General features: G+C 45.8%; 3 protein-coding genes across 5 annotated transcripts in view; 2 read left to right on the forward strand and 1 right to left on the reverse strand.

Moving 5' to 3' along the window:
• The first annotated feature begins 6,649 nt into the window (after positions 1 to 6,649).
• On the forward strand, positions 6,650 to 30,300 carry GSG1 (germ cell associated 1). Its single transcript, XM_067311224.1, has 8 exons — positions 6,650 to 6,732; positions 9,744 to 10,062; positions 12,619 to 12,666; positions 15,612 to 15,764; positions 16,147 to 16,258; positions 17,356 to 17,587; positions 28,807 to 28,931; positions 30,171 to 30,300. Exons 2-8 carry the CDS (start codon positions 9,744 to 9,746, stop codon positions 30,172 to 30,174), a joined length of 993 nt encoding a protein of 330 aa, XP_067167325.1. The 5' UTR covers positions 6,650 to 6,732; the 3' UTR covers positions 30,175 to 30,300.
• FAM234B (family with sequence similarity 234 member B) lies at positions 18,514 to 41,982 on the reverse strand. 3 transcript variants are annotated; one of them, XM_013947773.2, is made up of 13 exons: positions 41,946 to 41,982; positions 35,907 to 36,299; positions 34,848 to 34,946; positions 32,205 to 32,393; positions 30,535 to 30,665; positions 29,697 to 29,844; positions 29,188 to 29,329; positions 28,390 to 28,533; positions 23,562 to 23,643; positions 23,180 to 23,335; positions 22,444 to 22,561; positions 21,126 to 21,352; positions 18,514 to 20,723 (listed from the first exon to the last, which is right to left on the reverse strand). In XM_013947773.2, the coding sequence occupies exons 1-13, from the start codon at positions 41,980 to 41,982 to the stop codon at positions 20,718 to 20,720; spliced, it is 1,872 nt and encodes a 623-aa protein (XP_013803227.2). In that variant the 3' UTR covers positions 18,514 to 20,717. The 3 variants fall into 3 exon arrangements, with proteins under 3 accessions (XP_013803227.2, XP_067167310.1, XP_067167315.1); XM_067311209.1 differs by lacking the exon at positions 21,126 to 21,352; XM_067311214.1 differs by lacking the exons at positions 29,697 to 29,844; positions 30,535 to 30,665.
• A 27,297-nt stretch (positions 41,983 to 69,279) lies between these two features.
• Positions 69,280 to 70,613, forward strand: part of HEBP1 (heme binding protein 1) — a 5,938-nt gene continuing 4,604 nt past the window's right edge. Inside the window, exons 1-2 of the mRNA XM_013948089.2 lie at positions 69,280 to 69,389; positions 69,598 to 69,736. Of these exons, the coding sequence (XP_013803543.2) occupies positions 69,312 to 69,389; positions 69,598 to 69,736 (217 nt within the window). The 5' untranslated portion in view covers positions 69,280 to 69,311. The remainder of the gene's footprint in view (positions 69,390 to 69,597; positions 69,737 to 70,613) is intronic.

Here is a 70,613-nt window from a genome sequence, read left to right on the forward strand (position 1 = left end):
GGATGGGGAGGCAGGACCAGCCCTGGCAACGCTGGCGCTGTCAGCTCAGCGTGACGTGGGGGGGTTTAAAGGCAGTGGGGTTTCAGTGAGGCACCATTCGGACAAATCCCTGACAAGTGCATGGTGGGAAGCATGTACGTCTGGGGCAGGGTGGGGGGATCAATTTCCAGGCCCCGTGCATCCCGGCGGGGAGCAACAGCCGGAGCAACCCGGCTGTCACAGCGGTGACGGTGCGGGGAGCCGGCGCGGGCACAGGCCGGACAGGGCCAAACACCAGATTCGGCTAGTCAGGGCTCCCCCCGCACCAACCCTCCCCTGCGCTCGTGTCCCTTCCTAGCAGCGGCCTCCTCCTCCGGGAGGTTTCTGCCGCATCCCCTGTTCCTCCGTCCCTCCGTGCTCTGCCGGCGCCGGAGGGAGGCTGTTCCCACCCGACACAGGAAGCGGAGGGCCGGGAGGGAGGAAGCGGCTCAGCAAATGCGTTGGCACACTGCTTCGCCCTCCCTCTTCCAGACCCATCCTGCCTGCAGCCTGGTCACACGCTCGCCCCGGCTGCCGTGGGGAAACACGTGCAGTGTGTGTTGTACCGGGGTTGCCCAGGCAACCGGAAATCTGGGAACAGGGCGGTAAACAGAGAGAGAGAGAGAGAGAAATGCTCTGAGAGGAGAGAAAAAAGAGGGAGACGCCCAGCTTTTTCGCTGGCCATGTCCAAAATAGTTCTCGTTTCCGTTTCCACCAGCCGGAGCTGCTCCCTTCCCCCCCGGGGCATCTGGAAAAGCCTTGGTGTGCCGCTGCACTGCCCCCCGGCGCGTGCTGCCTTGGCGCTGCGCTCGCCCACGCACGTAGCCGGTGCAGGCACGGGCTCAGGTTCACTCCAGCTGATTGGGAAACAGAAAATGAGTCCTGGACAACTGGGCAGCAAGCCATCCCCCCGGAGCGGGGCGCTTCAAAAAACGGGGGAAACCTCGTGGCCTGCCAAGACAGGGGCCCCTGCTTGTGTCGGTGCTGCCTGGAGGAGTACCTTCCCAGCACGTGCACGAGGCAGGTGTCCAGAATCCTCGCTGCCCCCTCCGGGGCATGAGCACAGCCCCAATGTGCTCCCCGTGGAGATGTTTAAGGTCACAGGCGGCCGGAGGTGGGCTGGGATGTGGCAAGGGCAGGGGACGGGGTGCGCCAGCTCTTGAGCCGGACCAGCTGTGACGAGGCGACTTCAAAGCTCCACAAAGGGAGGGAACGAGAATCTGAAATCCTCATCAAATCGGGAAAAAAGAGATGCCCTCAGGCCCTAATCCTGGTTAGTTACCTGGATATACAGAAAGATAAAATGTGCAGTTATAATACTTAGCACTGTTGTTTTCAGAGCACCCTCTGTAATATAAGCTCTGCTCAGTGCTGTAAGGAAGGCTGGTTTTATTTTTCCCTTTGGACCAGCATATTAGACCTTGGCTCCTCAGGTCTGTGCTCACTACCATCTCTATTTTGTCAGTGAAGCCAGCCTGAGAAACTCTCTTGTGTCTTTTGGCCACCCTGGTGGCTGTACCTCTTATCATGTTGCCTCCTTATGCATGAATCCTTCCCCTCCCAGTTCTCTCTTTTTTTCTTCTAGAATGCCAAAGCAAGGAGTTTTTAATAGCTAAAGAACGAAAACACCTCCCACGCCTCACCTCAAAAAAGCTAACTCTCTGTCTTACTCACTCTTTTTCATTTCCAAACCTGTCCTGCTAACTTAGAGTTTCCTTTGAAGCATTGGTTCCTACAATACTAGCGTGTGAGTATAACTTCAGTAAACTGTGTAGTTCCAGTGACCTCAAGGGGATGACCAAGTGAATAAATTATTCATATGTGGGATGGAGACCTGAGGTATTTAGCAGAGGGAGAACAGTTTTCTGTTGGATAATGTGACCTGGTTGAAATCAAGATATTACAAGGGAATATACGAACTTCAGTTCAGGATCTAGTAGTATTTGCCTCAGAGAATTTTAACAGGAGGCTAGAAGGTACCTAAGTTATGTTGATGCACACAGACAGACTAGAAAATCTTTGGAGGTCTCTTCCATCTCTGTTTACTTTGATCCACTACACTGGAATGGAGGAAAAGACAAATCAAAAATTTCTTCGACTTACTCATTTTCATATGTGAAATCAGAATGCAGAATTGTGTTTCAACTGTGTTGTTTCTTTTTTTTTTTTTTTTGCTTTAAAATTGATATTAAATGCTACTTTGATTCTAAGATCATCTGCATGTGTAATGTATTCTGTGCACATATTAATTTTGTAGCCTCAAGATTTGTTGCTAGCAAAACACAATGTCTCTTTCCCACTGGTTTTATGGTGATTCCAACATCAACAAGGATCAGCTGTGCTGTAGATTTGTGTCTGTGGGAATGATTATGGAGACACAACTTCATAGTATAGGGAAACAAGAGCTGTTTTTGATCTATCAGTCTAGCCATGGCAATGTGGAGTTCAGCACAGACTAATTTACCCTGTTTCTGGCATGAGGTTTGCATCCTGTGTTGTGCTCCATATTGCTGAAGCAAAATTGCTAGCAACACCCGATTAAAACAAGCATTGAATGTTTACTCCCCATTACTGCCACTGCTTTGACTGCAGTGTAAACGCACCACTAATGACTTGGCCAATAGGAGGGGAAAATTATGTGTCAGAGCTAAGAACGGAACCAGGAATTTGGGCTGTCAGCCAGCTTATTAGATCACACTGTAGGCCTCTAATGAAATACATTGATTTGTGACTTTTACAATAACATTTTTAGGAAATCACTTCACTGGCTATTTACTGGTGTGTTGGAACAGCCTGATGAGGTGGGAAAGCTAAAGCTGACACATTGTGATTACAAATCAAGAGCAAAGTTTTAAGAATGAGGTTAATTAACTATTGGAACAACTTTTCTAATGGTGTGATGGGTTTTTCATCATATCTGGTTGCATAGTCAATACTAGTTAGTTGTATAAAATATATATTATAGTTCCATCAAAAGCTCTATATTTCATTAGAAATGATTGTCTGAAGTTCTTTGGTTTCTGTTACACAGGAGATCAAACTACATTGTCATAATGGTCCCTCTTGACATTAAAAAAAATATGAGCCTGTGACAGCTATTGACTCTGGGTGTTTGTGATTCTGTGAAGTATTAGAGTGAGATTGTATAGCTATAGAGAATCTATAGTAGATTTAAAACTGGCAAGAATTTTCATAAAGAGGACTACCAAACTGTAAAGACATATTCTGTAGAAGTGGAAGCCCTGCTGGTTCTGCAGCTGACATAATGTACGGTAATAAATTAGAATGCTCAGAAAGTATGAACCCATCAGTAAAACGACAAATCTGGTACATTTCAAAGCATCTGATCAGATCTCATGGAGTTTCTTAATAGATACATATACAGTCAGAGAAAAAGAAATAATGGGGTGAGTCCATTCCCATCTTGTATTATTTCATTGGCTGCCTCAGAAGAGCTGATGCAGACAGAGAGCAGCGGATAAGATAAGCATTGGGAATTTGCATGCCCCCTTTTCTGGATTGGATCTTATTAATATCCTTATAGATCTGCATTAAAAAATTGTCTTTTTTTTCTGCTTACAGTTTATTGTTGGCTAAATTTCATAAATAACATTTTTTCTGTATGCTCAATTGAACACATCTTAGAAGTACCAGAGTTTACATACTCTGTGAAAAGCAACCCCCTTTAAATAGTCTTATGTTGCATATATAGAAATTGAGGCATCTAGAATCTCTGATGAATTCTGAAAGTCTGTTACTGCATTTGATTTCCTTTTCTTTTTTTACTTTCTATATCTTTCTAAGTCAATGTGTTTTTTAAATGGTGCATAACAATTAATATTAAGTTGAAAAAGAAAATCCATCCAGCTAAGACTTGTTTTGGAAGAAAATAAAAAGAAATGTAAACTTATGTCCAAACTGATGGAAAGCTTGTTTGTTTATCCTTAAGATGCATTTTCTTGTTCCACTTAAATTTGCATGTCTGCTCTGCCACAGACTATGTCTAGCAATGTAAGCTGTTTGTGTTTAAAACCAGAATTCACCTTTAAATGTGCTTTGACTAAAAAAAATATGCCTGGTGAGGTCATTTGCAGAGTAAGAGTTAATGCGTCATGCAAACAGCCAAATAAAGGTTACAATCTGAGTGGAATTATTCAGAGCTCAGGGAGAAATCTGGCATTTGCAGTCTCTCACTGGTTTTGAGAAGCCTGGCTCTCTTAGTGTCACTGCCACCCAGAGATATGCTGCTTTCTGTGTGGCAATAAAGAGGGATCTGCAGGTCTGGACTGTCTTCCTGCAAAAACAGCAAAAGCAGGAGTTGTGGAAGGGAACACAGAAGTGTCATGTGTGAAAAATCTGCAGTATGATGGGTGTGTATGAGTGTATCTTTTGTCCAAGTTTCACAGAGTGACTTTATAGTTGTAAATTACCATTCTTCCTCCTCTCTCTTCCTCTTCAGGACAGCTGATGAGCCAATGTCAGAACAGTGTGTGATACATGATTTCCCTGGAGAGGAGAGCTGCATGCAGAGTTATGAAAAGCTGTGTGCCTCTTGAGATCTGCCAGTTAAGTATTACTGTTCTTTGGCCCTGTTCTGGTAAGGGCTTCTCACCCTTCTTTCCCACTGATGTTCTTGAGAGCTGGTGGGTCACTTTCGGGCAGGATATGCCCTAAGTATTGATGTGATACAGCCAGGATAAAAATGCATCACTGCTAAATGCCCTGGCTTTTGTAGAGACGGCAATCTTCTTAGAGGTGTTGTACTAAGATTGTTTTGCATTTCATTTCCGTGTTTTGTTTATATAAGCCAAGCACTTGGCTGATTGCACAGGAAATCAACATGCTGTGGGCATTTACTTCAATGGGTGATCTTTAAACGAGTCACCAGGGACCAGCTGCTGTAGAGTTCAAAGAGAGAGAGGCATCTAAAACCTCTACTGAAGCTGAGCTACAGTGGGAAAGAAGCCAGATGCAGAGAGAAGAAAACTGAAAGGAGCAGTGGGGTGAAAGATAGATAGAGCTTTGTTTTCCTGTCCAAATTGGTCAGCTTAAGGCAAGGGTAGAATGAAGATTTTAAAAGAAATATAGGATAGAATTTTGCTAAGGGAAGTTTATGTTGAATGTCAGGAAATGTGCTCTGGTGTTGATATTCTATGAACTGTGCATAATAATCTGTGGATGTAACACTGTTGCTTGAGAAAGTTAATATAGTTCTTGACAAAATACTGGAAAATATATTAGAAAGATCAGTTCTGTGCAGGGCAGAAGGTGGAACAAACGACCTACTAAGTTTTTCCATTCATTCCTCTTTTTTTTTTCCTCAATCATTTCAAAAGTCTCTGGGCCTCAGATAACTCAAAGAGAAGGACTCTCTCTGGTGAGGGAAAGAGAGTGTTCATAGTAATAGAAAAAAGAGGAAGACAGAGCAAAAAAATGGGAAGGAATAGAAATCTAAACTTGGGTGTTGCTTCCTCCCAACACACACGTGAGCAGCAGAGACTCCTAAAGGCAAGATTAGAGAAAGATTGCCATCTTCTGGAAGGATAAATACCTGCCATTATTCAGAATACTGAATCTGATATATATTTATTTTGAAACCTTAACATATTTCTGATAAATTTATTTTTAAATATATATTCCTATCTGTAGATATCTAAATTAGGTCTCATTTCATCAATATACATGCCTATGATCCCACATAGCATTCTGGATCTTAGTGAAACTCTCAACAAGCTTAAAATTAGAAAATGTTAAAGTACAGTCTTGCATCAAGGATTATCAAAACTGAGATGGACTTTATCTATTCTTGAGCCTGAAAAACAGGCTATTTTTATTGAGAATTTAGAAACCAAACTTAAGGTGCTCACGTGTGGAAATACTGACCAATGAAAAAAATTGCAACTCTCCTTTTTAAACAATGTCAGCTGTAAAGTACATCTCTGTCAAACAGAACCTTTTATTGATCAAAAAAGCTGCAGACAGTCAGTCTATACAGCATGGACACATTCAGCACTGTTTCCAGTTAACTGTCTTTCTTAGAAATGATTATCTATCTACATTAGAGGAGCTTATGTAGTGACTAAGATTAAAACAACTGCACAGCTATCAACCATTCTGCGTCAGGGCGAAAGGGGTCAGGAGTCTATGATAGCACTGCCCATGTACAGGCCTGCAAATCTGTCAGCTCTGTGAGCCTGTCGCAGGTTATGCTGTCACCAGAGCTATTTGTATACTTGACTCTCAATCTCTACGCTCTTGTATTAGAACTAGGATATGAGGGTATGCAGACCACTGTTTCCTTCTGTCCTGGCAGAATAGCAGGGTATAAATGCTGTGCTTCCTCCAAGCAGTGGTAGGAGCCTCACCCACTTGGCACTGAACAAAGCTAAGGGGTCCTCGGTGGGCGAGATGGTGTGCGTATCCTTGGGCTGCTTCTCTCCCTTGCAATTTGATTTAATGGGCTGAGAAGAGCTGCTCCATGCCCTCTAGTGGCTGTTGGCTAAGTTCTTCCTCGTGAGAGGTGATACTGTCTTTACCCTGTTCTGATGCCAAACAAGGTGTAAGTAAGTATTGTGGGGCCTTTAAACCTTTAGAACAAGAGATCAGAGGGGACTTGGGGTGAGTGTGAATCTTTCTGTCTCTCCTTACTAGCTTCCCAAATTCATCTGATGTGATCCTGCTGGAGCTGGGATTCCTGTTGAACTTCATGCCTTGGTAAAAGCTGCCACTACGAGGGATGCTAAAAGTCTTCCCTTTGCTCCCATCCTTTGATTATTGGATTTCTCTGACTCATTACTGTTTCACATACCTCTACTATTGCGGTAATGCCATGGTGACAGTCTGTCACTCAGCAGTGATTCTGCTAAGGGCTTCCTTTTTTTCATTAACATCTCTAGTGCTGATGGGAAGAGTTGGACTGACATCTCTTCAGAGTCTCAAATCCTCAGTCCTCAGAGCAGATTCAGTTGCATAAACTTCCCCTCCCCATTTTTCCTCTCCTCTTTCTGTGATTGGCAGGTCTGGCCAAGAAGATATCACAGGGCTGGGGGTTAATTAATGCCAAGGGCATTGGTAGCTTCTGAGCTGAGATCACTTGTCCCCTCAAGCACTGGTCAGAGAGCCACTAACTCATTCCATGCAAGCTCCCAAACAGCCATTGCATGGAGATGGCTGGGATCTTTCTGTGCTTTATTGAAACTTTTTACTCTGTGAATACAGCTCACCCTTTTGCACTTAATCCCAGCCTGCAGCACCAATCGCTTCCTATATAATCTCCCAGAACAGCTGTGCTGTGATTGCATTGTGGATTATAAAATGACCATTTTCCACAAAACAGCTGCTGGCAGAAGGATAGGATTTAATAATCACTGGGTGGCGGGTGGGCAAGGGAGGAGGGGAGGAGAAAGAGGAGAAAGGGGTTTTGAAGCATTTTGGTTTCTTGGAAGATCAAGAGATGAATGAAATAGAGAAGGCAAAGTCTGAGTCCAATTTCTGTATTACTCCCCTAAATTAACAGGACTTCAAGGACCTGCTGGCAAGGTAAATTCTTTTTTTTTTCTTTGGGATCTATTTAGACACTAGGAGACTTCTGGTCAGCTATTGTCAATAAGTACCTCGCTTTTATGCAGGGAAAATGTTCTCATGAGGGCGTAGTTCAGATTTACTTTTCATTCTCTATTTTCTCTGCATTCTTGATCCAGTTCTTTTTTCTGACTGACTCTTTCATTTCCTTTTTTTTTTTTGCCTTTTTCCATATTGTTTATTCTGAAATGATATGCCTTTTGAACTAGTATCACAAATCAACTAGAGAGAATATTTTTTCCCATTACTGAAAATTTAAATCAGAAGAAATGAATTCTGTCAATATTATGAGTGAAAGCATTTTTTTTTAATAAAAATATGAACAATCCAAAACCTGATGGCAGAAAATCTTATAATCCAGAATTGATGAAAAACTGAAAAACTTTGTGTGCTGGGGGTTTCTATTTTGAGATGAAAAATCAACTTTTTGGAGGAAAGTAATTTTATCTGTAATTTCCTTTTTAGTTGTAAGCCTGATTTTCCCCTGGAAAAAGTTTTAAAGAAGAATTTGCCACTAAGCTTTGCCAGAAACCTTTATATAATAGTGTGTTCCTAACAAATATCTACTCTGTGAAGATGGTAGTATCAAACATGCCTGCAAATCATGGAACTCATTAGTTATGGTAACATTAAGACAATACCATCTCCAGTGTCCTCCTATGGGGACATTGCTGAGAAAAATAAATGCTCTGAAGAATAGCCAAAAGAAGCCAGAGCATTAGACAATTTAGGGCATTTTCAGGAGCTGGGTATTCTCTTGCCTCTGCTCAGTGTTCTGGATCAGGCACTGTTTTCTCGGCGAGATGGGATGCTAGCCAAATCCTGTCCCCCAAGAGGAGCTTCTGCACCATCTTTGTTGACCACATTTCTGAGCTTGCTGCTTAACAGAACAAATGCTTCTTAACCACATCACTTTTCACTGCATCCTGTTAGCTTGTTGCAAACAATGCCATGCTCAGTCTAGTATCATTTATTTATAGCAGTGTCCACAATACGCTGGGCCTTTCTCACACTTTCAACATTAGGTGAGTCAACAGGAGTTATGTGAAGAGGACCAGCAGCAGGCAATGTATGTGCAAACTGAATCTGTTCACGGGCAAATAGATTTTGAGAGTCATAAATAGGAAAAGGTGGGCGTATCTGGATGAAGTTGTGCCAAACATAGGGAGTGCCATGTGGGAAGAGGCTTGCGTTGATTAAATGAAAGTTGATGTGTGGGTAGATGACATCTAATCAATCTATGGAGTGATAAGAGGGTTCTCAGAAGTCAGTGTAGGATTTTTCAGGAACCTTAAAATCTTAAGTTTCCCTCTGAGTGAGAAAGACCACAGGAGCTTGGTACACAAATTGCTTTTAGAATTACTTTTATAGGTGAGATGAAACTGGAAGAGTCTCTGTGAAAATGTTTGCACTTAAAAAATCCCCTTGAGGCTTTGTGTGAGAGTAGAGAGGCTGTCATCCCACCACCCTGCCAGATTTCTAATGTGCAGAGCAGCGCTTGCTCAGGTGGGAGGTGCTGCTTTGTGGTTTGAACTCAAGCTGCCAGGTCTGGATAGGTGAGTGCCCCTCTTGACCAGGTCCCTAGTTTGATGTGTGACTTTCAGCAGTCCTGGAATATTTCCTGCCTTGCTTTTCCCGCTATGAAATCAATACACTAGCAGTCTCCCTAGCTGTGCTGGAAAAGTGTTTTGGGACACCTGATGGTAAGAAATCTCATTTAGTTGGGCAAGTATTCATGTCGCATCTAATGACAACGCATGGTATTTTGGGGAGGTTGATTAACAGATTTTCCATGACATCTCTGAGACAGAGTGAATATGGTTGTCCCTTTGATTCTGCTCATGTGCTCACACACGCCAGTGCACGTAGCCCCATAGGTCCATGGGATTACTACTCAGCCCTTTCCCCAGTACAGATGTTCAGTGTATTTTGAAATGGTTGAAGCTGAGCTACTGTTCCACAGTCCTGGCTTTCAGGAAATGTTTTTTCCTTACCGGGTAAGATGCTGGGATGTTGTGAAGGGGAAGAATGCTTCTCCTTCACATATCCCCTCCCCACAGGTGCCCACCAGGGAGCACTGGGATTCATAACATAAGATGGGACAAATGGCTGGTGTGAAAGTCCCTCCTGTTTGTTTGTTGTAGATGGAGCTGCTGAAGGGGTTGCCATGGCGCCGTGCTTTCCTGGCAGTCATCCTGAACCTGCTGGCTCTCAGCCTTTCCACCACTGCCTTACTTGGCAGCTACTGGTGTACCGGGATCCAGAAGGTGCCCAAGCCTTTGTGTGGGAAGAGTAAAGCCACCAAGTGCATCGGTGTCCCCATGCCACCTGACGCAGGTGCTAGCAATTCTTCATCCCGGGATGTGGTGCACTACAGCTGGGAGACGGGGGATGACCGCTTTGCCTTCAGATACTTCCACACGGGCATGTGGCTTTCCTGTGAAGAGAACGTGGAAGGGCCAGGTAGTGTCTTGCCCAACCAGCCACAGATTCCCTTGATTTAACTTCACAAGAATTTGGAAATGAAAAGCAGGAGGCTGACAACACTTAGGAAAAAAGCCTTCTTCGTATTCCTAGATGGCATCTGCCCTGTACAGTGCCGTGGCCATTATATTCTGTCCTTCATTGGGAAGGATCTTTATAGAGGTGGCAAGGGAGGATGGTTGTCCCCAGTGTCCCCTTCTTCCTGGAATAGGGGCTGTGGAGTGCAGGTGATGGTGGTGGCAGTAACTTTGTGATAGCTCTATTCATCCTGATATGACCTGGAGTGAGCCGCCTTTCCCTTTCTCCATACCTCCATCCGTACACAGAGCTCACTTCGTGATCTACAGGGCAAATCTGTGTATGCTCCCTGAGAAATCAAATGGGGTGCTTATATTCAGCGCTGCCAACTCATAGTTATCACTGTGAGAACTGCAATAGTTGATGTTGTCCCTAAATCACCAAACTAAGGAGCTGCGTGAATTGAACAGGATCTGGGCTTTTCTTGAAAAAAAAAAAAAAAAGGTAGATAAAGAAAGTAGTATTTCCTTATAGATGCAGAGAAAACCTCTGATCCTGGAGGAACCAAAGCTAGTAGGGAAATGGGCTGGAGGATTAGAGCTGGAGTGCTGTAATTTCTAAGGTGTTTCTGTGATATTTTAAAATGCTGACTTGTGATTTTTGACCATGTGGGATTGGCACTGTAAGTCCACAGGGCATATTGGAGTGTCAGGGCCTGGTCACGGAGGCTGTACTAGACCCTTTTGGTGTGTCTGCTTTTACTCTTGATTTGCTCCTGGTCAGCGCTGCTCAAGTCCTTCTGGAACTTGTGCCATATCTGCTCTGATGGATACTCTGCAGCTCTTTATGGCCTGGCAGACACATCACGGATCAGAACTGACCCAGAAGGTGGCCAACAGTGAGATCTGTACCTAAAGATACAGTGACAAAAGGCTCTTTCATCAAGCCCATTTCTCTGAGCCCTCCGTCCTCCCTGCGGCTCTCCCCAAGCACAAGCATATTACCTGCTTTAACTAACTGACCATTTTAATATAACATTTCTCATTTTCTTATCTGCTGGAATCAAGTTTGAAAATAAAGAGCTGGTGAATACAACCAGACAGTAGGGTGGCAGGTGCAGGAGGGAATGTGCTTGAAACACTCAAGTCCTAATGAGAGGGTGGGTTCGTTGTGAGTGTTTCCAGATATGCTGCGGAAGGGGATGTATTTATTTGAGACTGGTTTGGGCTAGGGTGTGTTTCCATGGAGCTTGTGGAAATGGGACTACATCATTTGACAACTTTCTCTGAAAGAGTTGTCTGGCCACTGGACGGTCCTGGAACAACCCTGATGCCTGAAGGGAGTGCAGGGAGCTTGTTACATCTGGACTACAGTACAGCACAGGGTAGAATGCATACTCATGTTCAGTCTTACCCCTACTTCATATAAAGTGAGTAGAATCCAGCCACTGCTGTGGGTCTCTGAAGCAAGTGCAGAGGCAAAAAAAAAACAAAACAGAAAAACAAAAAGACTGTGATCAGCAAAAGAAGCCTGAGCTGGAGAGATGGAGAAAGGAGTTAATTCAGGCTGATCTCAGGATCAGCTTCAGATGAGCCATTACTGAATAACCTCATTAAAGTTCTAGGTGAAGTAGCAAGCAGCAAGTTAATGAAGACTGCAGATGGTACTAAACTGGGTAGAATCCTAAGTGCCTTTCATGACAGAAGTAATGCAGGGGATTGGGAGAGATTAAAACCAGGGACAGAAATTAACAAAATGAGATTCTTACAAGAAAACCTACAGGCTGATTCTTCTGGGAGAAAATAATCTGCCAAGTAGAGATGCAGTAAAGAGAACCCTCAAATGCAGTAATGCTCAGAAAGACTTGCACATAATAATGGATGCTCAGCTGAGATAATAGTTTGCATCATAATCTGGCCACCATAAAAAGCCAAAACAAATATGAGCTACATTTGTCTAAATAGCATGCTTAAAATGTGAGGACAGAAGACCTTCTTTCTGTGTGATTCTCTGTCACAGAGAGGGACTTGCATCTCTCTCATGCAGTATTTCATTTGGGAAGAGGTCCTTTGCTTTCTTTGGAAAGCAGTGCTGAGAACTGTTCTGACTGGGATGAGGGTGAATGAATGAAAATTCATGTCCTCAGCAGAAGTGGCGAGTTGTTAGTCTGTTGTGAGCTACATCTGTAATAGGCCTGAGCAGCACTCATCAGACACTTGTAATGTGTGAATAGCAGTGGATTTAAGTCTTCACCAGGGGCTCCTAGCATTTACAAATTGCTGAAGTTTTTCTGGAAAGGCTACCTCTAGTTTTCTAGGCAGGCATTGCCTTTGCTTACTTTGCCCCGCTAAAGGTCTGGAAAGGTGAAAGAGAGCAGAGGTGAGAGGATCTGATGGGTATGTTCCTTTGACTAGAGAAACACAATGAAGAGAGAGAGGGAGGGAGAGAGAGATTTTCTTTTCCCTTCTATTCCCTGCCTTGTTTTACAAACTAATACCCATCTGTTTTGTGTTTCAGAGGAGAAATGCCGTAGCTTTATTGAGCTTTCCCCACCAGCAGAGAGAGGTAAGAGCAAGTCTCTTTATCTCAGCACAGCTGCCTGGTGCACCTCCTTGGAATGAGGGACCTGCAACATTTTGCCTGTGTGGGGACAGCAGAGTGGATCCCCAAAGAGTCAGAAGTGAAATTCTGGTCTTGCAGATGCTAAAAGAACAAAGAATTCCTCCCAGATGTTTGCCTAAACCCCTGCCATCCATGAGGTCCCTGCTAGAAACCTCAGGCCCCCTCCCATGAAGTGGCATTTGTCCCATCTAATAGGTGCCCAGTGTAAGCTTGTCACCCCGCTGTAGTCAGTGGGAAAGGGACAGAAAACACCCAAAGGCAGTGTTCTTCCCACATGTGCTGGGTGTTGATTCAGTGCTTCAGTTTTGGGGTTTAATGTATTGCCTCTGGGTACTGAATCATCTCTTACTTTGCAGTAAGTGATCAGGACATCTGAAAGTTAAACCTTACATGCAAAGCTTCCTTTAGGCTGGAGGGCTCACCCTCACTGTCTCTGAATAGTCATCCAGAAAACATGGTGCTAGAAAACAACCATCTATTTTGAACACAGCTGCCCTACCATTTGTGTGAGCTGAGGCTTGGATTCTTTGCCCATGGTTAGTCCCCTCCTCTGCTTAGAGGGATTTCCCCTCCCCAGTGAATGCTCTGATCACATCCTGAAAATTATCCTGAGAATAACTTTAATATACCTGTATGTGTGTGTGCACATGTGATGGAGACTGCTCTTAATCTTTCCTTTTGAAATCATTACAATTGGTGTCAGTTTGCTAACTGTTTCCTGAGCTGGAGACTGGCAGCATGTCAGTTAAGAAGACATCTATACATGAAGGGAAAGGTTGGGGGTGCAGAGCCTGTATCAGTGTTTAAGTCACTAGAGCAAGGGCTTCGACACAAACCTGGGAGTCACAACAGCTAGCAGGGAGATGAATCCTTCTGAGGAGCTAGTCTTCTTTCTCTGCAAATCTTTCTCAGTCTTGTTTCCTCCATTTCAAAAACAATGGCTAAGTCTACTGATCTGCTTTTATAAAGCCATTTGCATTCACAGGTGAGGTGTCCAATGTGAGTAACGTTGTAGAATCACCATGCAGATTAGCTGTGTCACTCTGGACAGACCATCAGAGTAGAATAACCTCTCCTGCTTATTCTTTTTTGTGAACAATATTTATACAAATCAAATGATGTTACCAGATCATTTTGAAGACATGCAGATCTCCACATTGTCAGAAATGAATGACTTAGTAGCAAAGTGAGCCACTATTGCAAGTACCACAAAGTGTTCAGTTCACAAAGTGTAGTAAATCATTTTATTTCTTGCCCTCTTGTGCTCCACTCCCTGCCCAGGCCTCTGTCCTTATTGCTTCCATTATCTTCCTTAAAGCCTGCTTTCCTAAGAGATTTATGCGACCAGACTATATGTCTTTGTAAATCTTTCTGTTTGCTCCTCCCTGCCACACACACACACACATTCCTCCTGCTGCCCTATGCCTGTTTTCGACACAAATTTGACAGAAAGGCCACATTCTGTAGGACATTGAGTTCCTATAAATTAATCAGAAGATCACTGTGAGTTTAACAGTGACACTGTGAGCTTAGCAGCTCTGTCACTTACTTTCTCCCCTTTCACCTGCACACAGCATCATCTTAACATGACCTGGGCCTCCACAACCAGCTGCCAGGGTATAGCTGGCCAACACTGGAGAAGGTAGTGTGACAGCAATTGCGAGGTTGGCTGGCTGAGCTGGGGGTGTGTAGAGCAGCTCTACATCACAAAGACAGCAAGACCAGCCTATGTGGTGAGCCTGGACTCACAGAGTAAGCAATGGAGAGGCCTCTGCACATGCCTGGTATCTGTAGCCTCCGGGACTCTTATGGCAGTCTGGCCTCTAATGAAATTGTCTCCCTGATGTTGCTGCAGCAAGCAAACCAGCTTCTGTAAGCGGGGACTGCATCTCATCAATTCCTGCTAAAGAGCTGGGTGACTGTACGGCAATAATGGCATCTAGGAATCAAGTCAGTGCCATGTTAATGAGGGTTTTCTTCACACTCCTTTCCCCAGTTGATTGTCTCCTCTAGGGCCATGCTGTTGCTAACTGTAGTGTTCACAGTGCTGCTTCATTTATCAGATTAATATTCTTCCTTGGTGAATTCTGTGCTCTTCCACAGCACAGAATTACAGAGTGCCTTTTCTCATTTTCCTACAAGTCCTACTGCACAGTGAGCTCAGCTGAGAACTGTGGTATCACTTAAGTACCACTTATAATCTCAGCATGAAGGTGCCTGCACTCTGTTCAAGCAGCAGGGAGAGTGATGAGTGTTATTGCCCTGGTTGGATATTCACATTGAGGAATATAGTTGCAATTTAATTGAGGTTTCGATGAGAAATATATACCTGCAAGGGGTCTCCTGAATTCCAGAGGCCAGGTCCCACCCATCACAGAGGACATACATAACATACAGTTCTTTTCTTAACAAGTTCTCAGTTTGAAAGTCATTTGCTGCCGCTGTTGTGAAACCTGGTCTGAATGTTGCTACACTAATGATTAAGAACCTTCTAATGTCCAGCTGAGATGTGTTCATGGCCAACTTGTGATCACTTGTTTTTGTGTTCAAACTCAATAGCTTTTTCCTCTGCCTTTTGTCCCATGGCTTCTTTCTTGCTGTTTATGAATAATTCTGGTCTATTTACAGATAGCTCTTTTAGTCCCTTTCAGCTTTTGTTTTGCCAGACCAACCAAGCCATCTTGTGTGACAGACACTCTCTGTCCCCTTCAGCATCCTTTGAGCCCTTGCTCACAGGCTGGGGGGGGGATTGCTGCTGGGTGTTGGTTGTTTTCCTTCTTTCCCTTCTGTACAGTGGATATCCTTTCAGGATTGGGCTGGGAAGGGTGAGTACTGTTGCTGAGACAAGGCAGCCTGTACTGACTTGAGGGGTCTCTGGTTGCTGGCAGGAATCCTGTGGCTGTCGCTGGGGTCAGAGATGCTGTACATTAGTCTGCTGCTCATCAGCTTCATCCTCCTGGTGGTGGAAATGCTACATACTGGCAATCCTGTCTGTGGGTTGAAGCTCAATGCCTTTGCTGCTGTCTCCTCAGTGCTGTCAGGTAAGTGCATTGCTACAGGCCTGGCATCCCAAAGGTATCTCTGTATGGCAGCAAGATGGGGCTGTGCAGGCAGGAAGAAACACCAAAAGACTCTCAAATTCAGCTGCCTCTGTTGATGGGGATCAGAGGGAAAACTGGCAGTAAAGAGCACATGGCTAAAGAGAGCATGAACAGGGAGAAATAGAGAGAGAGAGAGAGAGAGAGAGAGAGAGAGATGGGAAACTGAAAGGAGACATGATGGTGCAGGAAGGACCTTGGAGAGGCGGTGTCCCAGCTGCTGGCCCTGCACAACAGCAGAAGAGACTCCTCTTCACACAAGGCTGAAGTGTGTGGCTCTGGCTCCTGCCATGACTTCCTTGCTTTCTTGTCTTCTTGTGTTCAGGTCTTCTTGGGATGGTGGCACACATGATGTACACTCAAGTCTTCCAAGCAACAGTCAGTCTGGGACCAGAGGACTGGAGACCACACTCATGGGACTACGGCTGGGCTTTCTAGTATGCGTGCTCTGAAACCCTCTTCAACACTCCAAGCTTTTGGGCTTCAATCACACTACACCCTGCCAAAGCCCTCCTTTTCCCTTCTAGACCTTCTTTGTTTCTGAAGACAGATGTACCATGGTTTTCCTTGTGCTAGTTCTCCTGTGTTTTCCTCATTCCCTGCTTTGATGAATAGTTGCTGAGTTAAGTACTTAAATGAGTAGCTACTGAGGATTGGTAAAATAAAGCATCATCAAGCACTTTCTGCCATGCAGACTAATCTGGTTTGCCCCTATGTTGGTTGGCCCTGTTCAGTCTCAGCTCTTCACTCTGTGCAGAAGCCAGTGATGATGCTCTCAAACATTCCTTGCTTTTTTGCAGTTTAACTAAAATTGCATGTTAGTTTGGCATCTTCACTGAGCAAGGTCCAAAGGGGCTATTTCTGCAGCATCAAGCCTAGACACAGGCTTTAAGATGTGCACACTGTAGCAGGGAGAACAGCTGCAAAAGGCAGACTTCTCAGGATTTCCCTCTCTAAAGGCAAAAGAAGCCAGCCTGCAGCTGAGAAGTCATAACTGACTTGAAAAACAGTTGGATGAGGCTTGCAAGTGCCCATGGAAGATGCAGGCTAAATTTGCAGTGCTGTACTGGCGATAACCATATTGGTCCTTATGGCTTAAACACCCCTGTGTGATGTCCCAGCTGTGGACATCAAACATCAGGATGGCCATCCGGTTATGCTTAAGCAGACATGCCTTATGTCCAGGAAGACACTGAGCAGCCCTGCATTACAAAACTGCTTTCAAGCTGTGCTGTCCTGCTCTGAGCAGTTCTAGACTTTCCAGCTGCCCTTTTTCTTTTCCCTGTTCTCTGCCTTTCCTGTGATAAGGATGGCCAGTACTTACCCCATCACTCTAAGGAGGAGCTGGTGGTGGGATAATACCTGAGAGCTATAACAGTATGAGCCGCACACCTCTGGTCTTTCTAGTTCATGTCCATCCCCAGGTCAACAGATTCTGCCTGGAACCCCAGGGTATGTCACAGTGCATATGGTTTGATTCTTTACACTATCTAGCTTTTCATGGCATGTGCTTTTTCTTGTGTCTCTCCCGTAGCATGGCCTGGGCCTCCTTCACCTGCTGCATGGCCTCTGCGGTCACTGTCCTCAACACCTATACCAAGACAGTGCTGAAGTTCAAACGGATCCACATCAAGGGCTACAATGAGAGTTTCAAGGATCAGCCCCAGCACTGCCAGTGCTACGTACAGCAGCAGATAAGCAGCTACTACCAGCAACAAGACAAGTCCCTCCATTCAGTCTCTGAGGGAGGCGACGTCTACTCTGAGGTACAGCAAAAAGTGCTACAGCAGGAACCAGAGCTGGAGCTGGATGAGGTCTTGGGACAGACAGATAGGGAGGACCACTGTTAGGGATGTGTGCAGGAGCAGAGCAGAGGGGTTTGGGAGGCACAAAGGCAGCTGAGCTCTGAACCAAACAGCTTCTTGGGGAGCTCTTTCCTCCTCTAATGTTTCTGGAGGAGAGAAGGTGGGCACTGGTCCAGGGCAACAGCAGTGCCAACAGTATCAGGGTGGGTCCACTCTGCTCATGGTTTGAGGGTGTCCTCAGCTGTGAAAGATGAAACTGGGGGGTGGGGAGTGTGGGACTGGATGGGACATTTTGTTGGTGCCAGCTGTGTCCAAGCATCGGCAGACAGAAGCTGAGGGAGGTGTCTCAATCCCAACAGTACTGCAATGCAGGAATAGGTATATTCAGTGCAATCCAGCTGGCAAGTTGCAGTGCTGGGTCTCTTTGGATGGTGTTATACTGACCTTCCAACAGTCCCCTCAGATCTGCCCTAAAGTGCAGGGTGTGGGTGCCCATATCAATTTGCTGTAGTCCTATGAAAGCACCCTATTCATTCATTTCCAGACCCAACATCCTGTTCCCCCCACAGCTTAAAGGCCTGCTGGAGTAGGGATGAGAGGTTGCTTTCACACATCTCCCTCTCTCCTCCTCTCTCCTATCTGAAATGACTCCCTCATGCTCCCTTCTTGTCCCCGCCCCCTCACCCCCTCCATTTCGAAGGTACCTTCTTACCTGTCTTCTTCTACTGTGCATCCCCACAACCTTTAAGAATCTTTGGCTGGGTTTTTGCTTTATTGTTTGCTTCTCTTCACCCCACCACTTTTTCCCCCATTGCAAAAAATCCCAAAACCCAAATCAAGCAAACCCAGAATCTCTCAAAGGTGAAACAAGGGTTCAGATGACACACTGACACTGTAAACAGCATTTATTTGCTCTACTGCAGTTCACAGTTCAAATAAGTTTTCCCAACAATATACAGACAGACTCTTTATTCACAGTGGGGATGTGGGGGCAGAATTCACATTGTGGGGGAGCTAAAGTCACTGCACTTGAATATCAGTTCTCTCAGGAAGAACCTCAGGAGAATAACTACTTCAGGTAACGGCTGCCTCACCAGCAAGGTGGTGGCTAAGACAGGAGGGAGGAGGCACTCCTGCTTAGTCCTCCTATGCTACTGGTCCTCACGCTTTCAGTCTGCATTATGCAGCTGTATTAACTGACTGTATATTATAAACACTCACCCCTGTCTGGAGGAAAGTCACAGGCCGAGAGCTGTTGCTACAATTGTGCTAATATATACAAAGCTATTTACACAAAAATACCATTAAACATATACAAACTGTTAACAGGCTCTGGCTTTAAGAGGGCCCAAGGGCCAGCCTCGGGGCTTGCAGCTAATCCTGAAGAGCTATCCTGGAAGCATTGTACAGAGATGAAGGGAGGGGGAAGTGAGAGGGTGATGTTGCAAGGAAAGGTGTAAAGAGCAAACCCATGGTAGATCTACCCATCTCCAGGGAAGCTCAAAGTCTTGCCATCACCTCACCACTCACAGGGAAGTGCATGGAAGCAGGAAGTGCACATGTCAGCAGGAGGACAGAAGAGCCATTTGCTGTTCTCACCTCAGCCTGGCTCTGCCTAATGTCAAAGGTCAGGCCTAGAAAGGCATGTTGGGAAAGCACTTTCTAGTGTTACTGCCCTGCAGTATGGGGAGCTACTGGGGCACCAGAGTTGTTGGTTTATGTACGGTCACGTCTATTACAATAAACTTCATGTGGATGCTCTGCTAGTACAACACAGAAGACCGACAGCACACTAAGAGGCACAGTTCAAACCACTAAACCTATTAAGAACAAATGTGCCCTGGGTGTAGTCAGTTCCTGCTGGAACTGCACATTGGGCCAGGCTGGTAAGGGAATGATAAAGTTAAGCCCCCTATAGTGTATGTTCCTATTCCAGGGCTGGTCTGTGCGGTGTTGGTCCCCACTGTTACAGTGGGGAATCCCTCAGGCCGGTATAACTATGGGGTCAAAATGCACAGGAAAGTTTTCCAGTTCTGCCTCTTTGTTTGAGCCTGCATACCCTGAAGCAGTGGTGTGAGAAGAAACAGCCTTTCTGTGCCCAGATCTGGTGTGATCTTTACAGTGCCACACCCATTGGCTGGGATCTGCTGGGAATCTAGCACAAAAGGGCTACAGTGCATTGCAAAGGGGGACTCAGCCCACTGGGCTGCAGTGGGAGAGCGGCAGTGTGATATTACAGTGACACTCTGGGCTCATAAAAAGCTTAGGGATAGGAGAAGAAGAGGTAGAAATGAGATGTGAATCTTTTGCTTCTACATCACCCACATGAACCTGTCTTGAACTTGGGACAGGGAAGAGAAATACACAAGTGCAAGGGCTGGGAAACGGTGTGGGGACCTTCTTTATCTAGATCAGATAATTCAGCCAGAGAGATAGTTTGTGAATTTGGGAACAGAATGGAAAAGAGGGATGAGAGCTCAGAAAAGGTTGTGGACAAGATTAGCCCTACAGGAGCCAGGCAGAGGCTTCTCTTGAATAATATAAAGATTAAAGCAGGTGGTATCCTTTAGTCACACCATCTGCCTTGGGCCATCATGGCCCACCTCAGGCCTAGAGCTTGTTTGACTGACAGGAAATACTGTTTGGACATAAAAAGGGTTTCCTAAATCTTGTTCATAAATTAAACATACAAAAAATATACATATATCATATAAATTGCTATATACATACATACATACATATGTACATATATACACACACACACTGTTCTTTATATGTGTGTGTGTATATATATGTCTATATATGTGTGTATATATGTAAATTCTAAATTCACATTTCCCTGTTACCTGGAAGGAAGCATGCAAGAAGGGCATATGCAGGGGGAGACGCTGAACAAGGTTCCTCTGGTAAAGGACAGGTCTGTCTAGAACAAACCTGCCTCCATAAGCGTTCCCCAGAGAGCTGAAGAAAGTGGAAGTGCTTTTAGCCCCCATTCCCTCTACACAGCAGTTTTCATGGAGACCCACGGAGCAGCTTCCTCTATTCCACCCTGCAGGCCACATGTCCAGCTGAAACCTGAGGAATCAGCAGGCTAGAGCTGGAGAAGGAAAGGGAAACAGAAAAACAAAGTCAAAACCAATGTCATCCAGCCTGGTAGAGAAAAGTGGTACTTCACAGGTCAGCAACTGAACTTATGTATCACCACATGGGGGACATTTGTTTGCCCATGGTCAAAACAAGGAATCTATGCCCCACCTCTCTGTTCCCTCTATGAGTCTCTCAGTCCCCTGTGATCATCATCTGTAGTTCTTTCTAAGGTCCCCTCCTTGTCCAACTGCCAAATTACAGCCAGGCCTCCATCCAGCTTATCCCAAAGGGGTGGTCATCTTGCAAATAGTCTGTATCCCACCCCATAAAAAGCACCTAACTGTGTCTATAGGGAAGAGATTTGATCTCTTTAAACACCTGGATTTCATCAGGGATTCCTGAACAATCTCACCTTGTGAGGAAAATCAACAAATTTCAGCCGGGCAAGAAATCGTCTCACTTCCCCACGGCTGATTTTGGGGGTGGTGTTGTCCTTTAACCACACCATTCGGCCTTGAGTCATCATGGCCCACTTCAGGCCTAGCTTGCTGACTGAGAAAAATCCTGGCTGTTTTTCAGAGGTTGCAGTTGTTGTCACAGTGATGTAAAATGCATCCTTCTGGAGATCATTAATTCCAACTGGTCCATCAGAAAAAGGAGAGAAAATATTGGCGAGGAGTGAATGATTTCTTTCTTCCAAAAGAAATCTCAGTCTATGCTCAGTCAAAACACTCACTGGACTGAGGGTGAATTCAGTCTGACTCTCCAGTTGCATTTACCTTCATTCATCAGGGAAAATGGTTTTAAGGTAATTTTTTTTTCAATGGAAATAAACTGAAATGTAGATCAGAAATAGAAGTTTGTGGTTCCAGGTAACATTTTTGAGTCTCACATAGGAGAGATATATATAGAAGGGAAAACTGGCAAAGCATGGAAGTCAGTTCACCCCAGCCACAGCAGAATGGTCTGTACAGACCTCAGAAATCACAGTTTCTAATAAAGCCTTCTAATAACAATCTTATATTTGCTCTTGACTGAACTGTGTTTTTGATACAATTTTGATTAGATGTGTCACTATCTAGCAGCATGTCCCTGCCTCCTGGCCTACTGGACTCAGTGCTAGATGAACTGATCTTTTATCTCACATCCTGTCATGCTAAATGGACCAGCTGTTGGCTGAACTGCTTTAGAAGGAGTGCAGGAATCCAACTGGGACTGCACAATTTTGTATAGGTGTTAAACCCAGATCTAGTTTTTCCTAAAAATACATATGTTTAAATATTTTGGACCCCACTTTCAAAAAGGGAGAGGAAGAAGCGGCATAGCTGCTGTCCTAGAGAGCAGGAAGGGATGGCCAACAAAGGCAGAAGTGTATGTGAGGTGAATGAGAAAAGTTTAATAGTGATTCTTCATGCGCTGTGTTAAATCATAGCTCCACAGACAGCAAGGGAATTTCTCTGTTGTAAAACATGCAGGAGATCAAGCTCAGACCTTTCTGTGTTTAAACATGTGCAAGAAACTTGGCGAGTCTTCTATTTGCAAAATTATAGCCTTGGGGCTGGACAATTCAGGAGAAAGAAGAATCTGATTTCCTATTGCTGGCCTACGCTTGGTGGACCTCAGGGTGCTACCTTCAAACGCACAGCTACACCCCATGGTCTCTGACAGCTACCTCTCCCTCCCCCCATATTTATTTGAGCCTATGTAGTCTCTCCTCCATTTGTACTCACCCGCTGATGCAATGACTTTGTCTGTTGCATTGGTGAGGTCCAACAGGACTGTAGGAAAAACAGGATGGAGGAGATAGAGGTGGTGCAACCCTGGGTGCTCAGTTCTGGGACCGGGTTGCTGTTGGAATGAAGAGGAGACAGAAATGTTAGAGTTGGCTAGTAAACAGGATTCCAGCTCTGCCAAAGAAATAAAGTATCTTTCTGACACTGCGCCACCTTAACATGGATCAGACAATCAAAAGATCAACAGTTTTACAGACCTGAAATCCTGCAAACTTTTCTTTCTGAAACAGAATTTGTTTACCAGCCTCTGCCTGACAAGGTTGAGATCTGGCTCTGTGAAAGCCAGCTTGATGGGCCAAGCTAGAATCTGGAAGTTTGGGTCTCCACAGTAACTTGTGTGCCTGTGTGCTGGGAAGAAGGAACACTCTGGGGCTAAGAACAAATTTACAATAGGAAAATTTCAGCATTCCATTAAAAAACCCTGAAATTCCTGCAGAAAGTTTTGGTTTTGTGGAAGCAAACTTTCTGTCAATAAAGCTTTCTGGGGGAGAATTCACATACAAACACACATGTGCAGACTCAGACAAGTCAGAGTGTCAAAGCAAGAGGACAAGATGTCCCTGACAGTCCTCTCATATGGCAAGTTTCAAGTTCAGTTATGTTAAGAATAAAAGACAGAGATAGCACATGCCTCACAGAGAAACCTCAAAGTGAAGAAAGGACATTTGCTCACCAAACTTTGTAACACAGATTGTGCTTCATCAGCCCAGAAGAGAAAAACAGATTTCTTGTCCAAAGTCATCACTGACAGTGCATCAAGATCTTGCTTCTGCCATGGAAATTCTTGATTCCAAACAGGGAGCCCTGATTTGCCGTCTATCACCACCACCTCAAAGCAGAGAAGAGACACAGCATTAACAGGAGTTTAGGTGTGGATGCACAGAGAGCCTCCTCGCACTGGCACTGTCTGTGCTGTCCTCTATCATGCCTGTGGCCACACGGTGGCCAGTATCAGTCACAGAAATGGGAAGACAGAAGCAGGGAATGATCGCCCCATTCAACCCAACCTCCCTCACTCCTATACCACCACAGCCCTTCTGGGCTCCTCGTTTTACCTTTTTCTTCCCATCTCCAGTCTGTGCTTGTAGCATGAAGTCCAGGGTTTTGTCAGTACCGAAGTAACCAGGGACAGGCTGGCTGCAAATTTGGACAAAGAAACACTCAGCCCCATGGCAGAAAAGCAAGGATTTCAGATTGAGACAGCACACTTGCTTTCATCTTCCATTCTGCCTCTTACAAAGTCAGGATTTGCCATACTAAACAAGATCTTTCATCCACCAAGAACTGTTCTTACTGGCAGAAGCCATTTGTTGGTGGATTGGAGAAGTGAAAAATCATCAAGTGGTTCATGGTGCTTGTTAGCCATTCTTCAGAGTTCTCTTTGGGGGAAGCATCCCTTGCTGCATTGGGTAGACATCTGTTTATCATCCTGTGGCATGGCTCTGTGTTATTCTTTTCATAGCATGAGAATCTGTACAGTTTTGCTATGGTCATTAAAAAAACAACAACAATACTTTCAAATTCATCATCAGATTTTACCTCCTGCTGGAAGTGTATTTCCCAGGCTGCCTAAGCTGTATGAGGTGGCTGTTAATATACCCAGTACTAATGTCAGCCCATGATTCTTTGTTTTCTTATGGTTGGTGGTTGTACAAACCTTTTTATAATCTTAAGCAGTTTTAATCAGGTCCCCTCTCATTCTTTCCCTTCTGGGCGACATAATATTATTACTTGAATATATCTCTTTATAACTATTTTCTAACCATCTTGCTTACCTTTGGCTTTCTGAATCTCATCTCTGTCTTCCTCAAGTTCACCACAGCTGGACATAAGGTTCTAAATAAGCACAGATGGTTCTTCAGAGTTCACAGAATCAGAAACTTAAGGCCAAGATGGGATCATCAGACCATGTCTCTTGTTTAAGACAGAGTGGTGTATGTCACCCAATTAACCAAGTATCAGTAGGCTGAGTTTGACTAGATCTATCAGCCAGAAAGGAATGAATCTTGCTGTGGAAAACAAAGATGAGATGAATTCATCACTTCTCCTGACAACCAGTTCTAATGATTAATCTCAGCCACAGAAACATGGCTGCCTTTTTATTTTCTTGAACATGAATGGATTTCACTCAAAGGCACTTGTTCTTGCTATGGCAAGATTAAAATGCCTGTTAGCTTCCATTACTTATACATGCTTATGAACGCACCTCTCAGGCTTCTCTTTGATCATCTAAATCCAATGACTTAAATCTCCCATGCTAATATTTTCCAGCCCTTTCCTCCAATTTTTCCAGCTTCCACTTTAAAATATGTACACCAGAACAGCTCCAGAACAGCAATGCTGTAGCACAGCATTGGCTTGACTATTTATATTTAATGCATTAAACAATGCTATTTGCTTTACAGACCTCTTTGGCAACCAGTACCAATGCTTTCAAGGCAGTATCATGATACGCTCCCATAGCTTGAAAGTGTTCCACTAGTAAAAGGAAGTGGATAGCTCTATACTATGGACACTAACTTAAACACCTCTCTTAAGGTAACACTTCTCATGTCCCTTAGGGGTTACAATCAGTGGCAGTTCCCACAGGCTGAATGCAGAAAAGCACATGTATTTTAGATGCTACCAATCAGCTGACAGATCCCCTGTGCACTTTCTCGAATGAACCAGAAAGCTAAAAATACTTCCTGCCCGACTGTAATCCCCACAGTAACAACCTGCTATTAATCCTCTCTCATCTGAAACATCCATTAACAACACAGTTTTCAACTGCTTACCCAATTTCATGGTCTCTGAACTTTGCCCTTGTTTTGTGACTACTGACTCTCCTTTACGGTCTTTCAGAGATCTTGTCAAAAGCTATCTGGAAATGTAGCACACCTGGCAACAATCAGGTTGTTTTTACTGGAGATTGTTCCCAGGGCTCTGCCTGGCCTGAGCAATGTAGTTGGGACAGGTTTACCCAGGGAAGGAGGAAGCTCTCAGCTGGCTCTGTAAGCGCTGTCTGATGATGACCTAGGTTTGGGCCTCTTGAACAAGAAGAAGCTGTGCCAGCGCCTGAACTCGCTTGGAAGTGCTGGGGTCTTGGTCTGATTCCACTCCCTGGTACAACTGGAAACCAAACGTACGCCCTAGTGTAAACAGGCTGAGCACTAAAGTCTGCTGCGTGCATGACAAGGACAACCCTGCTTGGAAATCTGGGGGAACCAGCTGCCCTTCCAGAAACTGTAGCTTAGCCCTTTCCTCCATGCATCTGTGCAGATATGATTACATGACTGGCCTAAGTAGGGTCAACCCCAGTGAGAAAAGGCCTCAAGGTTGCTGACTCCATCACCAATGCCAGCTCAGGCTCTGCAGTATGCAGTCCAGCTTACTTCCCTTTCACATACTAAGTGCCACATTGGTGACTTGAAAATGCCCCTGGCATTTTTGTCCCTCTGGAGAAATTGCAGAGACCAATTGTGTAAGACACCCTCAAGTCTCCATGTTGTTGTCTGATTCTCTGGTGACAACTCTGAGCTGAATTTGTCCCCCAGCCTGTGTTGCTTAAGCAGGACTTCAAAAATCCTAAAATAAATGCTTGGCCCTCTCTGCTTCTCTATGCTGATCTCAGTCTACCAGATTTTGCCCTAACTCAGAAAAAGCATACAGTAGAGGACTTTAGCACAACAGTCTTGAACAAGATTTTTTAAATTACTTTTCAAACCCTGTCTGGTACCTCCTGTACACATGTTGTACTCTGTCCCTTGGGAGATCATAGAATCAGAGAAAACAGGGCTGGCATGCCGGAACCTGGAATACAGGTTGCCTAGAGAGGTTGTGGAGTCTCCATCCTTAGAGACATTCAAAATCTGACTAAACATGGTCCTGGGCAAACTGCACTAGTTGACCCTGCCTTGAACACAAGGATGGTATGTGACGATCTCCAGAGGTACCTTCCAGCCTCAGCTGTTCTGTGATTCTGTGATTCCATGAATGAAACAGGAAAAGCAGTTTTCAACCCTTCTTGATTTGAACCCCTAGAAATTTTCCAATTAATTAGTGGGCCCCTTTAGAAATTTCATGCATAAAACTGATTTTACAGTATGTATGTACTGGCTTTGCTCAGTCAGCATACACTTACCCTTTAAACTAGACCCCAGACACTCCAGAAGTCTGCAGACTCTGGGCCAAAAACACTTTTAGTCCATCTCCTTGACCCATAATAAGATCAATTAGCCACAAGTCATTCCTAAGGCCACTATTTATCTCCCCCACCCCTTACCCCTGAAGAGTGGGGGACACTCTTTGGGGACATGTATTAGAGTCCTCAAGTGGGGACTCTAATAGAGTGGGCATCTATTTGAGTATCAAATCTAATTTGACAATGATTTCTTTTGCTTAATGACAATCCCATATCTTCCTCCTCTGGATGCTTTTGCCAGTTAGGTAACACTGAGCTAAGAGCTGTTTTCTTTCCTGTAGATAGCAAAGCAAGCACTGTGTTTCCCACATAATTTCCCTCTACTGTGCCCAAATGCCTTTTGCAAATACCTAATACTGGGCAAGCTATATCAACCCATGAGACCTAACAAATTACTTAATTTCCATGTGCGAAATCAGAGGTCAAGGACAAGGCCTAGCAATACTATTTAAAGGTGTGCATCTAGCATATAGACTGTGTGCTGGCTGCCATCAGAGTGCTGACTTTCAACTTTCTAGGAACATTAAGATTTGTGGGCCATACTCAGACACCTTCTCTAAATACTTAACATTGCTAATGCAACTGCTCCTCTCTACTGAGCTGACAATTGGCAACCATGGACAACAGGTGCGCTGAATCATTCACCAGTATTCCCCATGCACCAGTACAGGTTGGGGATTGACCTGCTGGAAAGCAGCTCTGCTGAGAAGGACCTGGGAGGGCTGGTGGACACCAAGTTAAGCATGAGGCAGCAATGTGCCCTTGTGGCCAAGAAGGCCAATGGTATCCTGGGGTGCATCAGGAAGAGTGTTGCCAGCAGGTCGAGGGAGGTGATCCTCCCCCTCTACTTAGCCCTGGTGAGGCCACATCTGGAGTACTGTGTCCAATTCTGGGCTCCCCAGTACAAGAGAGACATGGCACTACTGGAGAGAGTCCAGTGTAGGGCTACAAAGATGATTAGGGGACTGGAGCATCTCTCTTATGAGGAAAGACTGAGAGTGCTGGGCCTGTTTAGCCTGGAGAAGAGAAGACTGAGGGGGGATCTTATCAATGTATACAACTATCTAAAGGCAAGGTGTCAAGAGGATGGAGCCAGACTCTTTTCAGTGGTGCCCAGTGACAGGACAAGAGGCAACGGGCACAAACTGAAACACAGGAAGTTCCATCTGAATATGAGGAAAAACTTCTTCACTGTGAGGGTGACAGAGCACTGGAACAGGTTGCCCAGAGAGGTGGTGAAGTCTCCTTCTCTGGAGATATTCAAAACCCGCCTGGACGCGATCCTGTGCAATGTGCTCTAGGTGACCCTGCTTGAGCAGAGGGGTTGGACTAGATGATCTCCAGAGGTCCCTTCCAACCTCAACCATTCTGTGATTCTGTGAACAGTCTCCTGAACTTAGAGCTACAGTAGCCATGACATTAATGTTGGGTGTCTGAACAGAGCCCCTTATTTGTGATCACTCACAAGCACACATTTTAGCTTGCACAAGCACACAACAGCCATCTGTTCCTTGCTCCCCCTCTCCCTTGCCCTCATTGCTAGCACAGCCATGCACCTGCACACCTCCAGTTCTTAGATTTCTCTGCAGTCTTGGAGAATTCTTCTTGATTGCTTTCTAAGGAGCACATGCTTAACAGCGAAAGACAGAAAATGGAGACATGGAAAGAAATGGGAAAGAAAAAAGTCCCCAGTATGTAACCTGCTAATGTTCTGCATTTCCAGGATCCAGTGGGGCTCCAGGTCCTGTCCCCGCAGCAGGATCAGGCCATCTTTGGTGGTGATAAGCAGATTGCTGCAGTTTGTGTCAGATGCCTTCATCGTCTGCAGGAAGTAAACACCCCCACTGGTAGAAATGGAAAAGAGAGAGGAGACTCCTGTACTCCTTGTATTTGCACATCTCAGCACTAGCTGCCTTTCCACATGGCAATTCATCCTACCTAAGATTTGAATCATTCTTGGAGATAACTGTCTTTCCTCAGTGATAGAGCTGAGCTTCCTAACGTGTGTTCCTCAGTTAAGTGGGCTAAATCCAGGTCTGGGGTCTTCTGAACATCTGAGTTACTGTAAAAAGCATGGAGTTTGGGGCTTCACATTTGCTCCCTTTACTCTTATCCAGGCTGACATTGACAACAACTTGGCAGTAAAGGAGAAGGAGCTGGGAAATCCAGGTCCACAATGCTGTGCAGAAGCTAAACTTCCCAAAGGGACTCCATTAGCTGGGAACACCTTTTTTTCCTCCAGGTATGCATATGGGGTAGAAGAAAGGAACAAGGAGCTGGAGAAGCAAAAGACTCCCTTTTATCATCCACTGCACTTCTCAGTAGGACAACTACCAGGACAGGGAGGGAATAACAGGCTCTCTGGAATACTGATATCAATCAGGCAATGAGAAGAAGGGCAGTATTAAAGTAGGAGGGACCATCTCTAGGAGTATTAGGAGGTGCCCACTCTCCCCTTCCTCTCCTAGCAGAAGCAGGACGACGAGTTCATCTCCTACCTGTAAATGTCGATGAGCTCTGACAGGTTGACAGATCTGCGTTTTTCCCACTCTGGCTCCTCCTGCTGCAGCATTGCAGGGAAGCTGTCCCGGTTTCTGGCTTGGGTAAAGATATCCCTCAGGGCAACTGCTTGAACATTACCTGTCAGGAAAGGTACAGATGAAGAGTCTTGCCTGCAAAGGTTAATGCCCCAATAGCACAGAGAGCCCTTGGGATCACTGGGGTTATGGTCCAGGGCAAATAAAAACCCAGAGCTGGGACTTCCCTGGCATGATGTGCCATGGGCAGAGCTGGCTTTGGGAAACTCCACAGTATTCCAGGCTAGCCCATATTGGTGCTCCTGTACTCTCCCATATCATGGCAGTGATATTCTTTCCCAGACTGTTTACTCCCAGCTTTTACAGTGGAAGGCATGGTAGACACATCCCAGGGATGTTCTGGGTTACTTTAGGTAGAATTAATGTTTTCCTAGTAAGCAGAAGCACTGGAGAGCCACAGTGCATCTTACCAAAACCAAATAAGATGTAGATGGCTCCCTGGCTGGTGATGTGGACTTGGGGACCAATCACTTTCCCTTCTCCATTGGTGCTGTACTTCACAGGCCCACCCAAAGCAGTCCCAGTCTTTCCTGACACCAAGATAAAAAACACATCGGGCTGCAAAGAGAGAGAGAGATGAAGAGATTTCTGGCAGTGCTTTCATGCATTTGAGCTCTCAGAAGATTTCCTGGCCCCACAGCATGAAGCACCACTGCCCTCTCCCTCCACAGCAAGGCCTAGCAAGTGGTGTCTTCCTCTTTGCTCAGTCTGGCTTCCTGGGAGTCTTACATTCACGCTTTTCTCTTGGCTGCAAAAGCATCAAAGATAGAAGGGACTTCAAAAACTAAGCTCTTCTAACAACATTAATGCCAGAACTGTGGGGAGAGATGAGCATAGAGGAAATCTACATCAGCATTAATCACACAAGTGCTTCTTTCCTACAGATAATCTGAGTGCTCCTTTCTCCAAGGATCTCAACATGGCTTCCTACACTGCTGCTAAACATTCACTTCAAACCAAGTATCTGCTGAAGGAAAACAAATAATTCTCAAATCTCAGCCAGTCATAAATAATGACCCTTCTCTCCATTTCCACCTGAAAAGAAATGTGGATAGAATCACTATTGTTTGATCCCACTGCTCTGACCCACTGAAAGAAGGAGGGTGCTTTTCAGGGAAATCTAAGGGAAGAAAGATTACCTGCCTATGGGCTCTTGCATCCCCTATTACAGCCTTTCCACACCAGGCTCCCTGTTCTTCCTCTAGATAGTCATGGTCCTTTCAGACCGTGCCCAGGGATATGCTGTACCTGTGTCTCTTTGAGGGCCAGAACAACAATATCCCCAACCCCATCTCCATCTACATCTGGAAGTGTGGCAGCCGGTGCAGCCAGGATCCCATTTGAAAGGTGGATGGAGTTCAGCGTCCAGATGGTCTTGCCTGCAGGAGGAACAGGATGAAAGAGACCTGCAGCATTTGGGGAACTGGTGAACATCCCCAGAGGGTTCCACAAAACCTTCTTGAAGGAGGAAAAAAGAGAGCTTGTTTCCCAATTCCCTGAGAACAGGAAAGATAAGCCTACACACTATGGCAAGCTGCACTCTCTCATGGTAGGAAACAAAGTTTTTCCCCCAGCATTTCTTCAGATTGGCTTTGAGTCTTGCCTCAGTACCACTGTGGTTCCCTTCTGGTATCACTCTAGACAGACTTAAGCCCACAACACTTCCTGAAGTAGCAAAGAACATTTGAGGTTCACTCTTGGGAGGAAAACCTATATAAGAGTGCTGCTCTGCAGGACAGCAGTTGTTTTCCTCAGCCAGCAGGAAAGCCTATTGGTGGATATCAGGAAAGGGAACAGATGGGCAGTTCTGATATTCAAAGTGCAAATCTGTGTCTCAGTTAAATTCCCAGCAGCAAATAGCCACTCCAGCATGGCATGCTCACTCCACCTTAGGGTGAAAGCGTGTTAGCAGACATGATGTCAAATGGTTCAGCAGTCCAGCTGGGACCCAGATGTAAACTCAGTAAAACCTGATGTACAAATTGTTAAATTAACTTAAACACCCAAAGAAGGCAAAGTGAAATTTGATACTTTTAGTTCTTGGAATTCCTTTGCCAAGACTTCTGCTTTCTCAACCAAGGTTTAAAAATGCTTCTCCTTTTCTTCTGCTGTATGGGATAGAGCTCACCCTTGCATGACAAAGGAAACCAAAGGCCAGTCCTGCAAATGCTTATGCACATTATTAACACTACTACTACTGTTAAAGGAGACAGCCTATTGTCCTGACCATACAAACACTGAGCTGAGAGAGTAATCTGGTACCTAAAAACATTTGAAAATTAAGTGGTGCTGCTCAATTGACTGGGTCTGTCACTTCAACTCAATGTTTCTTATGTGTCTCCATTCTTTGTTCTGATTCCAAAAAACATTCTCCTGTACTCACTCATGATTGTTTCTGCCGGTTAATTAATGTGGTAGGACAAATAGCAATCAGAGAATGGATATGCACATGATCAGCATGATTAAAAATGCAATATTGATTCACATCTAACCAGTTCTTCTATGGGGCTAATTTCTCTGGAAGGTTTAGCTGGCTGCAGTACATGTCCTTAAATAATTTCTTCAAGAATGTTGTTCAGTTTTTAGTGTTGTTACGTAGGTGCTGAGGATGTAGTTACAGCTCAGTACTGATGAAAACAGCCCTTATAGATCCTTTAGGCCATGAAGATGCTACAGGATGATATTAACACTTTGAAATGGTCTTAGATTGTAAGAGGAAGATGCTGCCACAGAGCGGCAATGGCTTGGATTCTCTCTCATCCTGTGTAACTAGAAACTCATGAGCGTTTAGACCCTTTCCTGTGTGTCATTACTTAACAGACACCATGAAGTGTCAGCACTGAATTATTCTTGCTTATTAGTCCTTTAAAGAAAAGAAAGAAGCAGCATCTTTCTAACACGCTGGTATTTGACTTTACCTGTGGAGGCACTGAGAAGGCTGAGGAGTTTAGATGTTCCTGTCACAAGGCAGACAGGCTCTGCAGGTGCTCCCAGCAACAGCCCTTTGCACTGCACACTCAGAGTCTCCTCAGGAAGGTGGATGGACCACAGGTTGCTGCCATTCATACCAGAAAGGGCCATCACAGTCACTGAAGGTCTAGAGACACCTGGAAGAGACAGGAGGGAGAGAGTGAAATCCCTAGGCATCAAAGGCTAGGTCCATACTGCCTTTGGTCCTTGTGCTTCAGTTCCAACTCTAGCTTCTGGAACTAAGCAGCACAAGCCAGCTACATCAACACTGCCTGAAAGCAAAGGTCAAATCCCACACCATGGCTGAGTCTCTCTGCCTGTGGTGCCTAGCAGTGACCTCCAGACAAGAGTTGGTGTGTGAACCAATAGGACAGATAACCATGGAGGCTGGACCTGAGCTCAGCCATGAGATGTGGTCAGGTGAGCGCAGAGGAACCAAGATCCTCCTGGGGCCAGTTTGCTCAGTTGTGCTGATTTCCTGGTATGAAACGCATTGCTGTCCACACTAGGCTCCTGATACTTCTGATCCTTTCTCCCTCAATCCAACGGTTAGCACTGAGGGGAAGCCTTAAGTGATTCACAGCGCAGCAGCCTTCTCTTGCAAAAGGCCTAGGTCATCTGTATTTCTGGGGCAGAAGGTGATGGACAATCTGAGTGCTTTTTCTTTTGTTTTCCAAATGATTTTTAGTGTTTTGAAAAACAGACCGACTGCAAGAAATTGATGTAACTTGGGGTCTTTTCCTAATTCACCAGGTAGCGCAATCCATAATCCTCCCCAGAATGGAAATCATCTGGCTCATGCTGAGGGGGTGCCTCAGCCCAAATTCTTATCATTGGGTAGGTAGGGACCAAGAACACCTAAATCTTCAATGAAGCTCCTAGCCCTTGTGCACGTGGGTTGGATAAGCTGCTAATGATGCCATAACTTAGTCCCTCAGGTACTACTCAAAGCTTATCCATACCAGGCACTGTATGAGCGCTCTGAGCACAAGCTACTGGAGGGCTGATGTCCAGTAGTGTTGGTGTAGGATTGTGACATGCTGACACCTGCTTTTTGTCTCCCAGCATAGCTATAGCCCAGGGTGCAGCTATGTATGGTTAATTCCAACACCTGGAGCATGCTGAGAACTGTACGTACGTCTATGATGGAAGATAAACAAAATGCAATAGCAAAATACAGAGCAGAAGGACAATCTTTACAAACTGAATGCAGCCTTTATGTCAACAGTATCTCTCTCTTTCTTTTTTTTTTTAACCTACTCTACACAGTTTTCTCTTTGCCTGTGGATTTCTTTCTGTAGGATTTTCTGTGAAATACTCAGGGTCTTGCTTGGGCCATGGAAGAGCAGCATTTTCCCTTTCCTCTAACTATTTTTTTATTATCCTGCTCCTTGCAGAGCCAAGGCACTGAATGTATTGTCATTTTTCTCCCACAAGAGTTCTCTTCAGGCTGTGCAATGTGTTCTTGCTCCTGAACATGTCTCTGGGACTGAGCAGATTTCACATAATCTGAGGTGAAGCCAGGCTAGGGAGATAGCAAGCTCCAGGACTTCAGAAACTATGAGCAATAGTACACCACCAGACTCGGCAGCCCCTATACGACAATGCCGGATATCAGTAGACTGCTGATCTGTTGTGTGAGAGTTAGCAGAGAAAGTGAAAGTAGCCAGGAGGAAGTAGCAGGGTGATCCCTGCTACAAAGCCAGGCACACTAGCTTCCCCACCATCAGGCAATCTATTGACCATGAACTAACAGCTCCTGTCTGGAGCCTGGCAAGGGTATGGAGTGCCCTGGAGACAGGAGGCAGGAGGGGGAGGATGTCTCCTGCAGCACCAACCTGCAGCTGCTTTAAAAAACCAACAGAATCACTACATTAAGAGAAATTTGTCCAGCCTTCTTAGGCCCCAGGGAAGACAGGGAATCAGAGCAGCTACGGGGGAAAACATCCATCATCCTCCATGCTGGCAAGCAACTGAGTAGTTCAGAGGAACCAGAGCGCTCCAACTGTCAGCTCTGCCATCACTGCTCCTATCTCCAGCTACCTTAGTAATGGCCAGGACACTAGACTAGAAATCAGAAAAGAGAGGTACTGGTCCACACTCTGCCTCTGGATCTCATCTGTGACCTTTGTCGAGCCGCTTCCCTTCTCTACACCTCCACCTCCTTGCCTGTAAAATGGAGATAGTGAGACTGAGCTCTTTTGTGAGGGGCTTTGAGAGCTACCAAAGGAAATAAAACTTTTTCCTAATTGCTATTTGTAGTGTGATGTTTTTCTGGTGCCTTCACCCCTGCCCCCAAATCAAGTGCTGCTCAAATACAGGACAAAGAGATGGATTTGCCTTGGATAGATGAGGGGAAATAGATGGCTCTGACCAGAGAGGAATGGGAGCACAGTCTTGAAATGAAAATTATGAGCAGCATGACAAAGCACAGGTATGGCACAGCAGCCATTTTAAGGAAATCTGAAAAGGACAATGTGGTGGCTTTGCAAGTTGCAGAAACTTTTTCCAGGCGTAACAGGAATATGCAAATGTCTGTACTGAAAATTACAAGAAGCAGAAAGGGAACGGAAAGGAGCTGTGGTGCTTACCCATGACGCTGGCATTCATCAAGGCTGTGAAGACGATGAGGATGTCAGGGAGCCCATCACCATTGACATCACACAGCTCCAGTGGGGATAACACACCACCTGCAACAGTCAAGAGAGGATCACCACACTGTTGTCAAAACGGCCACCACACCCAATGGCCATATCAGGAGCTGAGGGCTGGCGCAAAGGAAGAGACTCATGGATAGACGAGCCTCATGGAGTCTGTTAGGTAACTACCAATGCCTGACAGCTCCCACCATGGCTAGATCTTTCATTGCATGGAAAAGCAGAGACCCAGCATCTGGGTCAGAGAAAGGAAAGGGAAAAAATGGAGGAGCTGATAGATAAAGACGTCTGCTTCCCACCTCACTCTCTGAGGTGATGTGGGAACCACACATCTTACCAAAGACTCAGATTTAGAAGCTGGGGGCAGAAAGAAGGGAGGGAGAGACATATCTAGACCTGGCAGAAATTATTTCACAAACCACTGTTACTTTGCTGCAAAGGTCAGAATGGGAGACACTTTAGAAATGTTACCAATGGTCTGTATAGAATGACAAAAGATCACAAATGTTGATTTATGGATTCGAGCAAGGCAAGAAGACAAAAGAAATAAGGTCAGTTGAGCCAGTCAGGAGACACAAAGACTTCTGTCCCTCTCCTCCCAAGCACACCCACACACTTCAGTGTGGAGGTGCTGGTGAAACACAGGAACTAGAGAGGGAGGCAAAATGTTTTAAAGTGGTCTGGGCCATCTCTATCTGGAACACAGAGTACCATCCAGGCAAAAAGGCAGGATGGGAGAAAAGTCAAAAAGCTTTTTGGTGTTGACAGAAACAAGATTTGGTGGCACTGTTATCTACTGATGCCAGATCTCACAGGCCTCAGCTTGAAGAGTGAGCAGGACACAGCCTCCTGTGTGTTACCTCAGAGCATCTGCGGTGGTGAGGAAAGGTCTCTGCTCTGAGCTGGCTCTCCCAGATAGGTCTCTCCCGCTGATGCCCAGCCTGGGAGCTGCCACCTCCCCCATGCCAGATGCTGCTCCTGGAGGTTTCTCACCTGCTCCCTGACCTAGGTTGCGGTTCCAGGTGTTATGCAAGTCTCTAGGGGGACAGGGAATTAGAAATGCACACACCAACACCAGAATCATTGAGATCACCACAGTGAGCAAAAAGACTGCTGTGCGCAGGTAAGGCATGAGGGAGGGAGCAGCCTTCTGCTCTAAACTCCCAGCTGCCTCTGCAGGATAACCCTCTGGTGCGCTCTCTGACGTGTGCTGCTTTGTCATCCCAACCTCCACATCGGAGTCAGGGTCCTGCACCTCCTCGGGAGGGCTCTTCCCATTCTTGACCCCCCCATTCTTCTGTATGTTAAGCACCAGGTCATCTTCACTTTCATCACTATCGGCCTGAGTGAGGGGATCGTATTCCCCAAGGTCCGGGCTCTTTTTTCCTGAGGAAAGAGATAGAGAAAGATAATAAAGCATTAGCTCCTTGCTTTTTCAGAGTCTCAGTGGAGAAAAGGCTGCAGGGGAGAGCAATGCAGAAGGGAAGACAAAGCAGTCTGAATTTTGAATGGATCCAAGGGAGAGATGTAAGAGGAAAAGCAGAGTCTGTCTAGGTTTCAGAGTAGCAGCTATAGGAGAAGCAATGCTAACAGTTTATTTCCCCCAAATAAAGATATACATATATAAATATACATATATGCACATATATGTACATGTAATCCATGATTTATTTAATTCCCTTTAATATTTTCCTGTTCGGTAATGAGACACACTGATGTGAAGTCATGCTTAACCCTCTCAGTACCTAAACCTCAACACTCTCTTGACTTCGGACTCTGAACTCCTTTAGCATTTGCCAAGCTCTAATCCACTCACTTTCCCCTGTTCCTCCTGCCTGTTCGAAGCAGCACTGTTGCATTTTCTGTCCTGCTTTGCAAGGGAGAGAAAGGCGACAATAGGGCTTGAGCACTGTGTACCATTTCTCAGCAGCATTGGTAAAAAATGGGTATCAACTCCTGAAGGTAAGGGTAAAGTAAGTGATTTTGTCCTTTTGGGTGAGTAACATTCTGGTTTCCAAAGGGATCAAGGTTGCTCCCGTAAGATGCTACCTTCTCTGCATGGCTCAGCACTGTGAGAGGGAGCGCTCCAGCCCCAGCAGTAGGAAACCTCAGTGCCCCTGCCCTGTTCCTGCTCCCACCAGCACTGACAGCATGGGCTCAGCCTTGCTGAGACAATATGGCACTGACGCCTTCAGGTGGTGGTATAGGAAAGTAGCTTAGCGCTAGGGAGCTTTTCACCTCCTGCCATGATGCCAGTGCTGCCTGACACACGGACAACTTCTCCCCCAAGCCCTAGACAGCAGCAGGGACAGGGATGAGGGCAGGTGCAGAGCCTGGCTGTACACACTGGCACGAGGCCAGTGCCATCTGCTTACGGTGGGGGGGGGGGGGGGAACAAGATCATGCAATCTCACTGCCCTGAGTTACGAGTGGAGGATCATGTCTGAGGGAGCTGCCCTGAGCTACCAACCTGGGCATGGAGCCATGGCTACTGCTCTGAGGTTTGCAGGTACTCAGTCTATTTCTCTCTCTCTCTCTCTCCTGCTCCAAGGTGGGCCTTTGCTACTCCAGACATCCGTCTCGTTTGCCTAAAGCTGACCTGAGCCAGGAGCTAACTTGTGCCTGAACGTGCTTAAAGTAATGTATGCAAGGCATAAATAACAAGCAAAAATACACAGGTTGTAACCACTCTCAGACATTAAGATGATGGGAAGGCTTTACCAAGTGGAAATTAAAGGGTTCTCCTCATTATTCTTACTATACTAGGTTATACACCTTATTTTCCTGTTGAAGGTAGTATCACAGTTACACATATACTGTAATATCCAGATAGTGCAACACACTAGAATCTATTTTGCAGCATTTGGATATCATTTCTTTACCTGAAACATTCAAGTAGCCTTAAAGGCAGTCTTAAAACAAAAGACCAGCAAACCATCAGACATATCTGAACTTTGCCCACTGTCTCATGAAGGGGAGTGTGTGTGGGGGGCTTCCCGTCTCACTTGGAAATGGTGTTTAGTTTCAACTTTAGGATGTAAGAAAAACTGTCAATCCCGGTAAAGGCCAAATGCCCCATTATAAGTTCGAGCAAGTAGGGCAACACACCTATACTTAATAGAGGGAAATAAAGATAGCCAGTTAGATCACGTATCTAAATTGGGATCTTCTTTTTCTAACTATGTGTTTCCACAAGACTTGCATCAAAACAACCCAGTGCATACACACACTCCAAAAAGCTGTGCCTGGTGGAGGTAGAGAGCCCAACTAAGATACTAATTCCTGCGGAACAGGTGTATCCCTGCCCAGCACTGCACTGTGTCACACAGATGTGTCCTGTAACAGCATGCATACAGAGTAAGTGCATTTCGGGAAGAGTCTTGATAACCAATCCGCCTTGGCTCCATCCCACGTGCAGCACAGAACCTTGCCGAACTCAGTGGTACACAGCGCTCTGCTCACAGAGATTGCAGTGAGAGAGAAGTGTGGCTTTCCCAGATGTCTACATACAGTGGGGCTGTGCTGACAAGTTGCTGAAAGACAATTCAGCGAAAACTAAAAGTTCCACCGAGGACTTGATGGCAGGGTATTTACAGCATCTCACTACAGATCCAGATGTGCCAGTTCAAGCCAGGTCAGCATAGTATGAAAAGCTAATGATGCTGGCCCAAGAGTAAATGGGTATTTTAGCCATTTGTCCTGGGAAGTCAAAGGTAGACAGTTCTCATGTTAACCACATTGCTCCCAGTTTTGGAAAGCACGGTGCTTGAAACATGTTAGCCCAAAAGCAAACTTACACTTCAGAGAGACTGTGATTTATTTAGTTATTTTAATTCCAGATAATCAACCCAGAGGACTGAAACTGCTCTTCGTCTTTGGGGCAACTAAAAGCATTGATAGGAATGAGCTTTATTTTGAACAGTTTCATTTTGCATCTCTAAGAGACAAAACAGACCTTGAAACTGAGGCTCATCTGGTCCTTGAACTAGCTGGGATAAGATACTGGGAGATCTACAGTGGTGTCAATCACCACAGATGTCCTGTAGCAGGGACACCTTTCCTGCCAAGAACCATTTAAGAATCCCAATCCATTTGTCAGAGGCTAAAAATGGCTACACAGGCTACACAGTAATAACTTAAGGCTTTTAGTGATCTGCATAGGAAAGGTGCCATTGATTTACAGGAGAACTATAAGGCACTAAGCTGTTCAGTCTTACTTAACATCTAAGCCCGATCAAGAACCAGAAACTGAGATTCTTCCTATCTTTTCCCAAAAGGCTAGATGGTACCCTTACAAGGCACACCCACTCAGTAAAGTCAGGCATGAAATGCAGTGCTGCTCTTTAAAGCCAAAAATAGGGAAGATACTGCCCTTTAATAACAGCTGTTGGAGTGCTCACCTAGGATGTGGGAGACCCAATTGCATATCTAATCTCAGTGAATGCAAACCTTCATCTCCCACTGTTTGGAGAGTGCCCTAACAAGCAATCTGTAGCTGTTCTGGGAATGCGCTGGGAGGGCTGGCAAGGGCGTGCTCAATCCAGCCTCTTGAGGCTGTTCGATGGTGCAGAGAATAAATAACTCATGATTCACCTGGCTGAAGAGAGAGAGCAGAAGGAATGCAACTCCATCGGAGTTTTAGTTCACTTGGTGTAGGAAGAAGAGATACAATATCTGGTTTCCACTAATCACTCCCAAATGATTTTTAAACAGAAAAGCATAAACAGGGAGACATAAATAACAGTATAGGGTGTGTGAAAACAAGGGCAGTGTCACATCATGCGGAGAACTATGATTTATCAAGAAACACTCCAGAAGTCAAATTTGTTCCTTTCAGGTCAACTCTAGGACTCAGGCTGGGGGAAAGACTGTTTGTCCATCAAGAGATAGCTGAAACTGCTTTTGTTGTAAGAGATCAGCTGTCAGAAAATCCTGTGAAATTTTCAGCTTTCCAGTGATAAAACAGTGGTTCCCAGTCAATGGCCTGTGGGTTACAAGCAATCTGAGGAACACTTGCTTTTGGTCTGTGGCCAAGTTACTGGTTATGTGGCCCTGGATTTTTGTTGACAGCAACTGGAAGAGAAAGTAAATACTGAAGAGGGAGATTTTCAAAGGCAGAAAGGAGAGAAAATGCCCCCAATTTTTTGACTTTCAAGGGCAGTTGAATCCAAATTGCACTTTATGCCTTTGAAAATCCCCTATGCATTTGCCTAATCGTACTTTTTGCACAGGCAGCTCTTTGGCTATTGCAGCAGTACAATGAGACCTTTCGTAGAAGAAAAGATGAATCATGTGATCATGAACTGGAAAGGAGGCATCTGTGAGGTGATCTGTGTTGGAATCAGGTCCAGCTCATAATGAAATATTCTTTTCTAGTGCTGACAACTTGAAAGATATTAAACTGTCATCAGTTGTTTTACTTACTGGAAAGGCTTTTCTTTGCACTCGCTTTGGAATGAAGAGAGCAAATCTTGGACTTTAGACAAGTGCAACTTTCAGTGCATTATCCCAATGATGACCTATTGCTATCTAGTTTTAGTATCCTTTGTACTTGATTCAGGTTTCTGTTTTTTGTTTTTGTTTGTTTTTTGTTTTTAGTTGGGAGTTGGCAGGCAGCAGTCATGGGGTACAGCAGACACATTTCTAAGCCCGTGGGGAGATACGTTGCCACATATTGATGTAATTAATTTAATGAGATGCAGCAGAAAAAACAGCTATAGGAATAGGCTTTCTGCCTTCTCATTGCTGTTGAAAGCTGTATTTTTAGAGATGTAATCACAAAAGCAAGATATCAGATACACAGTTTAACCTAAGGATTGACAGAACTGTTTTTTTAACTGCAGCTGCAAGGCCTGTGCTTGTTTCCAAATCAGTGCCTCCCAACTGCAGACACCAAACAGATCATCCCAGCTCTAGAGATCCAGGAGAAGATCTGTACTTTTCATTGTACAGTTCCGCATTTCCTAATGAACTTCTTGTAGACACATTCCTTTCCAATTAGCCAAACAAGTCTTTCATAACCAGGAAGAAACTGAACAGCAAGCAAAACTTCTTAGAGCATAAAACACTACATAAATTAAAAAATGACAGTAGAGGACCACCTATATGGATTGCTAAATGTTGTTGCGCAGGGCCCTGCAGACATTACTGTGACCTTCATGGACTGATGGAGGAGGGAAGCCCCTCCGGCTCACTGGCTTCTGCTCCAAAGCCCCCACGGGAGCTGCAGGAAGATGACAGTGCTGATGACAGGGACGAGCCCACGCCCCAACATCTGGGTGCTGCTTTAGTCCCGAGGTTGTCCTCAAGGCAAGAAGTGGCAAGGAGGGATGATGAGGCACCTCCTGACTGGCGTTATGCAGCCATGTGCACTGGCACCATCTCCAGCAGGATCCTGCCAGTCCATCCTGCAGCCAATAACAAACTCAAAAGATCTGGTTTCCCTTGGGTATTTTTGTTCCCTTTTATACTCCTCGCTGAAGAGGACGGCTGCTGTACTGCTGTTCACTGCCTTATCTTTGAAAGATCTGATTTTCCCAAACAATAGTCCCTCATGCTTGAATATCCTTTCATCTTGCTGAAGACCTTTGGCTGAAAATTATCCCCATGTATTAGGCAGACTTTAAACATTAACCTGGATAACTGCAATGACATATACTGAGTTCCCGGCCTGGTTTTGCAGGGTAAATAGTGACAAGAGCACGCAAGGGTGGATCAGACACGGAGCAACTTGTCTTCGGCGCTGGGGGCGGCAGTTGAGCCCTCGCACTCGCTCCCCCGCCGCCCAGCAGCGCCCGGCGCGCCCCGGCCCGGCTCGACGCCCGCCCCCGGCCCGCTCCGGCCACGCCAACCCCCGCAGGCTGCCCCGCCACCTCCGCCCCTCACCGGCCGCATCGCCATGGCAACGCCCCCCCCTCCAGCGGGGGTCTCGGCACTGCCCCCCCCGCTGGGGGGCCGGGACGCCGCAAGGGGGAAGACCCGGATGTGGCTGCCCCCGCGCCCCTCCCTCACGCGGGGAACGGACCCCCTTACCTGGCAGCTTCAGCGCCCGGGAAAGCACCGTAGCCATGCTGGAGAGGCTCAATGCGCATGCGCGCCGCCTCCCCTCTCCCCCGCGCTTTCCTGCTGCCTGCTGGGAAATGTAGTTCCGCGGCGTGAGGCGCCGCCGGGCAACCGCCTCCCAGACGGGGCGGTGGGGGAGGAAGGGGGCGCGTCGCTCCTCGCTTCCCGGCTTCGTTAACGGCTCGGGCAGAGGCGTAGGGGCGGCGGGGGGACCCCTGGCCGCTCCTCGTCCCCGGGGGCTGGAATGGCGTGGGTGAGCAGGGCTGGCGCTTGCTTCCCGGCCGCGGTGCCCTGTCCCGCCGAGGCGGCCGCGCGCCGTGCCCAAATTCGTGATTCCTGCCCAAACCAACGTCCTTCATGGGCTCCAGCGGCTGTCGTCTCCTCCGCGCTGTTTTACAGAGGCGGAGCCCTGCAGGGCGGTCGGGGGCCCCCGGGGAACCGTTTCTGATCCAACGTGCTGCAGTGAGGCATGGCCAAGGGCAGTGCGGGTTTCTTAGAGCTTGCACAAAGTGCTAGGAATACACACGTACAAAAACATGCTTGTTGTCCAAAGTGGTTTGCACAGAAAGTGCCAGCCCTTTAATTGCTCTTGGTTATAAATATATGCCTTCATTCTTGGGAAGTTTTTGGTCGGAAGAAATCATGTTTGTTGATTTTATTTTGATTTTTTTTCTTAGTTACAGTATGAAAGACTGCCAGGGTGTTTTCGAAAGATCTCCCTGAGCTTCACCACAGCCTTCTGAGGTAAGTGAAAAAGTTTCACTCTCCCTTTTTCACAATGAGGAAGTTGAGCCAAGAGGGTTTTGTGGCTTCCCCAAAGTCGTAAGGCCCCAGCTTCCCGATTCCCAGGTTCATGCACAGGTCATCTGACAACAACACTTCTTCAAGTCATGATTTGTGTGAGAGCTCTTCAAGGCTGACTTCTTTCTCACAGAAGAAGCTGCTTTCATTGGCTATATAACAAAAGAGAGTCTGACTGGCTAACGTACACTTCATGTTTTCTCAGCATCTGCTGCTGCTGCTTCTTTCCTCCAGTTCAGGTGCTGTTCCTGCAAATAATGTGCTTACCCTTTGCTGTCTGGGTCTGAAACTCTTTAAATAATAACAATAAGGAAGGAACAGAAGAGAGACACCAAGTGGTCTAGATGATGAAGAGACATTTTTTTTTCAGATATGAACTGAAAAGAGATGGAGAATTAGCTCCTGATCCAAAACCTATTGGTACCACTGTGAGTTTTTTCAGTGATTTCATCAGGGTTCAGATTAGGACCTTCAAGAGAACAAGGGGGCATTTCCCAGATGGCAAAATCTGGAGAAGCCAAGAGAGTTGTTCTTTTTCCTTTCCTCTCCAGGTCTTTTTGAATACGGAGTCCTGTTCCATATGCCATTCCCTTCCTTCACTTTTTGATTTAAGAGCAGTGATGATCCTGTATCTATGTCAATATTTAGAGGAGCGATCCTGTCTGCTTTTCAAGTCTCAGTTAACAAATCATGTGATATACTGTGACAAGAGCTGTCCAGCAGAGAAGCTCTGTCTAAGAAAACACTTCTGGCACCAGTTAGAGCTAGGAGCAAGGATACAGGAAAAAACAGCCAGAAGCAGGAACTGGAAAATCTGGTGTCGTCATTTGTGATCTCTTAACATCTGGCACGCAGACACACTGCAAGATCCCTTGTTTATAATGTTCCTATGTTTGTGGGACAGCATAGCCACACTGAATTCATGCATCTCCACAAAAACAGCTCTTTCCCCACTCCCTGACATCTCTGTGAGGCTAATGGATAGCAAGGGCAAGAGATCTGTAGTGAAAATTGATGCTTTTGAGGGACAGATGACTGAGCAAAGTATTTAGTGAGAGTTTAATGATTAAAAAGCATGAGAAATGAAGTTTTCCTACTTTACATTGTGAATGTAAGCTGATTTGCATATAAATTGGACCTGTCAAGTGTAGTGATACTGATCAAAAAGCTGTGAAAATAAAACTGATGTTGCAAATAAATCATTAATTTATGTGAATGTAGTGAAGTGTTGCTGTTCATTTTATTTATTTTTTCAAAGCAGTTTGGAAAAGCCAGATAGTGAAAAATGAGATACTTGGAGCTAAGCTTGGAAGTTTGAGAGCTTTAGGTTGACAATGTGGTTGTTCAGAAAAACTTTACATGCCAAAAAACATAGCCACAGGCCCCTCACTAGTGCTAAGCTTGTGCAAGCCTTCTTTCCCCACGTTGGCACCTTCTGTCCTGTCTAGGGCAAGGACCCTGCTTGAGATAAATTTGTTCTGCCCTGCTGGATGCCTGGTTCCTGACCTGACCCACGCCTTTTGAAACACCTATGTGTTGGATAGTATTGATATGTAATAGTCACCTGACCTACACAATCTGTAGCGATATCTAGGGTCCACCTAATAGGGCCAGTGCAGGATATATTGCACTTGGCTCAGGAATGGCATGACACAGCATAAGGATATCTTTTCAGTATAACCTCTTTCAGTAACTTTTGTTGTCACTCTACCTGAAAGGAGAGGGGTGATGCCCTTGAACAGCAGCAGGAACACAATGTGTGGAGGTAGCTACCTTGTGCAGAAATCCCAGAAAACACATTCTACCTGAGCTCTCAAACTGCAGCTCTTGTTTCTTTACCCCCTTCTCTTCTTTCTGGGACTGGCTATGCAAAGTCCCCCTCCTCCCTTGCAGGCATTTTGTTCAGTTCTCTGCTTTTGCAAACAAATGGAGAATGAGGCACTGGTTGGGCTGCAGTGAGGCAGGGTGACCCACTGTATGCCACTGCTTTGCTTCCTGCTACCAGAAATTAGACTTCTCCAGCTTGCCTGCACAAGTGCACCTCTGGTTGCTCTCTGATTCAGAAAGGACCTGCATTAAAAAGTGTTATGAAAAGTGCTCAAGCTAGAGCTGATTGCTGTGGCAGAACTGGATGATGGAATGATTGCATGTGCAGTTCTGCTCTAAGGTCAGAGGGATATCACCTCTGTCTTGATGAGCCGCTGGGGCTGTACTGTCATATCTGCACCTCAGCTGCAGGAGGGCAGCACTTGAAGGCTGTAGCGTCATGAGGTGCTATGCCAGGTCCTTCTGGGAGTTCATATAGGATCTGGCACATATATGTGATCAGACTGTGTTCACAGTGACTCTGTTAGCACAGCCCTGGGTTTGTCAGCTGGCCTCTGGGATAGTTAAAGTTCCTCTCTGTCAAGCTGCCTCCTGTGGGGGCTGCCAGATGCCAGCCCTGGTGACTCCCTGCTGATCCTGCCTTCTGTCTCCAAGATCAGGTACCTTTAGCAGGGGTACTCACTGATGACAGTTTTTCTTCCTCCCTTGCAGCTCACAGTGGACTTTTCTGATCATACCCATCACAAAGTGGTAAAGCTGTATGCAGTCTTCACAGGGTCTTTACAACAACAGTGACCTTCCTGCCTGCTTTGCTGTGCTTGTCCCCTTCACACAGAGTAGGTGAAGAGGGAACTGGGGCTAGCAGCAGTGAGTTGTGCAGCAAGTGCAGGAGGATCATGAGTGGGTGCTGAACTTCAGAGCGGGGAAGGGTGACATTCAAGGAGGTCTGTGTTTGCCTCACCCCTGGTCTGATGCCCCTACAGAACATGCATATAAGTCCCCAAATGTGGAGAAGTTTGGTTATAGGCAACCCCAAGCACTTAATGGTCTTTAGCAAATCAGTTTGGTGGTAGGTTCGGTCATTGCCTCCAAGATTACAGCAGCCATAAAGGTAGCTCGGTGCTAGACCCCCATCTCATAGATATACAGGAGGACCTACCTGGTTTTGCATCTGTGGGCTTCTCTGACTGTATTGTAGCAATGGACAGGACACATGTCTCACCTGCTGCCCACCCCCAGCCAGGCAGTGCTCTTCACCATGGGAAGAGCTTCTGCCTTGCTGTGCTGTGAGCTCTGCTTGTCACTTTTTGGCCCTTTGTGTCAGCCTCTCTGAGAGGTACAAGGTGCCCAGCTGTCCCACAGCTCCAGCCTGCTGGTGTGCGCTGCATCTATCTGACACTGATGGACTTGTCATGCTCTCGCTCAGTGAGCCCACCAAGCCCTCTCTGCCCTGAGGCATGGAGCCACTCACTGCCAACATGGCCTGTCACTAGGAAAGTCTCCGTTCCCTCTGCAGCCACCACAGGGCAAACAAATGTGTTTGCATCTTGAAGGGGAAAGAGCTACTGGGGTCAGACTGAAGGCTGGCTTCTGCTGCATGACAGTATCCTCCTTGCCTGTGGTATTTTTTTCAGAACCTATGAGAGAATGGGTAGAAAAGGGTGGCAGAAGGAGTCATTCTGCTTTAGAAAGGACTCTTACCTCTGCTTCAGTTGCCTGTGAGAACCAGAAAGCCTGTGAAGGAGGCATGGCTGACCGTTGTATGGAGAACCTGCTGGGAGCTGCATACAACAGCTGGAGAAGCTGTTCTCAGCTGTCCTTTCCTCCAGCTGTTCAGGGGGGGAGTAATAACCCATATCTTTGCTTACCTATTTTCTCTAAGCTAATGCTTTTACCTGCTTTTCTCCTTGCCCTACCCTTATGCTTTGCAAGGGCTAGCTATGGCTGTGTATGCTTGGTCAGGAGCTCCGTGCAGCTGAAACAACCTCTTTGCTCCTGTGGCTGGCTGAAACCCTCCACAACAAAGGTCTCACATGAGAGCAGATACCACAATAAACAGGAAATGCCTTTTCAATCAATGAAATCAAATGCAATCAAGCTGTGAAAGCCAATGGAAAGAAACAATAAAAGCATGTAAAAACAGGAAAAGCAACTCTAGCACTTTCTGCAGGTGCCAAGTGGTCAAAGCCTTCTGGTACTTAAGCAAGTGCATTTCAGGCAAGTTCAAGTAGTGCAGATGATCCTCCAGGTTCTAACGAGCCCAGGCAGTAAAAGCAGTGCTAGCCCTGAGTCTACCCCAGCACTAACAAAAGGCCAAAAGATGATCAGAGCTCTGCAAAGCTTTCAGCTGTGCAGCCTCAAGGCTGTGTGGTGTGTCCACGTGCAGTCACAAGGGCAGGAACGGTGTGTGTCAGAGGAGTGAGCTACTGTGGGGGCCTACCCCAGCCAAACCCCTGATGGGTCCGTCTCTAGAGACTCTTCCAACCCCAGTGTCATTCTGCCAATGCTGATAATTGTGTGGCTGTGAGCCTGGAGGGAAGTGCTCAGTAATATCTGAACTGGAGATGCAATAAATGAAGAGAAGGAGAGGGTAGATACTAAGGAGATATGTTATGTACAAGGCAAGGCAGTGTCTGCTACAAAATCCTGCAAACTGCCCAGGCTGTGTCTAGCACCACCAAATGCACCTCTTGACAGAGTCTGGACTGACGATATCTGGTCCATGTGCACTGTGAAGTGCTTTGCAGACTCTCAGTGCAATGCCTGTGCCACCCCTTGTTCTTTGTGGCACCCTCTGACACCCCAGCCCCCCTGCAAAAGTCTGTGGTCATGCTGTGGAAGGTGTGAGTCCTTCTGGTGGTGCACATCCCTGGAGCAGTAAAATGCGAGTAGTTTGCTTTCCTCTTCATTGGACAAGAGAGGAGCCAACACACATGGAAGAGACATTTCCATCATTGGTTTGCAGCAGTCCAAAGCAGATATAAAATGGTACCAGGGGATAAGAGCAACATTTCACACATGCTCAGCACTTGCCTTGTTCTGCTGTAAGAAAGAACTGGCTGCACAACTGAGCGAGTGAGACCTCAGACCTGAGAAGGTTTGAGCAGAGGGAGGAGGGAGATTGCAGCAGTGGAGGCAGCCAATCTGTAGGACAGGCTGAGGAGAGATTAACTCTTTCAGACAGGCTTGTACAGAGCGTTGAGGCAAGTTGAATGCTGAGGGGATTACTGGGGGTGGCACCGGGGGGGGGGGGTTGCAACCCCTTTTGCCCTCAGCTTACTCAATCTGTGCCTGCCCAAAGGCTGCAGACTGAGCAGGGGGCTATGACTGTGTATGAGGGGCTGGGGGAAATGGGGACAAAGATTTCTGCAGATATTGTTCTTGCCAGGGGTATTTTACTCATAGCTCTTCTGAGTCCTAGGAGACCCACAGACAGACACATGCAATAGCCTGTTTGTACACCACAAACGAGCTCCGTATTTCTACTAAGGTTTAGAAAACCAATTGAAGGTGTCAACCCTTGCACGGGAGAGGAAATTGAACACCCTGCAGTTGCTTATGATGCCTTCATGAAGCTGCAGCAAAAGAATAGGCATTTCTCATTGTTTGGTTGTATTAACAAAGATCCTGATCTCTGTTTAGCTTAGTACTGTGCAGCACGTTGGTGTTGGGTGTCTGCATCTGAGTGCAACCACGGCAGTGATGGTGGGCTGTGCAGTGCTCCTCTTTTACGTTCTTGGAAATGTGACTGGTAGCAGGCTGTGCTAACAGAGAAGGGCCCCTTAGTGTCCTCCCTCCTGCCCTGTAATTTCTGAGGAGACACAGGGTATGGGGAATTTCTGTGATGTATGTTTCTGCTTGCTGAGAGCTGCACTGAGATAACATGCTGCCAGCACAAGACCAGGACATCTGGCACAGACTATGCCTCTTTACCAGTGCAGGCTGGATTTAGAGAGTTTAGAGAGTGCATGCCTGTACCTGTGTGAGCTTTTCCATCAGGTTTATTCAGAGCTCAGCTGGGCCCTAGTGTCTCCGTACCATGCCTCAGAGGGAGTCTTGTGAAAAACATTACTCCATCCTGTGCTCCCATCCCAAGCTTGCAAGCAGCAATTCATTTCCTCCTCTCAGAGAGTTACAATGACAACATAACTGGACTGTGTTTGCCCTGTGCTGAATGGAGAACAGCTGGAGACAGACGATTGTCTGGGTTATTTGCCTGTTGCCTAGACAATTTGTTTGCTTGTTTGAGCCCTGGCAAAATGTGTTTTCAGTTCCTTCAGAGGCACTGCTGGTCTGTGTTAAGCCTGTACATTGTGGCCTGCTTTAGAAAACTGGTGTTTTATAACTTTGCAAATGAGTGTCCCACTGCTTCAGTGGCAATGCTTTATAAACAAGCTGGTCTCTTCAGAAATTTCCCTGCCACAGAGCCAGCAGTGCTGAGGGGCTAGGAGCAGCCAGAACCATGTTTCTGGTGTCAGAGAAGCAGATATCCCTAACAGTTGCCCTGGCTGGACCTCTCTCTCTTGAGTGGGTTTAAGTGGCTGTGCTTAGAAGGATGCCACTCAACTTTCCTCCCGCTCAGCTCCTCACCAGGGTGAACCGGCATCACTCCATTATGGCAGAGATACTGAGCGTGCTCAGGCTGGGGGTCTGGCTCTGTCTGTACACACTTGCACACACCTTCTTGCTCCCTCGCTTCTGGATGTTGGCTTTTATTCTGAGTGGCCGGGCAGTCCTTCACCTCGTGCGAAAAGAATCCTTCTTCTCACTGCTAAGTGCAGATGTTTTGGCTGTGGAAAATGGAGTTAAATAAGGCTAGGCTGATCAGGAAGCAGAGAGGGTGTTGTTGCCAGCTGATACTGGAGAAGTAATATCAGGAAGAATGAAGATTTGGCCAAGGCACTAGCAAATGATGCCATGGATCTAGTCATGAGCCTGGGTGTCCAGCAAGTGTGCAGCTTAGGGCAGCGGTTGTGGCGGCTGCACATCCTCATATCAAAATGTCAGTTTTACAAGGATACAGGACTGGAGGCAAGGGCCCCACATCCTGTCTCACAAAAGGCATCCCTTTAACACCTCACACCTCACATCTCTTTGGAAATCTCTTTATCAAGTGCTGACCAAACCTGAGCCTGTTTGGTTTGGCAGGCACAGACCTGGGGGTGGGGGAGGGCAAGGGGGAGGATTGGAGAAAAAATAATAACACTGCTGCATTCATCTCTGCTTGTTTATTCCACCAGAAATAGATTTGGCAGGACGCATCAGGAATGAATTAATCAGCAGGGAATTAATTGGCATGTTTGTTAAAAGGCAGGAACAACTCGGTGAGCAAATCCATGGCTGGATGGTTCTAGGGTTCAAGCAGCCAGAGAGGAGTGCTGCACAGTGGAAACTGTGACTTTTAAGAGAAGTTGTACAGCTGTGCAGGAGAGCCAGCATTTGCGTGCCGCCCAGAAGGAACAAGTGACAAAGATATTCGGGTGTCCTTGCAGTCAGAACTGCTTTCAAAAAGGTCTCCATCGTTGATGCTTTCTTTCCCATACGGCTCCCATGTGTGTGGGGAGATATTTAGCTTGCATGAGTGGGAGGGAGGGGTAGGAGAGGTGCAGCCAGAGGAGGCTCCGAGGAAAGATTGTGGAAACGCAGAGAACAGGGAAATGAAGAGGAACACGTCACTCATCGCCAGCTGAAATCCAGAGGGGGTGGTGAGAAGAGGAACAGGGAGGACGAGGTTTGGAAGCCTTATCACAGAAGGACTGTCCTCAAGAGTGCAGGTAATAATGTTCGTGTGCAATTCTCTGCCTTCTTCCCCAGGAGTGTTTTGTTTCTTCCTCTGGAAGAGACACATTCCTCCATCTAAGGAAAAACTTGTTAGGCTGAGGGACTCTGAAGGCACCAGTGGGAAGAGCCAGAAGAGGAGGGGATATGTGCCTCCTGTGCAGACTGGCATAGACTTGGAGGTGGAGGGATGCTACCTAAATTTCTGGAGAACAGAGGTGTGCAAAGTGAGGGAAGGAGGCAAAAAGGAAGAGCAAACAAATCCTGACAGACAGACAGACAGACAGAGATGACGAGTGCAAGGTCTGAAAGAGTCTGTGTGTGCCTATCCAAGGAGAGAGAGGGTACTTCTTAAGAGGGAGCACTGAGCTCTAAGTGATAGAGAGACAGTTAAGAGATAAAACATAACCTGAAAGAGCAGGTACACTTGGAGAAGAGGCAGAAGGTGTATATACCTCCTCCAGACCAGCAATAATTTAGCAGTGTTACAATTTGCAGTAGAGCTGTACATTGTGCCTGGTTAGCTTCTGGTAACTTTTATTTTATTTATTTATTTATTTATTTTTGCATCAGCATGCCTGCCTGCTAACAGCAGCATCACCCTAGCTGTCAGTCATCAGGGCTGCCAATCAGATCCATTTACTTAATAGGATGGTCAGACTATTTGAGGGATCCAGTCACTCTTTGCTTTCACAGAGCATCCAGATACAAAATGAACAATGTAACTCTTAATTATATGCAAACACACTAATGTGACTCCAGTGTTAAATCAGATATGCTGTCAAACTTGAAAATGTCAAGATATTGTTACTCCTACAGAACCCGAAGGTGTGTGCACATGTCTATCAACATACAGTGTTATTTATACACACATATAAAACATAAAACAAAGGATAATACATTACAATGGATTTTTAACAAGGACTTGCGAAACAGTTGATATTCCAGGTGTACCAGGGTGGCTGGGTTAATATGGTAGGATCCATCTTCTTAAATTGCTTTTGGCATTTTCTTGATTTTTCCACCATTACATAATACTGCAACCATATGCTTATGTTTCTATTTCCCTGTTTGTTTTTGTTTTTTTTTGCTTGGAGAGCTAACAAATGCCATCCGCTTTGCAAGTAAAGCTTGCAAATTCTTTGATTGTTCTGGACTCTAAGTCTTGGCAGCTTTCTCTCCTACAAAGCTTAGAGCCTTTTCAGGATCCCAGTCTGGGGAGTTCTGGCAGAACTGGCATTAACTGGGAAATTCTGTACAGCTACTATACATTCCTTAATGTGAAGCTGTTTGCTTTATAGTATCAAAACCTTTTTTGACTTTATGCATAAAAGACAGCATTTTAGTTAGTTATGTATAAGTAACATAACATTAAAATGTTCTTAAAATATTGCACATGAAAATAAAGATAGAAAAATACCATCAGTCTGCAAAAATATCTTTATTATATATTGAGATCCTTTACAAAATTGAGAATCTTAAACTTACTTTGATGTTTAAACGTCCATTACCATCAGAGTGAGAGCTACATTTTAGGTATTTATGATCTGAGATCAAATTTCCTGACTCATTTAAGAGTATATTCTATTTCTCTGCAAATAACCCAAAACCCAGGATCACTCTTCAATTTTAGGTTGAAAGTAGAGCCCATTTGAGCTCAAAAGGAACTTGGGAAAATTATGGAAGGAGAACAAGTTTCAAATGAAAACTTCAAAGCTAATTCACTTGCAGTCCAATACTGCAGCAAAAAATCAGGTCCTTCATTTTAGGCCTCGCTACAGCGATTGCTACCTCTAATCAGCAAAATCTTACCTCAGAGCAAACCTGGGCATGAGCTAACACACTTGGGATATTCAGGCACAGTCTCAGGAGAATATATGTGCTTAGAGCAGTTAGAAGTGCAGGCAAAGGTTTCAAGCCCTCTCGATATACAAGGGGCAGGCGAGCTCTGAACCTTAATGCAGGACATCTTACATGTCCGTGATAGGAGCAGCATGTACTCCTCGGCAGTGGGCTCTCTGAAATGAAGCTGTGGTTAGCATGGGGATGGGATAACCTAAGCAATTCCCAGAGGCACTAGCAGACAGCACAAGTTATGGGCAGCAGCAAACTCAGTCATCACCTGTTTTCCTTCCATGTGTCAGACCCCGGGGAAGGTACCAGAGAAATCCCTGTGCTGTGAGGTTGTTTCCTGATCTACGCAGGGAGGGATAAACACTGGAAATGGAGTACACTGGAGCAGGAAGAAACAAGAAGAGTGAACTGGAGAGGGACATAGAGGTGGAAATTAAAATTCTGGCAGCATACGTTTGCTTTGGGGCAGGGATTGTTTTGGACAGCAGAACTGTCAATCCTGGCAGGGCTGTGCTTGGGGCATTGAGCTCACAGAGCTCTTTTATCATGTTGGACCGAGAAATTGAGAGGCCAAAAGATGAAAAAAAATTGTGTAATAATGAGATGAAAATGTCTGTTCCTGTTGCTTTCAGATGAAGGGACTGACCAATGAATCACTGAGCCTACTCAGTGCCCCTCCAAGGGCAGAACAGGATGTAATTTTCTGAGAGAGAACATGACATAAGATTGTAATGAGTAACAGCAATAATAAAGGAACTATATTATTATCACTGTTCTTTGTATTTTGAGAAGAGCTTTCCTCCAAGGATCTGAGAGCATTTCCCCTGTTTATGAGTCTGCATTCTACCATAGCAGTATTTTCCAGTGCAACACTGCGATGGATCCAAAGACATGTTTGCAATGGGCTTGGGATCTGGTTCCTCTTACAGATGAGCCTGCAGACTCTTCCTGCTGTAAATGTTGTTAGTGAATGGTCCAGTTGCCTTCTATGGTTCCACCTAAGAGGGGGAAGATTGCTTAATTTATTGCAAGTGTTTGAGTTACAGGCACCTATTTTCAAAATAATTATAACATGATATTTACCATGATAAGAAATAACGATGGGCACTCAGGAATTCAAGGAGCAAAGCTACAAAGAAACTGGTCCATCAGGGACCCTACAAATAGAGCATGTTGGTCTTGTGATTCATCTGGACACTTGAGGTTTTAAAAAGTTTGAGATCAAGTAAGGGTGGATTTTCAGTACCAGATGTAGGTGGAATTTATCACCATTCTTCTTTTTAGAAATACAGAAAGATCAAAGTATCTCAGCCCTGGGGTATTGAAGCAGGTGGGACGTGGAAAGGGTAAGGAATAGACAATCTCTTCAGGATGTTTTAAAATGAGCTGGAAAGCCACACTGCCTCTTTGATGTTGGCAGCATTTTAAAACCATTTGCAATTAGAGATGCTTGCATCTGATAAGTCCTTTCTCATCAGGGAAGATTAAAAAAGCATGTGCAATGCATAGTCATCAAAAGAAAGAAAAACTCTAAAGGCTGGAGTATTTTATCTGGAAATGCAGAGAGACAGAGGAGCTGTGCTGTCAATGCATATAGTTTCTAGAAGGTCCATGGAGACATATTCATTATGTGCTTCAGTGATATCATCAGAGTTTCTTAGAGATGTGCATTTTGGCAGCTTTTAGTGTGTTGGGAGGAAGAAGTAGTATGTGTGTGTGAGATAGGAGGAAGGTAATTCATTTTTTTCCTTTAAATAAATACTGTAATTAGAAGAAGAATATTGAGTACAAAATACATCCTGACAGGTGGAAAGTAATATTTTTAAAGTAGCATGACATTTTCCATCAGTATGGCTGTATTCATACTGCTATTTTAAAAATATATATAAAAAAGTACAGTTTCAATTAAAAACACACTAGTGATTAAATACAAAGAAAAGCACAAAATAAGGAAATGTATTTATGTTCTCCCTTATCTGGTACAGCTGCTAGTAGGTTCTGAGGTGGCTGAAGTCTTCCCAGATGGTTAGGAGGTGAGGATTATATGATATTGAAAAAGCAATTTGATGTCCTCATATTTTTCAGTAAAGTCTTAGATTTCTGATTTATGACCTGAACAGGGCAATAATTTGGGTTTTCTGAATGTGCCTACTTCTCACATGAGCCCCTCCATCACTGTGATTAAGAATTAGACTACAGATGACTGAAATCATCACTAAAACCCATGAATTTTGCAATGCATTATTTCTGTTTTGTATGTGCAATATGTGCATAATTGGTATTTCCAGCCAATTCTTACCAGAACAGCTGTCCATGACATGAGAAAAAAATACCAGATTCAATGCTGAGAGACTACTTGATTAAGACAGAACAAATCAGTATGAGTAAGTCGTAGAGACTGATCTATTCCCTTGTGTTTAGAGGCAGCACTTGTCCAGGAAAGCCTGTACGTTAGGGTTGACTTCCACTGGCTTGGGAGTGATGGTAAGCTTGAAAGAAGATGAGGAGCTTAGGTCAATGCTTATGTTGGTTTATCTACCTGTTTGCCCACCACCCACGTACCTACTCTGCAGATTTGCTCAGGAGGAACTGACCTCCCAGTACCAGGGCAGGGTGGACAGTAGGTATTTTTTAAATTTCTTTTGAGGCTCCATCACTGGGCAACATTTCAGTTATGTCAGTGGGTATTGGATCAGATCAAAGAGATCAAATTCCTGTTTTTGATGCTATTTAATTCTTGAAAAATTCCTTCACTAATTTGTACCTTGATTTCCCTGATTGCAAAGTAGGGATGCAGCTATTTCTATTCTTCCTAGTACCTCCTCATTGACATTCACGAAACATTTATTGCTAAAAGGTGCTATCCCAACATGGCAACATATGAAGCAAAGTTACTTTCCTAGCTGCTGCCAGTTGATGAAGCATCTCTGTACCACCTGATGGCCTGAAAAAAAAGTGGGAAGGATCATATCTGTGAAAAAGAAAAGTCTCCGTGCTTCTGTAAAAGCTAGAGTGAGTTCCTTGAGCAATGTTTTAAAGAAATATACCATTACAGAGAAATACAGTGTTTGGGAGACAGGTGGCAGACAGATAAAGAGAAGAAAGAAAGAAATAAAGCAACTAATAAAATTTTCTCTCTCTCCACAGCGCAGGGGAAGGGCAGGGCCCTGCTTTCCCCCATCATGATGACTCTTCCTGTTTTCCTCTTCTTTGTCCTCTTACCCTGCAGTAGATGCCAAAAGGACTTTGTGGATCGGCATCAGAAATGGAACTACAGGGAAGGCGGTAAGAGGTGGTGGTGGGTCAGCCTGAGGGGCTTGCTCAGGCAGGGCTGTACTTCTGTGTTATTTTGTCCTTGGGGTAAGACCTGCAGAGCCCATCCATGAGCATTTTAAGAAATAATCAGCTGGGGTGTCTAGTGACACCAGAGAAGTCTGGCAACAGGAGACAGAGAATTAAGCTGTAAGGGAAAGTTATTTGCTTTGTAATTTAAATCCTCTTTATGACTGATATTTGGTATTTCATCACAACTCAGTTGAGGTGAAGGGGAGTGGAATCAAATTCAGACCACTGGCTCATATTTTCTTGTTCTGTCAAATCTCCTCTCCTCTTTTCCATGGAAATTCTGCTAAAATAGCTGACAAAGTCAACATCAAGGGCGTGAACAGCATTACTCGAACACTTGAGAAATGGGGAAACAGCATCTTCTGGCAAATGAAACACACCTTGCTGAACAACCCAAATGCTTTACTGCCTGAGTTCTCCAGGTAATTCCCGTCATCTGAAGATAGGGTTCAGTCCTCATCTGGGTGGCCTTCCTTGAGCAGGATTCATCCTATGTAACTTTCAGATTGCTCAAGTGCAGGGAGATGAAGTCCATCATCCTGGAAAGCCATGCCCATTGTGCTGGCACTGCTCTCTTTCTGTAGACTCTCAACATGCACTCTGAACACCTTAGTAAATTGAATATCCTGCTCACTATTTACTGGGAAATATCTCCAGATTGACATGACTAGATTATAAGAATTATCCTAAAGGAAATTTAGGCTATCCCCATCACCTCAGTTCTGTGAAAGTAGGCTGCAAAAATTACTTGTGTTACAGGTCCACACATGAAATTGTCCACATGGCAGGGGGAGGAAGCTGAGCTGGCCTGTGATAGTTTTTGATTTGCGTGTTTGTAACTTTCTCAGACAAAGCTATTCTCTAGGCCATCTCTCATATTTCCCACTTTACATTACAGGAAATATTAACTATTTAACACACTCACAAAATTTACCTTAATCTGATGTTTCCAGAAACAGAGCAGAAGAGGCAATGAAAGAGAGAGAGGAAAGGGAATAGAGGGAAGCACTAGAAACCTAATATTGCTTAAGTCAGAGTTGCTCCCAGAGCAAGTGGTTGTCTTCTATAACTCAGCTTTTGTTTTAGGAAAAAGAAAAAAAAATCTGTCCACTAATGCTGGGCATTGAACCAACTGAAGAGAAAAGATTAGAAGGACAAAATAGCACTGGTCAGAAGGTCACACAGTATCTTACAAATTAGGGTTTAAAGAGGATGTAGTTGATAGATAATATGCTGACCTTTGGCACTGAGTTGATTTCTCCCTGACTACCTGATGGATATTGTTATTAGTGAAGATTTTGTCACTACTTTCATATTGCCAGTGCTGAGATTAGTTCGTGCCTAAGATTTTCAAGGCAGATATTAAGTCTTATATATTTGGAAAGATCTCAGTGACTCCTCAGCTGTAGTCCAGGGAGATTTAGGGAGGCTATTCAGCCATATTTCCCATGTAACACTTTGAGTTAAGAGTTTACTCTTAAGGACACAGACTGGTCCATTGGAAATGTTGAGGACTGACAGTAATACATGGGAATCACTGGCTCAGCCTGCATGGCTGCTTCTGCTTAACAGTGTGGCTAATTAATACTAATTAATATCAGGAGTGATCACTGGAGTGATTGTCAGGACTTCGTAAGACACAAAGGCAGCCTGGGAGGAAGTGGTCTGAGGGAAGGGATGGTGTCCCCTTACAGAAACCCTCACTCTCTGCGTCCCCCAGCTCAGAGAGAGGTGCAGGCTGGTGTGACCAGGAGGGCTGTGCAGGCACTGCTGTGTCAAGACATGCAGCAGCCTGCCCTTTCTTTGAGTAAGGCTAACAGGAGACCATGCACGTGGCCTCTCTCTTCTTCTCCACCTCTGCTGCTTCCAGCTGAGCGGGATGGTTCTTGTCTTTTCCCTTAAGACTGGAGTGCTGCAAAGGGCTTGTGGGAGCTCATAAACCTGCTGTTGTTCTGCATGAAGCCAGCTGTGCTTCAGTGGTAATGGAAAAGCGTGTCGCACCTGCTGGCCCTATAGGTCCCTGCAGCTGGGACATCTCAGAGGAGTTCCCACAACCCAAGGGGCAGGGTTGCTTTGGAGGCATCTTTTAGTGGCTTGCTTGTGATTCTCTCAGCATGAAGCCCCCCCTGCCAAAACACAAGGCCATAGCGATTTATTTTGTTTGCTAAGGAACAGTCCCCAGCCTGAGTTATTCTCCTGTATTACTCTCTCTGTAGTCTCCGTCCTGTCTCTGCGGCTGTGGACAATCTTCTGAGGGAAGTCCAGTCAATAAGGAGAAGGCTAGAAGAATTGAATGAACGGCTCAATATCATCAGCAAGACCATTCTTCCCACCCGACTTAATGCCCTGCAGAGCCAGAGGCGTGGAAACACTCAGCTGCAGAGACTTCCGCTCCACAGGAGAAGGCTGTATGTTCGCAGGAGACCTCAGAGGAGTTAACTCTCTGCCAGAAAATGAGGAAATCTTCACTTTTTAAAAACTACTTGATGGGTCACCATTAGACAGAATAAAGCATATATGACAGCCAACCTTACTGAGGAGACCAAAACTTCTGCATTTTGTTGCTGTCTTTCAAGTCCAGGTCAGTGGGTCAAATCCAGCTGTGTTCTGCAAAGACAGCTGTTTTGTGTCCCATGCAAAATGAGTTGACAAGCTCAGTATAGTTGAGTGTGAGCACTGTTATACTGTACCATCATTCTTTCTGCTTATGAGGCAAAGCTCTTTCTATAAAGATCAGATTAAATTCTGTCTCATTTTAACAGCACTCCACCTGAAACAGCTGGGGAATTTGATTTTCAAAAGTGTTGAACTCCTGATGAATGCAGCAAGATAGATTAATGCTTGGCACTTCCAGCTGGGCGGGGAGGAGGAAGGGAAGGTCTGTTTTAAAATATGGCCTTAACCTGTTCACCATTAGTACAAAGAATGCCCTGTTCACATGTTCAGAGGGTGGACAGGGTTGATTAACCTTGGTCTGTGCATAATGTCTCAAGAGTGAAGATGTGTCAGAGTCCAGGAACTATATTTGAAAACCCACCTTCTGCAGAGAGCTTTTTGCTGGTTACTTTGAGTTGGGCACTCAAAACCCTGTTATCCAACAGATATGTCCAGACCTTTCCAACACGCTGAAAAACATCACACTGACTTCTGTTAAGATCCCTGGAAACCAGGGTACGTTTTTTCAAAGCTATTTAGGTACCTAATGGCATACACAGGTGTCCAGAGGGATTTTCCAAAATAGCTTAGGAGATGGTTTAACCCAGAATCACAGGTAACCACTCAGTCAGTGTCTAACTCGCAGAGTATCTTCTGCACATGCAGACACAGACCTCCAGACACGTACTAGCATCCTTTAGCATGTTTATGATCTGTAGAAAAAGAACACACAGGCACCCCAGGGATGTTTATGTCTCAGGGAGTATCCAGAACACCTTGCCTTCAGCTTCTCTTTGCTTGTGAATTTCTGGTGACAAAAAAAATGGTGATAAAACTGGTAATAAAAAACAGCTCAGAAAACAAACTATGCACTTAATGCAGGATTGTATGGGCTTGCCTTTCAGGACCCTACAGGTGAATCCAATAGAGAGATTCTCATCCAGTGTTGCAGCCAACTGCATACCTGGAATCTACTAAAATACAGGTGGGAGAGTCAGAGAAGAGAATAAATGTAACTATTTGTTAAAGGTCTGGATAGAGCAATTTATGAGAATTTATGAGAACAAAAATAAAGAATGGATTATGTCTAAATGGTTGTGGGGGAGTCTGGCATGACAGTTGTTTTGCAAACACTCTCCAGGCATAAATAGTGAGGATGCAGACTAGCTATTCAAGGATTCCCAAGGCCTGAGCATATGGAAAGAAGTTCAATGACATTACAATAACCTCAGGAGGAAAGGCGGGCTACTAGCTTCATATGAAACCCCTGTCAATGAACCGGAAGTAACACAGTGAACATTTTGGCTGGGACCTGGGAGTTGGGGGGTGGAGGTATGAGGAGAATGAGACAAACTGATAAATATTTCCTGGGTGGAAATTCTCTGACTTCAGGTTTTCAGAAAATAACAAAACCCTAACTTGGCAGGTTTCCCCTTGGCTTTTGCCTGGGAATTTGAAACACTCCTTAACTAGATCAGGGAAAAATCAAGCCTGTGAAAAGGCTGATAAAAAGATATGGTTGTGCCTTTGGCAAATCTGCCATCATAATTCCTCAGGAAATATAGAGTGTTTTGATTCTAGAATATATTTACCAAAAGGACAAGAAATAACAGGAGAGAAAGTCCCCATCAGCCTCTTCCTTGTTATTCTGCATTTGGAACTACTAGGCTGTGCTGCAGCATCAGCTGTCTGCTTGCACAGGCTGCCAGTCCCTCTGGGGATGCTTTTTGCACTTTGCTTGGGGCTGTAGGGCCTGCTGGTCACTTTGGCCTATCTTGATGAAGAACACAACATAAATGTCATCTTTCATTACTTGTTCATGCTTTAGACATGAGATCTTTTTATTAGGCAACTTGAAGTTGTATAAAATCCATCAAGCACTACTGAACACAAAGCTAAGACTTCTGGCTCAGGGAAGACCCTCAGTCAGAGACCTTCGGAGGTGGGAGGCCAGACCAGATCCCTGCATGCTTTTACTCCTTACTTAGATGTCCACTAGCAACCTGTGCCACAGACAGAGGACTGGGCAAGATGGACCTGTGGTCTGACCCAGTCCAGCTATTTGTACACTGATATGTACAAATTGCTATTTTTGGCAAATCTCCTTAGCTCAACAGAGAAACTCTGTTTTAGAAGAGAATAAGCTGCAACACACAATGTATATTACAGTTTTGGAATTTCTTACATAACGGCGAATAAACCAAACTATATAGATGATTAATAAATGACTAAATCCATGGCCTTGTCATCACTGATAGCAGCCCCTCTCATTCAGTCTTTGAAAGCCCGTGTCAGACTCCAGCCTCGCTTCCAGATCTAAACACAGCCTGTTACGAAACTTACCCTCCACTTCAAGCAGCAGACTAGCAGATTTGATCACTTGATCTTGTCCAGCTGCTTTATTTGTCTTTGCACTAGTATCTCTCTCTAGAGGGAAACAATTTAGGGTCACATATCCTTATCATTTTCTTTTTTTGTTCTTAAAGAGTATAGGGAAATCATGCACCAGCCTGTTTCCCTGCCACTCACCTCCCATATTAGGAGCTGGGAGAAGTGCGGGTGAGCAGGCACCTCGCAGTGCCTCTACCCTGTTTGCCCAGGTGGGCATGTCTGCATTCGATCCTGCCCCGGCTACTGACTTCCTAAGTGACCCTGGGCAAGTCACTCACTCCAGCTGGCACTTGTCCTCTGAGATGTGTTATGCAATTAAAATCCACTCGTAATCATGAAGAATTTGAGTCTTTCATGCACATAAAGATACCTAGCTATATAAGGCCTTTTGAGCCCCTTATTGTGTTCATTTTCATACATTTCTGGTAAGGGATCTGGCTGCAGTGTTAAATGGAGCTCACCAGTTAGGCTGTGAACACACAAAGTCAGTGGAGAGACAATAACTATCAGCAGCAGCTTTGAAGACCCCTTACCTAAAGCTTAGGAAAATCAGGAAAAGACATGGAGTACTATTTAATTTCAGTGTCTTGAAAGAAAGCAATTATGATCTTCAGTGCCCCCCTTAGCTTCTTTTATTAAAAAAAAATTAGTAACCTTTATGAATTTGCAAACTTCAGGAGAGCTGTGTCTTTCCAGACTATATATTACACATTTTTGTCAGTATTTCCCCCTCCTTTATATTTTATTTCCTTCAGATTTCTTCTCTCTCCCAGCCAAGTACCATCTGGTCCCGTGCTTTACTACACTTTAGACTTTGCAGCTTCCTGCATGACTTCATCGGCGGCAAAGTCAGCGTTTCCACTTCCACTGCCCGCGCTGGTTTGACCTCCCGCTGTCAGAAAGGCCCAACATAATGGCCCAGCCCTGGCTGCTCGCTGCCCCAGGGCCTGTCCCTTGGGTTCCCTGGTGCTGCGGGATGCTGTGGGGATGCTGCGGGGACAGAGGGTTCCCAGGACACTGGGCAGGAGCCATGAGGGAGGCTGGGGCAGGGGGAGTTCCCTGGGGCGCTGCTGCCCTGGCCCACATGGGCCCCCCAGCACCCATGCTGCTGCCTAGGCAGGCGTCAAGGCCAGGGAGCACACACATACATGAACACACACATGTGCACACACAGAAGCATGTGTGCACACACACATGCACATACACACACAGCTGTTATGGGTAAACGCGACAAATTGACAACCACTCGGGCCGGGTTGCATAAATTCCAATTTAATAGAATAATTGAGCAAGTCACAAGTAAGCAAAACAGCGCTGGGCGGCCGGGGAGTCTCCTGCTCCACCAACGGCGCGCGCGATCCCCCGCTCACAGTCCCCTTATATGCCTGTAACTTCTGTGGTTGCGCCGGCTGTTGCTGGGGGGGGTCGGGATGAAAGCTGGCGTCTTCCTCTGCGTTGTACGTGGTGCCTTTCAGGTCACGCGCATACATTTCACAATACAATATCACTCTGCTGACTCAGTACAATCACTGTGGTGATAGCCAGTACTTAGCACCTAGTTTCATGGTAAAATCACTTCACGAGTTGATGTAACAAATTATTACCTATCACAATCCCCCCTTTTTGTTTTGGTCCTTTTTAATTTGTTCATCAAATCGAACAACAGCCTCCTGTGCCAGGAGGAGCATAGGGTTATGCTTACTCTCATCTTCATTCAGTTGTTCATATTGACTTCTTATCAACAGTAGGTGGGCAGCTTCGAGTCTGCTTTTAGCTAAGTTAATTATTCTATTTACTATACACGGTCCGAAGGTCAACACAAGTACTAATAAAGCCAATGGACCCGCGATTGTAGACAATAGGGTTGTTAGCCAGGGAGAATGACTGAACCATGATTCATACCACCCTTGCTGGGCTTCTCTTTCCTTTTTACGTCTTTCAAGGCCTTCTCTCAGTTTCGCCATAGTATCCCTGACAACTCCTGTATGATCTGCATAAAAGCAACATTCTTCTCCTAGGGCTGCACACAATCCTCCCTGTTGTAAAAATAAAAGGTCCATCCCTCTTCTGTTCTGTAACACCACTTCTGATAGTGATGTTAACGACTTTTCTAAGGCGGTGATGGATTTTTCTATTCGTTCTAAGTCCTCGTCCACAGCTGCCCTTGGGTGCTAAGGCTCTGCTGTTGTATCACTAAGGAGGAAATTCCGGTTCCCGCTCCCACTGCCCCGAGGCCCAGTAAGGTGGCTATAGTAATCGCGGTGACTGGTTCCCTCTTTACTCGGACCGGATGAGGGGTGTCCCAATGATCGTACATCACTTTTTCCGGATGGTACAAGATCCTGGGGACTACTTCTACTTGTATACAATATTCTCGGGACTCATTAAGCACCCTTAAGGAGACACAAGGAGTCAGGCCGGTTTTTGAGCATATCCATCTAGTTCCTTTGGTGGGAATAGCCCATCCATTTTTAGGGATGTGGTTTTGCAATGATATAGATCCACACAGCTTTTTCTTTGATTTTGGCACTTTGCCAATACACATTCCTATTCCTGTAACTTGCTCCATAGTCAATCCCTTCTTCTTATCTTCCCATTGACACTGTGAAGCTGGATCATTGCTTAAGGTATATGTTATATTTACTCCTATTGCTTCATAAAAAGGGGGTCTTATGTCGTAGCATAACCAGCAATGGGTAGTTATACTAGGGGTTGTAGCATTTAATACTTTGTAGGTTGCTTGCACAACCTTCTACAGAGGATTGTCTATCCTCTCTGTGGCTTTACTTTCTGAGATTACAACAGTATCTTTCGAGGTGGGGTGATTCATAGGAATACTTGTCGAATTCATGATCGCACCCGTTGGTTGGATTCCTGATTCTACTCCCTTAACAACTAAATTCGGCCCTATTGCTTGAGGAGTAGGTCGCACACTTTCTTTCTTTATGAAAATTAATCCGCCTCTATCGGTCCCGGTCTCCCAGTACCAGACTCCCCAGGTCTTTCCCAAGAACCATCCCGGATCTTCCGGACGGGTGATATTTATCATTAAATATTTACAAGTTCCCAGGGGGGTATAGTGGGGACTTCCCCGATACCCCAGCTGGAAATCCTCTTTAGGGGGGATACACCCAGAAGGCCCCCATTTTACTGATAAAAACTTATCTGATCCTGCTCCTGGAGTCCAATCAGAGGCTATAGTTTCACATCCCCAATAAGCACAATAATAAGAGTTTACAGTATCCTTGCCCAGGATTAGGACTAGGACAAAAGTAAAACCCCATATGATCTAGACATGGTTCAATAGGCACCAACTCACATAAAGTAGCTGTGAATGTAGGACTCCCGGGTACACTTCGTACTTGGATCACTGTTTGATCCTCCCACCTTATTAATGACCACTTAAGGGGTTGGTGTATATTATGTTCCCCCTTTGATTCGTCTTCCTAATAAGCCTAGCACAATCATCTTCCAGAGGAGTAGTGGACCCGTGGCTGGGCTAACGGATATTTTACGAACCCTTAATGCCTTGGAGGGGCGATCCGTGATGCCAAGTGTCTCTGGGACTTTAAAGAGTCTGGGCCTTACAATTTTGGGTATCCCTGCTTAGGAGGTGGCTTGTCGGCCTCGATCCCCACAGTTTCTATACGTCTCTGTCTCCTCTGCCTACTCTTTTGCTCAGAGCAGCAGGGTGTACCGTCTTCTCGACAGCAGCCGTATTCTTCAGGGGAACCTCCTGTATGAGCTTTTTGGATTTTTAAACGCTTCCCAGTTCTCCAGAGTGACACTCAACATACGGCACGGTCCACCTACAATTGGTGTTTTCAATTTTGGCCTTATGTGATCGGGGTGGTTGGCGTAGGTACAACCTTTCTCTGGTTGTACCCCTTTAGCAAAAGCTTCCCACCATTCCACCGATCTTTTCTTGAGATCCCTTTTTAATGTCAAATGGGTCAATTTGCCATAACAAAGGCGACAACTGCCGCTAGGGAGGTACCCGTGCTACCAATGAGTCCACTACTTCTCTTTACAAATCCTATATTTATAACACACAAAGGGATAACAAATACAATGTGAGGTTTTACAAAATGTGGTCTTACTTATCGAGGTTTCTAGGTTTCTTCTTAAAGGTTACTTTTAAATTGTCCGGGTTTCCAAAGGCTTCCCACGATGATTCTGAGATCGGCCCTTTAATTCTGCTGGCATGTGTCCATCCTCGCTCTGCAGTGCGAATAGCAGTGTCTGTGGTAAGCAAGACAAGGAAAGGTCCCTCCCAGTGGGGAGTCAAGGATGAGTCTTTCCAGGTTTTAATTAAAACCTTGTCTCCAGGGTTAACTCGGTGAATGGCTACATCTAGTGGAGGTCTCTGTACTATTAGTCCTTTCTTTATCAATTCTTGTCTTCTCTTCATAAGCTCTGTAATATATTTCTGTAATAATCTCTCTTCTGCTTTAGGATGTTCTTTTGGTATTTCTAAATCATATGGCATCCCATATAACATTTCAAAAGGGGAGACTCCTGTGTCAGTTCTGGGCTGAGTTCGTATATTCAACAAGGCTAAGGGTAAACACTTGATCCAATTCATCTGGGTTTCCATCATTAGCTTCGTTAACTGTTTTTTTTTTATTTCCCCATTCATCCTTTCTACCTTTCCCGAACTTTGAGGATGCCAAGGAGTGTGATGCTCCCACTTGATCCCTAAAGGATCTAATGTTTCTTTAATGACTTTGGATGTGGCCCCCTGTCTGAGTCTATGACCGATACATTCCCATACCGGGGTATGATGTTTTCTAGCAATATCTTGGCTACCGATTTCGCAGTAGCTCGGGCTACGGGAAAGGCTTCTATAAAGTAAGTTAAATGATCTACTATAACTAATAGGTATTTATACCTGCCCACTTTCGGGAGTTCTGTAAAGTCAACCTGTATTTTCTCAAATGGCCTCTTGGCTATTGATCGTCCCCCTGGGACTTTTTCTCTGAGGTGTTGCTTGTTAACCTTCTGACAGGTCAAACATTCTCCCACTAGTCTTTTTGCTATGTCATATATTCCAATGCACATATACTTGGTTCCAAACTGGTCTACTAATGCTTGCACTCCCCAATGAGTCTGTCGGTGGAATTCTTTCATGATTCTCCAAGCCACACCTTTGGATACAATTTCTCTATCATTGGGCAACACCCATTTACCTTCTTTTTCTAGGGCTCCTATCTGTCGTAATTTATCTGTTTCCTGTTTAGTAAAACTCATCCTGGTATCTAGCTTATCTTGGCCCTCTTTTCCTTCAGACAATAGGTGTAAAGCTGCCTTTCTTGCCTCTTCATCTGCTAGATTATTTCCCCTTATGTGGTAAGATGTGCCCTTTTGATGGCCCCTAACGTGTACTACCGCGATTCTCCGAGGTCCCCTCAGAGCTTCTAAAGTTTTTCTAATTAATTTTTCGTGCACTAAATTCTTCCCTTGCGAATTAATCAGTCCTCTTTCTTCCCATATTTTCCCAAATGTATGTACTACTCCATAAGCGTATTTAGAGTCGGTGTATATAGTCCCTATTTTGCCTTTTAAAATTTCTAAGGCTCTAAAAACCGCATACAATTCACAAGCCTGGGCCGACCAAGTTTTGTCTAGGGGCCCTGATTCTATTAACTAACCATCATATCTCGGCCCAGTAAATTATATTCAGCTTCGGGAACTAATAAAAAGGATCCCACACTTAATCGAGAGTCTGATTCTATTTTCACATTTTTAATTACTGGGACCTTAAAGGGTTCTCCTTTAGCTCCTATCACTTGTAGTTTCTCTGGGGATGGTTTACACCCCCAGGGTACCGTTTGGACAGTAGATCTTTCTGCCCCAGAATCCACAAGGAATTCTACTTCTTGTCGCTGGGGACCCAATTTCAATTTTATCAAGGGCTCGGTTCCTTTATGAGTCCCCAGCAGATAGAGCCCCTGACCCCCCTAATCTTCTTGGAACATTTGCTCATCCTGCATTCGCTTCCTGCAATTCCTCTTCAGATGCCCTTTCTTCTGGCAATAAAAACACTCAACCTGCCTCAAGTCCCTCATCACGACTTCTCTGGGTTGTCCTTCTTGGTGAGGTGGCTTTCTTTTAGGTCTGTTATACGACCTAGGAGGTTGCGCCTGGATCCCTCTCTGTCCTTCTCGGACTGCTGCCACCAGAATCTTTGCCTGCCGCCGATGAGTTTCCTCTTCCCTTCGCACATGCACTTTCTGAGCTTCCCTCAGCAATTCATCCAGTCCTCTATCTTGCCAATCATCTAACTTCTCTAACTTCCTTCTGATATCTGGAAAGGCCTTTGCTACAAACTGTGTTTTCAATAGAGCCTGTCCCACAGGGGTACTGGGGTCTACCCTGGAATAAAGTTGCAGGTTTTTCCTAAGTCTCTCAAGCCATTCTGTTGGTGTCTCATCCCTTTTTTGTTGTTCCATGAAGGCCTTATTAATATTTTGCCCCCTGGGAACAGATTCCCTGATTCTCTGAACTATTATGGTTCCTAGATCGGACATATGTGTCCGATGCTCAGCATTCTGATTGTCCCCGTCCGGCCGTTGGGTGGGCCATTTGATATCTGCTGTGGGACCTTGTTGGTGCTGTTGATCCCAAATCCGCATCCCAGCCCTACGGATCATTTCCCTTTCTTCCACTGTAAATAATATGCTTAAGATGGATTGTAATTCCTCCCATGTATAAAGGCTAGGACCCAAAAACTGATCTAGTTTTTCAGCCACCCCTAAAGGGTCTTCTAATAAATTCCCCATTTCCTTCTTAAAATCCCGTACATCCCCTGAACTCAGGGGCACGGACACAAAACCCATCCCTGGTTGCGGTCCTCCCATGTGGAGTTCTCGCAAGGGGTACAGCTGATCAGGTCGCCCACCTCCCCTCGTTTGACTCCTCGTGACCCTTCGGGTTTCTTCTGGGGAACTAGGAGGGTCTAGATCCCAGTCCGGGGTTGTTGGGGGGGCTATGAGGAGGGGCTGGTATTGGGTTTTGAGCTGGAGCTGAGGGAATATAGGGGGGAGGAGAAACGGGAAGTTCCTCCAATATTTTGCTTTTCTTCCTCGAACCCTTCTCTTTCAGGGTAAATATCATGGTTCGAGTATCTGGTCTTATTCATAAACTAGCATACTCACTTTCTTCTAAACTAAAGGGCTCCTTTGAATTCACATATATATTTGGGGCCTGACATATCCAATTTTCAAAAGACCCGTATATTGGCCAATAAAGGGGGTCTCTTCTAATCTGCTTCCCACCCCATACTTGCATGCAGTAATGTACCATTTTCTCTCGACTTTTGCCTTTTCGGGAGGGCCAATCGTTCCAATACTTAATCATTAATCCTAAAGGGCTATCGACTGTAAAGCCCTCTATGGGATCAGAAGACTTGCTCTTTTTCTGTCCCATCTTCCGGAGCACACACACACACGCTCAATCGCTCCCCTAGGTCGTGGCCCACGCCCTCGCGGACAATGGGAACCGCACTACTGTAGGGTCCGCTCTCGCTTCGTCCCTTGGGGACGTCTCACTTAGACGTGCTCCGGGGATCCCACCCCAACCGAACGGAACCACTTACCAATACTTTACTCAATCCTGAGTCTTCGTTCGGATCTTCGTGCACAAAGTTTACGGGATACTGCAGTTCTTTTGCTTACTTGTCCTGATTTAGGGTTCGGAAATACAGGTTCTGGTAGGGGAACTACCCACTCAGGGGCCATCCGAAGACGGGATGGGGCGCCTCCCCTGAGTCAGAGTCCCGAAACCAGGGAAGCCTGCATCCGAGTCACGGCACCAAATTGTTATGGGTAAACGCGACAAATTGACAACCACTCGGGCCGGGTTGCATAAATTCCAATTTAATAGAATAATTGAGCAAGTCACAAGTAAGCAAAACAGCGCTGGGCGGCCGGGGAGTCTCCTGCTCCACCAACGGCGCGCGCGATCCCCCGCTCACAGTCCCCTTATATGCCTGTAACTTCTGTGGTTGCGCCGGCTGTTGCTGGGGGGGGTCGGGATGAAAGCTGGCGTCTTCCTCTGCGTTGTACGTGGTGCCTTTCAGGTCACGCGCATACATTTCACAATACAATATCACTCTGCTGACTCAGTACAATCACTGTGGTGATAGCCAGTACTTAGCACCTAGTTTCATGGTAAAATCACTTCACGAGTTGATGTAACAAATTATTACCTATCACACAGCCATGTGCACACATGCACATAAACACACACAAACACACACATGCACACACAGAGGCATGTGCGCACACACACAGAGAAGCACACGCACACCTGCACGTGTGCACACAGGCACACCTGCACATGCGCCCCCCGCAGACACACACAGATATACACGCACAGACAACCTGCACGCACAAACCCCCTCGCTCCCACAACACACACAAACACACACACACACATAATGTGCATGCACACATGCACACCCACACACGAGCGCACCCACACGTACGCACATAGCTGCACACGCACGCGCGCGCACACGCCCTGCCCCTCGCCCCGCAGCCCCCCGCGGCCGCGGCCGCGGCGCAGGCGCCCTTGGGCGCCCCCTGGGGGCGGTGCGCGGCGCCGCAGGCGGCGGGGCGACCGCGGGGCCCTCCCACCGCACCGAGAGCCGAGCCGAGCCGAGCCGGGCCGGGCCGGGCCACCATGCTGGGCATGATCAAGAACTCCCTGCTGAGCAGCGTGGAGGCCTGGCCCTTCCGCGTGCTCAGCCAGGGGGCAGCGGTAGGTCGGCCGCGTGTGTCGGTGCATTTTCCGCTTGTCGCCGTGCCGCAGCGCCGTGGGGGCGCGGGTCGGGTCGGGGCGCGGGCGCGGGCGGGTGGCGGCGCCGCGGGGTCGCGGTGCGGCGGGGTCGCGGCGCTGCCGCGCAGCCCCCGCGGACGGCGCCGGCTTTGCCGGCGGTGCTCGCTGACGGCGGCCCGCTTTGCCCCAGGGGGAGGTCGCCTACGAGGAGAGGGCGTGCGAAGGCGGGATGTTCGCCGCCGTGGAGGTAACCGGGAAGCCGTTTGATGAAGCCTCCAAGGAAGCGGTGCTCAAGCTCCTGAAATACGTCGGAGGAACCAATGACAAGGGTGAGGGAAACCCGCTTGTTTGGCTCGGCGGCTGTTTGGCTGGTTTGTGGTGAGGGACGCTTCCCTAAAGCTGGATGGACTGAGGGGACAGCTCCACGGCAGTCCCAGCCCACACCCTGGCTTGCCCTCTGGTCACTGGGGGTCTTTGCAGTCCCTCGCTGAAATTAATGACATTGCCACGGGTTAGACCGTGGCCAGCTGTCAGCCAAGTCATGCTATGAGTCTGCTCCTAGCCTGTCCCTGTTTCAGGGTAAAATCATGAAGGTGGGCTGTCTAAGCAAGAATGTGTTACCTTACAGCTGGGACATCATGCGAACGGACACTCATATGTGTATCGCAGCTCACTGGATGAGTGCTAACTCATGAATCCAGGCTAACTGGGACACTTTGGTCCTGTGATCGCAAGTGTAAGACCTGCCCATTTAGGCAGTAAGATAGCTTTTATGACCTTGACTTTTTATCATTTGCTCCAGCTATTTTTATTCATGAAAAGGGTAATGAAGAATGAGCTTGTTTATAATGGTACTTCGAAGTGATTGCTTCTAATTCTCTACTTACTAAAGTATGTGCATCAGTAATCACCTGTAATGGGAAGAGAAAGACCACAGAGTAGTTTTGAGGCATATGTATTTGTTCTCATACCTTCCTCAGACATCTGGTAGAGAGAGTTATATGGTCTCTGTGGGAATAGGAGCTGGAAACAGAGGGAAATGGCAGTACGGCGGTGTGTTTTGGAAAGATGTTGGTCACTATTGCTGTAGGAGAAAGGGTACCTTTAATAACATGTGGCATGGGGGCAGGTGTGGTACCAAACTGTACAACTAAGTGGGAAAGATGTCTTGATCTCAGCCAGTTCTGTGGCTGCCTGATACCAAGG

The sequence above is a fragment of the Apteryx mantelli genome, chromosome 1, assembly GCF_036417845.1.
Source record: "Apteryx mantelli isolate bAptMan1 chromosome 1, bAptMan1.hap1, whole genome shotgun sequence".
In the NCBI taxonomy this organism is placed as follows: Eukaryota; Metazoa; Chordata; class Aves; order Apterygiformes; family Apterygidae; genus Apteryx; species Apteryx mantelli.

Excerpts from the sequence above, each read along its gene's own strand:
- GSG1 (XM_067311224.1), top strand. The coding sequence starts at position 9,744 with ATGGAGCTGCTGAAGGGGTTGCCATGGCGCCGTGCTTTCCTGGCAGTC. Across the intron at positions 15,765-16,146 it reads TGTCTCCTCAGTGCTGTCAG|GTCTTCTTGGGATGGTGGCA; the intron begins GTAAGTGCATTG and ends TCTTGTGTTCAG. Across the intron at positions 16,259-17,355 it reads GACTACGGCTGGGCTTTCTA|CATGGCCTGGGCCTCCTTCA; the intron begins GTATGCGTGCTC and ends TCTCTCCCGTAG.
- FAM234B (XM_013947773.2), bottom strand. The coding sequence starts at position 41,982 with ATGGCTACGGTGCTTTCCCGGGCGCTGAAGCTGCCAG. Across the intron at positions 36,300-41,945 it reads CCGGGCGCTGAAGCTGCCAG|GAAAAAAGAGCCCGGACCTT; the intron begins GTAAGGGGGTCC and ends CTCTTTCCTCAG. Across the intron at positions 23,336-23,561 it reads CTGGAGATGGGAAGAAAAAG|GTGGTGGTGATAGACGGCAA; the intron begins GTAAAACGAGGA and ends CTCTGCTTTGAG.